This window comes from Phaseolus vulgaris, chromosome 11 (genome assembly GCF_051622355.1).
Source record: "Phaseolus vulgaris cultivar YP4 chromosome 11, ASM5162235v1, whole genome shotgun sequence".
Taxonomy (NCBI): domain Eukaryota; kingdom Viridiplantae; phylum Streptophyta; class Magnoliopsida; order Fabales; family Fabaceae; genus Phaseolus; species Phaseolus vulgaris.
The window spans coordinates 14,624,562-14,687,501 of NC_143508.1; the positions used below are offsets into that span (position 1 = coordinate 14,624,562).

Genomic DNA, 62,940 nt, shown 5'->3' on the forward strand with positions numbered 1-62,940 from the left:
ACTTATTGGGAAAAAAAATCGTACAAAGACCTGAACAAAATAAAAGGAAAAAACATTAATTTAGTCAAAAGTTGTCGGTCGTTTTTTTTTTATCTTATTTTCTGTATTTTTGCTATATTACACTCATAATATTGTTATTTACTTCTCATTTGTAACACTCCATAAATTCTATAAACTACGTAACAAATGGTCACTAGAAGGTATAGACTATTTTAAAATATTGTTCATACACATATAAGCTAAATACATTACATTTATAGGGAAAATCTAATAAAACGTTTATGATATTTTATATGTTTTGTATCCGTATATAATCGTAGCTCACAAAGCAAATAAGATAAAGAAAAAAAAGATGAAATAAATTTTTAATATATAAAAAAGAAATATATATATATATATATATATAAATAAATAAATAAATAAAGAAGACATGTCAATCAATATATCATAACTATTTCATTTTCTCCAAATATCAACGTAAAACAACAACATAGACCACCACACATGGATTTATATAATCGAGATATTCAACAAGTGAAATGTTTCCTGAAAGACCTGGGTTAAATATGTCCTATAAGATACTAACAACTAATCTAATCCAATACCTAGATTTTCAAGTGAACCAAAGAATCATGATATCAGGTAAATTCAACACAACTCAAGTATGTCACGGTGGATAAGAACTCCCCTATCTCTCTCAACATTTAATATCTTAGTTTATATGACTTACATCATCAAAAAAAGCAAGATAAACTCTTTTACATCATAGGTGTTGATATTTAACATATAATCAAACAATGACTCACACACTAAATATATGTCCTCAATTTCATACAAATTCCATGATTTTGAGTAATCAATTTCATATAATACATATCCTTTAAAAATTTCACAAATCAATTATATATACAAATTAATATTCACTTTACTTTTATAAAAACATTCATATGTAATCCATTCATTGAATAGAACACAAGAAAGAAAAAGATTTTCCTTTTAACTTTTATAGAAAAAAAATAAAGTAGTAAAATGACAAAGGGGCAAAAGGGTAAAAGCATATGTACATAAGAAAAACTTAAACAAAGGTTCAAGTCTTCACTTAGTGTTTCAGAAAGAAGAAGAAAGAAAACCTGATGGCTCCCTGGAGAGTAAGTTGCAACGATTGGAGAAGAAGAAGAAGAAGAAATAGCCAGCAACAAGGTAAAAAAAAACTCTGTTTTTATTTATGTTATTGTATTTTATCACACATGCAACAAAGAGTTGTTTCCCTTTTTATAGGGTTTTACAAAAAATTTAAAACTAAAAATAACAAATTGTATATGTGCGGATATGTGTGTTACTCACTCAATATCCTTCGCTCAAGCTGGATGATGTATATTCATCATACCAAGCTTGTTCACAAAATTTTGAAAGGGAACCCATTGTAGGGTTTTCGTAAACATGTCTGCTAGTTGATCAAAAGATTGAATAGGTAGGAGATGTAGGAGTTTGTCCTATATTTTCTCATGAATCACATGGCAGTCAATGTCAATGTGTTTCATTCTTTCATGGAAGCTAGGATTATGAGCTATGTGGCGAGTCGATTGATTATCACAATAGAGAGTAGCGAGATCAGGGGTTTATACATGAAGGTCAAGAAGTATATAGTTGATCCATTGTAGTTCACAAGCAGTAGCCACGAGTGCTCTATATCCTGCTTCAGAAGAAGATTGAGAAACAATGTGTTTTTTCTTTGTTTTCCAGGAAATAAGAGAGTAACCTAGGAAAATGCAATAGCTAGTGGTAAAACGTCTTATGTTAGGACAAAATGCCCAATCTGAGTCACTGAAGGCCTTAATTTGAACTTCAAATTCACTGTAAAAAAATAACTTAGGCACAAGATTGGCTTTGATGTAAAGTAGAATATGTTGCACAACTTGTTGATGATGAATTGTTGGTTCTTGAACAAATTGGCTAAGGAGTTGGATACCAAAAGTTATATCAGGTCTAGTGTTGGTGAGATATAGGAGTTTGCCAATGAGTCTTCTATAAGGATTAGGATTTTGAAGTTTATCTGCAGTTTCAAACAAAATTTAGTGTTAGACATAAGAGGAGTAAAACAAGGTTTACTTCCTAGCATTCTAGTTTCTTCCAAGATTTCAAGGGCATATTTCCTTTCCTAGATGTGACGACTTCAAGACCTAAGAAGTATTTTAGTTCACCAAGATCTTTTATATTAAAGAATTCATTTAGTAAAATTTTTATTCTTTCAATTTTTTGTAAAGAGTCTCTTGCAAGAATAATATCATCTACATAAACAAGTAAAACATTGAGAGAATCTTTAGTTTTTCTAGTAAAAAGGGAATAATCAAACATTGATTGAGAAAAATCAAAAGAAATAAGGAAAGAAGATAACTTAGCAAATCACTATCTGCTAGCCTGTTTTAAACCATAAAGGGATTTTGTAAGTTTGCAAACTTGGTTTTGTCTTTCAGTTATTAGCCCTGGAGGTGGTATCATGTACACTTCTTCTTCAAGGTCTCCATGTAGGAATGTATTGTCAACATCTAATTGGTGTAAATGCCAATTTTTAACTGCAACAGTGGTTAACAAAAGTCTAATAGTAGTAAGTTTAGCCATAGGAGATAAGGTATCCAAATAGTCAATCCTTTCAAGTTGGGTATAACCCTTTGCAACAAGTTTGGCCTTATGTCTGTCAATAGTACCATCTGCTTTATGTTTGATATTGTAAACCCATTTGCATCCAATGGGTGTTTTTCTAGATGGTATATCGGTAAGATACCATGTGTGATTTTCTTGTAGAGCTCTTATCTCTTTATTCATAGCAACAATCCATTATGTGTGTCTACATACTTGTTCAAAAGTTTGTATTTCAGTATTATAGGATATAGCAAAAGTATAATTTAAATGTTTTTCTAGTCAAATGTTTATATGATAAAACTAATGATAAAGGATATGTGGTCTTAAAACTGTTTTTACCATATTCATTGATCATGGAACTGTTAACCTGATGATGATAGTCTTTTCGGAATGAAGGTATCTTCCTTTGTCTAGTGGATTTCATCAAATCAGTAGTTGTAGTTCTTTCACGACTTGTTGCTTGATCTTCACCTTCTTGATTGTGTGTTTCTTCTTCATCATTCCCAAGGTCTCTTTTGTTCTCGTTGTCCTAATTCTCATTGACAGAAAAAATATAATTTCTAAAATTACTTAACCTTTTATCAGTGCCAACAAAATTGATATTTTCCTTGACTAGAGGTTCTAGTAAAAAATCAGTACTGTTTTGAGTGTCATTAATTTGGTTAATATTAGAAGTATCATTGGAACTTTTATAAGAAAAGATATTTTCATAAAAGATAACATTTCGGTTGATAAAGATTTCCTTATTTTTAGTATGTAGTAAAACATACCCTTTTATACCTGATTTATATCCAAGAAAAACACACTTTTTGGACCTAGGTTCCAGTTTAGTACGATTATTTTCAAAAGTGGAAACAAAATAGAGAGATCCAAAGACTTTTAAATCAAGATAAGTAAGGGGAATTTTATACAAAAGCTTATAAGGAGATTTTTTTTTTCAAAACAACCAAAGGTAATATGTTTATTAAGTAAACAACATGTGCAACAACATAAGACCAATAAGATTTAGGTAATCTAGATTGAAAAATAAGGTTGTGATTTATGTTAAAGATGTGTTGTTGAGGAGTTTCACCATAGGATTTTTTATGCAAGATCCCATGTTTATCATATAATTCAATAAAATCAAACTCCTTACTATTATCAATCCTTATAATTTTCACATCAAGATTAAACTGATTTTTAGCATACATGACAAAATTACATCAAAGGATTCTAGTCTCAGCTTTTGATTTCATAAGATATATCTAAGTGAGTCTAGTATAATCATCAACGATAGTAAAGAAATACATATGCCCATGAATATAAGGAATCCCAATAGGACCCCAAATATCAACATGAATCATATTAAAAGCATCTAAAGATCGTGTATTACTTTTCTGAAAAGGAAGTTTGTGTTGTTTGGCAAAATGACATGTATCACAAGTAGTTTTAGAAATAGAGGACACATAGGGAAAAATTCTACAAATGTATTCAATAGTTTTGCTACCAAGATGTCCTAATCTGTAATGTCAAATATCAACATTGTTTTCATTACAATTAAGAACAGTGTTAAGGACAAAAAAAATATTAGATAGTATAATCCTTGATGCAAATCAGCACGTTCTATCTTGATTAGTGCTGAACTGTTCATTCTTCTGTTTGTACCATGGAGGATACCCATATTTAGAGTAACACTCATCCACTGTATGATTTGTTCTGTGACAATAAGAACATTGTTTTGATTGATAATTTGATCTTCCATTGCCTTTTCCTTAGCCACGCCATGCATTTCCCCTTCCTTGAGTCTTCCAAAAAATCTGATTTTGATTTTGATTCTGGGGTTTCCAAGAACCTTGTTCTTGTTGTTTCCAGTTGACATATTTTTCGTTGGTATTCAGGAGAACTTTTAGGTCTGCAGTGGCACCTATAAGTTGTCTTTCTTGCTGGAGAATTAGAGAAAAAACTCTGCTTATATTTGGAAGAGGATCCATAAGCAAAATTTGAATCTTAACAGTGTTATGGATCTCTCCAAGACCCTTTAAAAACCAGATGACATATTATGAATCTCTGTATTTAGCATAGATCTTTGACAAAGCACAATTACAAGGAACATGACAAACACAATTAGGTATAGGTCTTCCCAAATAATTTTCAAATATGTAAAATATTGATTAACATTTCTTTCTCCCTATTTTGTGGAATGCAAATCTTGGAGCAAATCTGAGACCTGATAATGATCTCCCTTAGAAAATCTCTCTCTCAAATCTTCCAAAAGATTTTGAGCATTGTCTATATACACAACACTCTCTACAATCTATGGTGATAAGGTTCTTGATATCCAAGAAAGATTCATTACATTACAACTTTCCCATGCTTCAAAACATGAATCACTTCTATTGGGTTTAGGAATGCTTCCATCAACAAATTTGAGTTTATTCTTGGATAAAAGGGCCTTTTTCATGTTTGTACTCCATGTACGATAATTGGTTTCATTTAGAGATGGAGAGACAAGAACCAGTCCTGAATTTTCTCCAAGATGCAAGTAGTAAGGACTAGTGAGATTCAAACATCAATCCATTGCAACAATAGTAGAAATAGTTTATGATGAGTCAAATTCCATTGTCCCTCAATAAAGGATCAAGAAACAATAAAGAATAAAAAATCAGCAACAGAAGCAAAGCAGACCTTAACATGTTCTAATACCATATAGAAAAACATAAAAAAGATTTAAGGGTAAAGTAATAAAATGACAAAGGGTAAAAACATATGTGCATCAGAAAAACTTAAACAAAGGTTCAATCCTTCACTATGTGTGTTTCAGAAAGAAGAAGAAAGGAAACCTGAAGGCTCCCTGGAGAGTAAGCTGCAACGATTGGAGAAGAAGAAGAAGAAATAGCAAGCAACAAGGTAAAAAAGTAACTCTTTGTTTTTATTTCTGTTAATATTGTATTTTATCACACATACAATAAAGAGTTGTTCCCCTTTTTATAGGGTTTTACAAAAACTTAAAACTAAAAATAAAAAATTGTATATATAATTGTATATGTACGAATATGTGCGTTACTCTCTCAATAGCATGAGCGAAAATAATTTCGCTTGAGTAAATATTGTTTGCGTTTGGGCAAAAATTGCTTCACTTGAGCGAAAATAGGGTCAAGACTAGGTTTAGTTGCAATACTATTTTAGCTTGAGCGAAAATTCTTCTGCTTGAGCGGAAATAGGACCAAAAAGATACACAACTTCTACTCCCTTTTTTCTTGAACGAAAATGGACTTGAGAGTAAGGTAAGTTCTGTTATATTTCACTTGAGCAAAAACATCATAAATTTAAGTACCATAACTAACTTAATTTTAAATCTTTACCCAAAATCAATACTTTAATATGTATCTTATATAACCTACATGTGCGTGTGTATTCAAGATATTTAAAAAGAGTTCAACTCAAACAAGCAACTTTCATTAATATTTAAACTTCAAACAATTCATAACACAATTTTCAACATAAAAATGTTTAAGTACCAAACTATCAAAATCTAACATCTCTAATTTTCAAAAATATATATTTAAACATTTTTCATCAAAATAACATCCTATAAAAAAATTTAGAACTTGTGGCCACGTCACTTTCACATCCAGATCCTCTAACCTATAGTACTATTGAAAAGTTAAAACTTGTTTCCCTTACCCAAAATGCTTTACTTCAAAGCAACCTCCCAAAATCAACTAGTATTGCTACACAAAACATGGGGACCAAAAGTAAATTATCCAAACATAGCTAAATTTTTGTATAAGGTTAATCAATTGATATGATCACTTTTCTCAACTAAATCTACCAAGATTGATAACAAAATTATAAGAAAAAACATGGAAAAAAAATTTTTTAGAGTTAATAGAGAAAATTTTTGAAAATATGTTCAAATAATAATGATTCCTAACTCCTAGTGCAAGATGTAATTAGATTATGAAATAAATGAGTTATGAAAGGAAGAAAAATTAAAGGAAAAAAAAGTTAAGAAGAAAAGAGAGAATATGAAAAAAAGAGTTAGACAGCTACATAATTTGTTTCATGTTTTTAAATGTTTGTATAAAAATATTGTTAGTTTTACCTTATTTTTTTATGAATTTTTGAGAATGGAAAACAAAATGAAACTAAGATAGTAATTTTATAATTAAAATATAAAAACTAAAGCAAAAACATTCCAAAACTTTCAATATCAATTTCACGCTGTCTTTTTTTTTTTTTTGTCGGTGATTGTTTATTACAAGTTTATTGGGTTTTTCTTTTACATTTATTTCCTTTTTCAGGGTGCACTTTCATTTACCTAATTACTTTCGGGGTGGGGCCTGATTAAAAATTATTGATATATTGTATTTTTATTTTTAAATTTAAATAAAGTTATCTAATTAAAATATGATATTAAAATAATTATCAAAGATCTATCATTTATGCATTAGTATAAATTATTATTCTTCTTATTGTTATTAATATTATTATATTAATAAGCAAGACAGTTTATTAATTCAAATAAATGGACCACCATCAAAATACAGATGATCTTTGTGGTGTTGGTTAAAGAAAAATTTATTTTGTAAATATTTTACAAATCCTAAGACTGGCTATGGACCTAGAAAATTTAGGAAAAATAATATGGCTAATAATGAGAGAATTATTGAATTAGTACATTTATTAGTGCTTCTATTAAAGTAAAGTCTTGTTATAATTAATGTAGGGAATAGTTCTTTTTGAAAAGGTTAATCTTACCATTTTATAGATGTTGTTGACTTAAAATATCATTATTTTCTCCGAAACATAACTAAGTGAACACATTATTTAATTCATATAAAATGTAATATGATAACTACGTACTGAGATTAAGTTTTATTCATCATTGCTAAAATCATTTGTAACTATCACTTTTTTTTATCAGATTTTGTAACTATATCATTTAATCATGCCCAGACTAACTAAATGATAATTAAGGGTATGATTATTTATACTAAAAAGTGATTTATTTTTAAGTGTTTAAATGAAATCTATTATATAAAAGTAACTTCAAGTTATTTATAAAAAAAATATAAAAGTGAACACATTATTTAATTCAAAAAAGTAATAGTATAAAATATTTTATAATTTTAATTAATGTCCCATCAATAAAAGCATATATTCTAAAGTAGCATAAAAAGAATAATTTCCCATATAGAATTCTGACTTAGTTTTTCAATTTTCTTAAAAACTGAAATTATGCAAATTTAATTTCTTTACAAATTTTATACAAACTATTAAAATAATTAATATGTTTTTTAATATTAATAAATTGTATAATTTATTTGTGTAAACCCACCTACATTACTCCACATATATTGGAGTAGAGGAGGAATGATCATTCTTATCTAATCATATTTTTAAAAGTTCCATTTTACTCTAAAGGTTTTCTTTTCTCTCATTTTTTTTTTATATATAGTTATAATTTTGGTGGGATCAATTGAGAAAAGTGATTTTCTCAACTAGTTTTTATCATATATTGAAATTTTGTTTTATTTGGATACTTTGCTCTATGTCCCTAGATCTTGCAATCATATTGTTGCTTCATTTTGGAAATTGTTTTGAAGATAAAAAATTTAGGTAAGGGAAGCTAGTTATGTTTTTTTGTAGAATCTTAGCACAAATAATTTGGATTAGAGTGACGTGATCTTGTTTTTTGTAACTGTACCAGACAAACCATTCTCGGTCTCTGTGATTGATTGCCCGAGTCAAAGGACATAAATGTATAGTAAGTAACAACAGGCTTGATGGTGTTGAATGAGTCAACCCACACTCCGAAATATATGGAAAATATCTTTAACGTAATAGATAAAACCGATTAAACTGAAAGATACACCTCATATATTAAGGAACCACTATGCATGTCAATTAACAACTGATATTCGGCCCATAAGGGTCAAAGCCCATAAACCAAGCACTATAAATAGGGTCTTCTGTGAAGAAGCAAGGTATGCTTTTACATTCTGCTAGAATACACCTAAATCAGAGCACTGACTTCAGCGTCCGAGTGCAATCGCAAGTACCCCCCGACCGACCGAGCATCAACATTGAAGAAAGGAGGCTTAAATGAATTTGGAGATCATCGACACATCAACAATTGTACATCCAGTCACAAGTACTATAGTTTTGGAGTAGAAGTGGTATATTTAAAATGACACATGAATATTTTATTATTAAAGTGAAAAAGTATATAAATAGAAAAATTAGCTATTCAAGTTTCATTTTAAAAGAACCACCATCTCTCTATAAAGTTTCTGACCTCCTCACTCATCAGTTTAATGATTTGAGTTCGCCATTTGATTCCTTACAACGAATAGTACAAGACTACCCAATCAAAAGTTTAGTTAGAGTAAGTTCATTTTTGCTCATTTTCTTTTGACCCTTTTATGATTTGTTTTTGGCATATCTTTTGCATGTAGTATTTTTAGCATCAAGATTAGTTTTTATTAGTTCAAAGTCCTAATGATATGGTTAGATCATTGATCAGGACTCAATGACATAGGTTAAGTTATCCTTGGATTATGTAGGATTCAAGCTCATTATAAGCATCATATTCAAAGTCAAGTAAGGGAAGCTAGTTTTTTTTTCCAATAGAACCATAAGTTAGAAGATCTGGATGTGGAGGTGATGTGGTCACCAATTTCAAACTTGTTTGCAGGGTACTTTGTCTTTGAGTAAATTGGTGTTTTGATTTAGATTGAACGTGAAAGTATAGCTATGATGAATTTGTTGATTTGATAAAATTTATTTTGATGGTCATCTGAGCAAGTTATTAAATGTGTTTGATTTGTATCATGAATCCTTTGAAGTGTAAATAATGATGAGTAATGGTTGTTTGATCCTGAATGTTGAATCTGAAAGAAGTTGGTTTAGAGATAATGAATATATAAATATATTAGTTGACATAATAGCTTTATGAGAATACATTTACAACTTTGAGCAAGGTGAAATCAATTTGGTTTTGATATGTTTGAGAAAATATAGTTTTAAAATTTAAGTTTTCAAAAATAAGATTGAAAAATATCAATTTTATGAAGTTTTAGTTTACGTTTTTTACTCAAGTGAGGGATTTTTACTCAAGCGAAAGATCCTTGCTCAAGCTAGAATGGTGCAGTGAATTTTGAGTTGCTCTCATACCCATTTTCACTCAAGCAAGAAAATTCTCACCCAAGCAAAAATGGGGTGAAATTTTAGGGTGCTCTCGAGTTAATTTTGGCTAAAGCGATGAGATCTTCGCTCAAGCGAGAGCCATTTTCTCTCAAGCAAAATTATTTTTGCTCAAGCTACAAAAAAACTTAAAAAATTTTATTTTATTTTTTAAAGACTAGTTTATTAAATTTTATTGTTTTTAAGTAAAAATATTTATTTTATTTAAATATGTGGTGAAAAGTAAGTCGTCATGTGTTTATGTGTAATTTTTTATATAATTTAATTGTTTAAACATCTAAAATTTGATTTCATTGAATGGTGTATTGATATGTTATATGAAGTATGAACTGATGTGAAAATGAGATCAAGACATAGTATTTTCAGGAAAGAAAATATCGTGTTAAGATTATTAAGAGATGGTATTGATTTGTTATGTGCTTTAAAAAGAGACGATCCTGACTTTATTGGAATCTTGGAATCATATAGATGAAGAGTATTAGGTAGTGAGAGTCGAAGGAGGTGTTGAACAAGGTGCTTAAATGTCTCCAAATCCAAGAGGAATGCTTGAAGACTTTGCTGCTGGTTTTCTGTGTGTGTCTAGTAGTCTTTGAATTGCTAATTCACTCTTTAAGATGATCCAAGGTTAATTTAATCTTAATCTTTTTCAAAAGATGAGTTTCTAAAGAGTGTGAAATTTCAACTTGTTGAAATATCGATTCAACCAGTTGTTTAACACTTAGTGTTTTTTAAAATGAGTTTGAAAAGCTTGACTTTGCTGTCAAACTAATTCAACCGGTTGTTTCGAGAATTCAACTGGTTGTTTTTCTAAAAACCTTAATAGAATTCTGTTAAGTGGTTTCAATCTATTTTAAATGATTCCAACAACTTTTGGTTCTTGATTTAACTACTTTGACCTTTTGATTGGAGTATAAAAAGGTTATTTTACGCGCCTATGCATTAACTAAGAAAGAGAGATTAATCAAAAACAGTTTTCAAGATTACAAAGAGCTTTTGAATCATCTCAAGTGTGGAATAGGATTGGGTCTTGTAATTCTGAACTTTAATCTTTGATTTACCTAGATGTATTATATTCCCTTTTTCCTTGAACATTGTATTTCTGTGTGTTTTGGTGTTGTGCAGTTTCAAAAGGTGGTTTTTGAAACTGTGTGGTTTTCCAAAAGTGGTGTGTGTTCTTAAGGGGTTCAAGATAATCACTTTTGATGTGTGTTTTGTAGTCTAGGTTTGATTACATAGTGAATTCTCAGTGGTTAGCTAAGGACGGGATGTAGTTCTTGGAAGAGTGAACCAGTATAAACATCTTGTGTGAATTTTTCTATCCTTACACTCATTAAACTGTTTTATCTTTGTTTTTCAAATCTGTTGGTATAAATAACCAGTTGTTTCGCAAAAACAACTGGTTGATTTTCTAGAATCAAACTTAAAACAAGTTTTCTATTGGTTGAATAGATTTTTAATTGATTGATTCTTCATAGTCTTTCACTCTAACTTTAATACTTGCGAAAACCTTTCAAAAACAATTCACCCCCTCTTAGTTAAGACCTCTAATTTTAACAGGAGGTTCATATGACTGAGTCCAAGGTTTGAAAGAACTTATAATAGTAGATTATGTGGATTTACCCGTGTCATATGAGGATGAATTTTCTGAAAGGGAGACTATGTTGTGATGTAAACATAGTAATCTAACATGTGCAGGTATTTGAGTGCTAACTTCGATACATTTGTCTTCCAGAAGTAAATTCAAGTGTCTATGTGATGTTTTCTATGAATTGTCTAACATGAATGATGTGAAGTATGAAATGATTGTAGACACTTGGTTGTGTAGTATCTTGATATAGAGGATGTAAAATGATTGAGATGTTTGTGATTAAATTATTTTAAATTTAAAGTTTCATTGAAAGTTTTAAAATATACTAGCTTACCTTGCTATTTGTTTTGTGGTTGTTTTAAAAATTTGTGATGATCGTGTGTTACACGTGAGCATATGATCTAAGCAAATGGAGTGTTTTATTTTCTTTTGAGATTTTGTTTATTATATGTATATATTTTAAATTTCTTATGAAAAAGGATATATTTTGAAATACTTTATAATTAAGATATTTATGTCAATATTTATTTAGAGATTTCATGCATGATGCAATATTTAAATGTGATAAATAGGGATGTTACATTTCTTGATGCCCTATATGAGGTTGTATGTTGTTGAATATGTTTTTAAGTGTTTGAGTTTGAAATGAGATTTGTGTAGTTAAATGAAAGAAATTTGTTGTGTGCTATCATCTTTGTGTTAGATTACTGCATTTGATACTTTTATTTGTTGAAATTGTTTTGGATACAACTTTAAAAATGTGTTTTGTTGTTGCAAAGTTTAATTTTCAGTTATTTTCGCTCAAGCAAGTCAATTTCCATTTAAGTGGGCCAACTTTTGCTCAAGCGATCCAATTTTCACTTAAGCAAGTCAATTCTTGCTCAAGCGAGTCAATTCTCGCTCAAACGAACTAATTTGCACTTAAGTAAAAATAGCCCTAAACTCACACTCATTTTCGGCCCTATTTTTGCTCGAGGGTGATCAAGCAAAAACAACACCAAAAATCAACCCTTTTGGCCAAAATTTTGCTCAAGCTAAAATGTTATCACTCAAGCTAATAATTTTTATTTTATTTTCTTTTCTTCTTGTCTCTTTAATGAATTGGATTATGTATGAATGCTTTTATAAATGTAAAATGAATATTACTATGTATATTTAAATGATTTCTGAATTTTTTAAATGATATGCATTGTATGAAAATGATTACTAAGGATGATGAAAATTGTACGAAATTAAGGTCATACATTTGGGATAATGTGTGAATCGTTGTTGATTTGTATATTAAGTATTGACACATATATTGTAACAAAGATCCTCTAACTTCATTGATAGTCTAAGTTGCATAGACTAAGATATCAAGTGGTGAGAATATGAAGGGGGAGTTCTTACACACTGTGACTACCTATATGAAATTAAGTTGTATGAAAGTTTGTCCTCACCACTTGGGGTGTGGAGGCTACCAAGATGAGTGGAAGGGCCGCCACTTGAGAGCCTCACACTCTTCAAGATAAGACCATGTAAAGAGGAAACAAGCCTCAGTATAAGCTCTCACAAATTGTGCAGAGTTTCTTTACTTCTCAAAATTCAACTTGTAAAATACAATGAGGTAGACCTCCTATTTATAGGTGAAGGAGCCTTGGAGAACAAACATGAAGGGTAGGATGGGAAACACTATAAAACGGGCTGCCTTAGGGTTTGACTAAGTCAAACTCGCACCCTAGACTTGTCCTTCTAGAAACTAGGTCAAAATTCCTTCTTAAAGGGCTAGGAACAAGCTAAAATGATAACTACACCCCTTATTATGCTAAAGGCACATTATTCTAGCCTATCTTTGTTATTTGGACCCCTAAAGTGAGTCCAAATTATTTACAACATATTCTATCTTTTAAGAAAACCAGAAGGAAGAACAATTGGTGTTCCGGTTTATGCCCATCTCCTATGGTGAGGTCCATGAGATCCTTGGTGAGGTCTTGAATTGTTCGCTGAGATGAATGCTCACCATGTGCCTTGTCTTTTGCTTCCTTGGTCATCTTCGTAGCTACTTGGTTTGTATCACTATAGATACACGACTTGGGTTGTAATGAATTTACCATGATCTTTTCTCTTAGGTTCGCTTGTAAATCTAAGTCCAGGATATTAGATCAAATGTTAGTTTGTGTTAGAACATACTTAATACGAGTCTTTCAAAAAGCATTGATATTCCATTTGTTGGGTATCCTTGATTGTATAGATCCATGTGTGGTCTATATTGATGTTTATGGCTGATATTTGAAGGAGATTGAATGATTGTGACTTGTTGATTGAAATATCTTTTATTATACTTTTTCTTATGATGAAAATTTATTTCAATAGGTATTAAGGTGATATTTATCTATAACATTATCTTCTTGTTTGATATTGTTATTTTTATTTTATGCTTAAAGCTTGAACTTTTATTCTTAATTTAGATCTTTGGAATTGACTGAGAAGTATTTATGATGATATTCCCTAAATAAAAATACTTGATGTGTTTTAATACTATGAATATATTATAATATATCATATGCTTTATAACATCTTCTCTTAATGATAAGAAGTTTTCTAAATAATTGAGGGATCAATGTTTAGGAGATAATCTTAATAATTTCATATTTGAGGAATCAATGTGGATGACTCTTTGTTTTGCATCAATATCAAATAAATAAAAATGTTGTATGATTTTATTTACTAAAATACAGACAAGTGAGAAAGATTAATTTCAATCCCAATTCTATCAATCAAGTTCTCATAATCATTTACTCTTTACTTTGTTTTATATTTAAACTACAAGCACATTTTATTCAAACAATGTTCATATCTCTTGAATGAATTCATTGCACATATTTCAATATCTAGTGAATTTTACACATTAAAATTTTAAGAAAATTGTTCCTCATTGGTTCGATATCTATCTTGTAAAATTACTTCTAACTCGATATACTTGCCGAATTAGGTCAACAAGATTTTGACGTCGTTGCTAAAGACAATTTTTATTTAAGATTTTAAAGTTTAACTCACCAAGTATTGAAGATTTTTGTTTTTCTTTTACTTTTAAAAAGTATTTATTTTTTCTTTATTTTAAATTTTGTTTTGTCTATTTTTGAAAAAATAGTTATTTTTTTCTTTATTTTAAATATTTTTTGTTTTCCATTTATTTTTTAAAAAAAATATTTTTTCTTTTCAAATTTGTTGTTTTTCTTTTATTTTTAAAAACTAATTAGTTTTTCTATATTTTAAATTATTATTTTTTGTGTTAATCCTTGGATGAGCTAGCCTATGAGATATGATATTAAGAGTGTTTCTAAAGATCAACTACACTTGGATTTAGAAATTAAAAAGACAACTTAGATGAACAAGGTTAAGAAAAGAAAAGCGAGGAGAAGTTATTGAAGAATCTTCAACCACGTCTACTCGTCACATTGAACCAATTCAAGAAGAAAGCAGCATGGCTGAGGAAAGACAACCACCACCTAGAAGAACACTTGGTGATTATGCTTGCAACTAGGACTATGATACTTTTCCAACATTACAATACCTCGTGTTACTAATGACATTAAAGATAAAACCAACATCCCTTAGTTTGATCAGTATTCATCAATTCACTGGCATGAACCATGAAGATCCATATACATATTTGTCTACGTTTTATGAGATGGTTGGAACAATGGGCTTCCAAGAAGATGATATTGAATCTATTTATTTGCGTTTATTTCTTTTTTCATTGGCAGGTAAATCAAAAGAATGGCTCAAGTCACATCCAAATTAGAGCTTTACTAGTTGAAAAGATGTAGAGGAGAAGTTATTACAAATAATTTTTCCACTATCCTGTTACATCAAAACAAAGTCTAACATCTCTATGTTTAGACAAAGACCAGATGAACCTTTTTGTGAAGCTTGGGAGAGATTTAAAGTAATGTTGAGAATATGCCTAAATCACAGATTTGAAGATATTTCTCAATTGAACATCTTCCACAATGGCCTCAAACCTAATACAAAGATGATTTTGGATGCAGTAACTGGGGTACAATGATGGCTAACAATGTTGAACAACCAACAAAAATTATTGAAGCATTAGTTTCAACGGATTATCAAGCTCAACATGATTGACATATTGTACATAAAAAAAAAGGTGTTTGAGCTTAATATTTCAGATGCAATTCTAGCTCAAAATAATATTTTAACTCAGAGGATTGAAGCATTGACCAAACAAGTGTCAAAATTGCCTCAACAAATACTAGTCATACAATCTTCTCAGAGCCAAAATCAATCCATGAGATGTGATTTATGTGGAGGCGATCATCCAAATGGTCATTGTTCGTATCAAAACAACCCATCTGAAGAGGAAAGTCCACTACATGGGTAATCAGGGAACACAAGGTGGTTTCTCCAACAATAATAATTATCAAAATAATATGTCTCAAGGATGGAGAAGCAATCAAAATCAAGGTTTTGGGTGAAAGCAAGACGTTGGTCCATCGAACAGTCAAGCTCCTTTTCAACAACAACCACTTTATCCTTTAATTCAAGAGAGAACGAGCAAATTGGAGGATAACTTGGAGAAATTTATGCAAGCATTATTGTCCAATCAGAAGAAAATTGAAGCTTCGATAAAAAAATTTAGAAACATGGGTGGCACAAATTACTAAATTATTGGCAGATCAACAGAGTGATCCATTTCAGCAAACACTCAGACTAATCCCAATGAGCATTGCAATTTAATCACCACTAGAAGCGGTAAAGTTGTAGGAGAAGAGATTGATGAAGAAAGAAAAGAGGAAGAAGAAAAAAAGTAAGTTTAAGAGAAAAGAAGAAGAAGAAGAAGAAAAAAAAAAAGGTAAGTGTGAGAGAGAAGAAAAGAAGAATAAAAAAGTTAAAGAAAAAAAAGAGAAAAAGAAAAGAATGGAAAATAAAGAGAGAAATGCTCCCATGGTGAATCTACCCTACCCTCATGCTCCTTCAAGAAAAAGATAAGGAAAGATAATTTGCTATATTTCAAGATATTTTTAAAAGGCTCAGATTATTATTCCATTTACAGAGGCTTCAGATCAAATGATGACATATGCAAAATTAATAAAGAAATTGCTGACAAAGAAAAGGAGATTCATAGAGTAAGAGACTATAGAGTTGGAGGTTGGTTGCAGTGCTATTATTCATAAATCATTGCCCTTAAAATCCAAGGATCCAGGAAGTTTTACTATCCTAGTAACCATAGGTGTTTTACCTGTGGACAAGGGTTTACTGGATTTGGGGCTAGCATCAACTTAATGCCTTTGTCATGATGAAAAGGATAGGTGAGTTGGGGGTTAAACCCACCAGGATGACAGTACATTTAGTTGATAGATCAATTAAGTATCTATATGATGTGGTTGAAGATGTCCTTGTTTAGACAAATTAATGTTTCCTGTGGATATTGTTATAATGGACATAGAAGAAGACAAGGAGGTTCCCTTGATACTTGACAAACCTTTCATGAAAAATGAAAGAGTTATTATTAATGTTGACGATGAAAAGCTTAAAGTGAGAGTTAAAGATGATGAGGTAACTTTCAATATTTTTGAGGTTTTGAAACCTTCTAGTAAAGGGAAAGATTGTTTAAAGATAGATGAATAAAATGAAACCTTTTTTTGTAGCCAAAAGAGAGTTGCACACTTAGAATATGTTAGAGAAAGCTCTAAATTGTTTTATTCCACAAGGACTTAAAAAAGAGAAAAAATTATGTGCCTGAATCTGTGGAAAAGAAACTCACTGCCAATAAGTTATATGCATCATGCTTGAAGGAGAAAGACCAGGGTAACTAGGACGCAATTATAATAAAAAACGAGTTTAAACCTGGTCAACCAATCATGTTTAATAGCTCTAAGATAAAACTCCTACCTAGAAGGTTAAAGACAAATTGGTCAAGTTTGTGAGTTTCAAAGAAATAAGGACTGATGGAAGTATTGAAATTGAAAGTCTATACTCCAGAAAAATTAAAGTTGTAACCAAGAAAATGTTGCAATAAAGGACTTATCCACCGTGATTGAAACATGCATTAAGTTATATGACGTTAAACAAGTAATTTTTGGGAGGCAACCCAATGTTTTTATATTTTTTATGTTATGTTTTGTTTTTTTTTATGTTTTTTGTTTTGTTTCATTACATGATAAAATCATGTCTGAGATTGAACACAAAAAAACACTTCTTTTTTATGCACCTCCACCAAGGGCTTTATAATAGTATCCCTCAAGGGAAACAAAACCATGGATGACTACAAACAGTTTGGAGCATATGTTGCATGGATTGGGGACAAATATTCTTTTTCTAAGGGGCAGGTGCAACAGATGATGCTGATAATTATTTCCCTATTTAAGCAAATGGAGGTGGAGCAGGGCCATCCACAACTGGAGATGATGAATATGATACAAATCTGGATGAACTGTAAGAGGAGATTGATTCGAGCTTGAAAATAAATGGTTTTATCATTCTATTTTATTTTATTTTTCTAGTTTTTTTTTTCTTATTGTGTTAGTTTTCTATTTGCTCTATTTGTCTGGTTTTTAGGGTTAGTTTTCTAGTATTTGGCTTCTATTTTTGTTTTTTTTTTATGTATTTGGTTTGGTAGTATTTTCAAAAAATGGAATAATAATTGTGGAATTTTGGTAAATTAGACATTGTATTTTAATTTTTAAAACAATTAAGTGATGTGGAAAATGGTTAAAAAGAAATTATGTTGAGTTTATACGTGAATTGAGCTGAGATTTTGGGTATGAAAATCAAGCAGGAGGATTAGTTGGAATAATGAATGACAAGAAAGTGAGGAATTAGACCAAATAATCAAAGTGAGTGTGTGAATTTTAAATAGTTTGATAGTTTCACCGATGAATTGACAATTGTGGTTGCCTAATTTTTTATATTTGTGTTGCATCATAAAAGAATATGGAAATGATTAAGGCATTTGAATGAAATGATTAAGGCATTTGAATAAATTAGAATTAGAAAACTTAGAGCCAAATAGCTAACCTTTGTTCAAATTGATAACATTTTATTGTGATGCCCCTTTAAGCCAAGAATTTTTATTTCTTCTGAATCCTAAATGTTATATTTTTCTACCTGTTAACATACTTAGGGGAGGAGAACATAGATGCAATCTATATATGAGAGTGGTTGGTTATGATAAATGAAAAGAAAAAAAATTAAGAGATTTCTTTTAGAAGATTTTTGTTTTTGTTCTTAATTATTTTATAATAGTCTATTTTTATTTTCGTATTAGTTAAAAAAAAACAAAAGGGTGAAGATGGGTGTATTATTAATTGGGGATTAGATAACATAAATTGTATTTAAATTGTAGGTATGTTCTTCATCTTTTAATTATGCATTTTGTTATCTGAAAAACTAATATTTTTTGGAAACCCAACCTCATTACAACCTTGCAAATGACCTTAACATTTATTTTTCTAATTTGATTGTGATATGAAGAAAAAATGAATGAAAACTACGATTTGTTAAGATTTAGAGAAAATTGAGAAAAAAAAACACTTACATGTGAGAATATGAGAAGAGATTCTTTACTAATTGTCATTTCATTGTTACAGTTATTTATCTTGGAAATTGATCGCATTTATATCTTACTACATTTGGAGTTGGAAGCATCATAGGTTTGTCATTTAATCTATTGTCCAGTGAATGAGGCTATTTTGATAATTGAACCATGGTCTGGTTTATTTAGATTTATTTACTTTGCTTGAGGACAAACTAGATTCTAGGTTGGGGGAGTTGATAAGTGTCATTATTTAGTGAAATTTCATGCAAAAAGTTAGACATTGTTGATTACGCTACGACTCAACCCTAATTTGAAAATAATTAGAACTCAATAATATATTTTGGAGTTATGAGATTAATGGAACTATTTAATCCCAATTTTGTGTTATTTTTAGAAATTCAAGGAGATGTGAAGAAAATAGATATTTTATGAATAGAGATTTCACTTAGCCCAAACCCAATTGGATTAAAAAGGGGCGTATGGCAGAGAGAAAGGGACTGGAAGGAAGCAGTCGTCAAGGAGAAACATTATGAGTCTTTTTTTTTTTTTCCATCATATTTTGGTGCATGCAATGGCTACCATGAGTTTCTAATTCCTTTCCTTTGGGATTGAATGTAATCATTTTCAACTCTTATGTATTAATGTGATATTTTTCTATAACATTTTGTTCTTGTTTGATATTGTTATTTTCATGTTATGCTCAAAACTTGAATTTTATTTCTTGATTTAGATCTTTGGAATTGACTGAGAAGTATTTTTGCTGATCTAACCTAAATGAAAATACTTAATGTGTTTTAATACTAGAAATATATATATTATAACATCTTCTCTTAAAGATAAGAAGTTTTCTAAATAATTGAGGGATCAATGTGAATGACTCTTTGTGTTGCATCAATATCAAATAAATAAGAATGTTGTGTGTTTTTATTTACTACAATAGAGATGAATGAGAAAGATTAACTCAATCCCAATTCTATCAACCAAATTCTCATAATCATTTATTCTGCTTTTATTTAAATTACAAACACATTTTATTCAAACAAATTTCATATCTCTTAATCAATTCATTGCACATATTTCAAAGTCTTATGAGTTTCACATATTAAAATTTTAAGAGAATTGTTCCTTGGGGTTCGATATTCGTCTTTTAAGAAAAATTATTACTTTTGACTCGGTACACTTACCGAATTAGGTCAACAACTTTAACCATTTTTTTTCATAATTATGGAGAAGATTATTGGAATTGAGTTGAATTCAAATGAGAATTTGACAATTTACATGATAATTATGAAGAAAATGCAAACTACTACCACAATGGTTATAAAATTGAATGTTTGAATAGTCAAAATAAAGATAAGTTAAGTGACAAGAAATATGAGAAAGGAAGTAAGACTAGAAGAGTCTACATTGCATGGAATGATATAATGATGAAACCTCTTCAAGTACTTTTCAAAAGAAGATGAGAAAGTTAACACATTCTTGATGATTGGTTATGATTCTTCAAGTAATATAAATACAAAAGACTTTAAAACTGAAACTAATTATAGTCAAGTTTTGATGTTTTTAGTAAGATACACGAAGAAACTAATAAATTGACATTTTTAACAATAGAATGATGGGAATGTAGATCACTTATATTCCACAATTGTAGTGAGGAGTTTGTTAGATCCAACTACAAGATAAATTGTTAAGTTTAATTTAATTTATTGAATGTGATGATAGTCTCTTATGAATGATACAACACACGTAAGAACTAATGTCTTAATACTTACTAGCTTGCATCCAAATGAAGACATATTCATCACAAGTTTGGTATCATGGTATTTTATATTTTGCATGTTAAATAAAATTATATTGTTAAATATTTGAATAGAATTTAATATCTTATGTGTATATTTTTTAATTATGTTATTATGATATCATTTTAATTTCATAGAAGGAAGTGAGTGGGATGTGTAAACATCAAGTGGATAATCTTCCCTTACTAGTAATTTTTTATGGAGTTTTACATATATGTTATAGTATTTCTATACTTACTAAATTGATTCGACATATATGCTGTGATATTTTTTAACTTAATAAACCGATTGAATATTATTTTGTTAGGAATATTTTCTTAGAATGAGTGGTGATTTATCACATATTTAACTAAATATAAGTTGATTGTCAAGAGATTATTAATTCAACCAAATTTAAAAGAAATTTAAACTCATAATTTGTATACTTTTACATTAGATGCATAAGAGTTGTTATCTTAAAATAACTACTTGTTATATCATACCATTAGACTATCAATTTCTTTAATATGATAAATTTATTACTACTACTATTATATATTTTAAAATAATTTTAGATAAAAATAAATAATTTAATTATTGATTATAAGACTATTGGAAAGTAATAATTAGTTTTGGAATTTAAAACATTTAATAGAAAAATTATTTAAGCAATTTTTAAAGATTTTAAACATTAAATAAGTGATAAAATAATAAAATATAATATATTTTGTGATGGTTTTTATATTTTTATGGTACAATTTATTGAAATTAACTTTTATAAAAATATTAATTTCATTTGTACTATTTTTAATATAATTTTATTTTATTTGAGTTTATATTTTAAATAATTTGATTTAAAATTTGCAAAAAGAATTACAAATATAAATAAAATCTGCAACTAATTTTCAAGTAAGCATCCAACAATTTAACAACATTCTTTAGACGGACGACTATACCTATGCTCGACCGTTGTAATCCTGTTTTAAATCGCAACTAAATCTGGTGAAAATATGTTTTTGAGTTTTTAAAATTACAAATAGATTTTTCAATTTTCAAATTAAAATATTTTTTCAAATTTAAAAATATAATTTTAATCTCTTAAATTTCATAAAAATTATTTGTAATTAATGTAATGAAAGTGAGAAAAAGTGGAATTTCATTACCAACATTTGACATGTGTCCACTCTTTAACATGACGTTCACATCTCCGTTAAATTTTGACTCTAAACATACATTTTTTGTTTTTTAAATTGAGAGAATAAAATAATTTGTTTTTCATTATTGACTATCAGAAATAGATTTACACCAAATTTTAAGAACTAATGACATAAATTAAGCCTGAATAAATTAGATGGTAAAAATTGATGAAACTAAGACACTAAATAAGATATAAATATATTTTTCAACATCAAGTCTATAGATAGTATTATTAATGTTAATCTTCGCATCGCATTCAAAATATTGTTAATTTTGGATTTCAAAATCACCTCAAAAGATTAATAGATGAAATTGTATTTAAATTATATTTGACCTCAACTCTTAAATGATGTGAAATTTAGTTACATATGAATAAATTCCAGAGTATTAAGGAAACAAGAGTTTGTCTACATATTTATACTTTTATTTTCCCGTCTAGTACCCTTTTTGTTTTTATTTTTCTATCTAGCACCCTTTTGTTTTTATTTTCTTATCTAACACCCTTTTGTTTTTATTTCCATATCTAACAATGTTTCAAAAGTAAAAAAACAAATAATAAATTAAAAATAAATGAGAATTTTTATTTATTTATGTTTTTGTTTTTATATTTTATTGTTGCTGTTTTTTATTTTCTATATTTATTTATTTTTACATTTTTTTCTTCTCATTTTTAAGCATCAAGTGTAGTATTTGCATTAGTTTTTTTAGTGAATTTAAATATTTATAAAATTGAAATAGAAGAAAATTTGAAAATTGAAAATTAAAAATTAAAAATGAAATATATAAAAAATTATGAAGAAATAAAATATTTTATTGGTATTTTGATGTAAGTAAATATTATGGGTAAAATAAATGTAAAATTGTAACATTATTTTGTTTTTTTTTTTGTATTTTTATAGTAAATTTTAATTTTGGAGAATAAATTATAATACATTTGTAAATATATTTTTATAATAAAATTTGGATGAAAAAATTATAATAAATTATAATATTGGTATTTTTTGTTTGTTAAAAATATATTAAAATAAGTAATAGTAAAAATTAAATAAAATTGTTTGGATATTTTATAAAAAAATATTAACTAAATAGTTTAAAAAATTATAAATTAAAATTAAGTTATTCATGATATGTGTGTAATAATAAAATAAATTAAGTAAATAAATTCATTATTAGGTTTAATAAAAAAATAAATGCATAAATTATAATTTTAAAATAAAAATTAAGAAAATAATTATATTTAAATTGAAAGATTATGTAAATAATGAGTTATTTATAAATATATGTCATAATTTATAATAATAAATATTATATAATCATATTTAATTATAAATAAATATAAAAAGTTATAAAGAGAAATGAAATATGTGATTAACACTAAAATAAAATAATTTTTAAAATTAAATTAATAAATTAAAAATAATTGATAAATTTAAATTTTGGATGCATTAAAAAAAATAAATGTATTAGTTGTAAAAAAAAATATTTTCAATGTTTAAAATAGTTAGAAATATAATTATTGAAGAAAGAAAAGATTTTTTACAACAAAAAAAAAGTAATAAGGATGTTCCCCACTTCTTGTCATTAATTATGTTTTATTTTGGACAAATTATTTAATGTACCATTGAAGAAAATATTAAATGAATGACCATCTTTAATTTATTTTCCTTTTTATGTTCAAGATATACTACATCATTTCTATAATTAACAACAATTCACAACTAATAAACATGAAAACATTTAAAAACAATTCTCATTTATATTATTTAAATCTTATGTATTGTCTTTTTTTTCACCATTAACTAATATATAAATTGTATTTTAATTAATGTTCACGCATATTTCATTTCTTTTATAATTTTTTATATTTATTTATAATTAAATATGATTATATAATATTTATTATTATAATTTATGACATATATTTATATATAACTCATTATTTACATAATTTTCAATTTAAATATAATTTTTTCTTAATTTTTATTTTAAAATTATAATTTATACATTTATTTTTTATTAAACCTAATAATTAACTTATTCACTTATGTTTTTTATTATTATATACATATCATCAATAAAGAACTTAATTTTTATTTATAATTTTTTTAACCATTTAGTTTATATTTTTTTATAAAATATCCAAACAATTTTATTTATTTTTTACCATTATTTATTTTAATATTTTTTTAACAAAAAAAATACCAACATTATAATTTATTATAATTTTCAAAACAAAATCATGACAAAATTTCAAACTCTAGAAGAGATAATAACTCGATAATTGACTATCTTAATGAAATAGATGTCGAAAAATTATATCAAATTTAGGGAAAAAAGAAATTCAAAGATTTTTATTAGTTTAAAGGTTATAATAAAATAGTTTTTCTAGTCATTAGAATGTTTCGGTAGAAAAATAGTCTTAAAGTAGATATGATACAATTAAAATGACACATGAATATTTTATTATTAAAAGGGAAAAACTATATAAATAGAAATTTAGTTATTCAGATTTCATTTTAAAAGAATCGCCACCTCTCTAGCAGTTTCTTTTTCCTTTCCGCTCCCTTCTCTCTAAGATTCTGACCTCCTCGCTTATCAGTTTGACGATCAAAGTCTGCCATTGGACTCCTGGAAGTGAACTCTACGCCCAATCAAAATCCCAGATAGAGTAAGTTCATTCTTGACTCATTTTCCTTTGAGTTAGTTTTGATCGGGTTAGGATTACCTTTTAGTTTAAGTTTGCATGTGAGGTTTTTATCTTCAGAATTAGTCTTTGTTAGATCAGGGTTCTAGTGATATAGTTAGATTTATGATCAGGACTTTGTGGTGTAGGTTAGGTTATCTTTAAGCTTTTGGTGGGTTGAAGCTCTTGGTGAGAGAAGATAGTTTTATTTTTAAAATAGAACCCTATGTTAGAATATCTGGATGTGGGGTGACGTGGTCACCCATTCCAAATTTTGCTTGTAGGATTGTCTCTTTTGAAAAGTAAAATAATATATTGACTGGAATGATTGATTTTGAATATTTTATATTGATTTTAAGGTGAATAATTTGTTGAAAGTGTTTTTGATTGAGAAGTGAAAGTGTTTGAATGAGATATAATGAGTTGAACTATTTTTGAATATTTTGTTGAATTATATGTTTGATTTAGAGAGCATATGTTTGGAACTTAGTTATGTGTTTAAGTGAATTTTGAGATATATTTGGATTGTTTAGAAAGTTTAAAATATGATGTGATTGAATGGTGCATGTTAAATTATGTATGTAATGAGGTGAAAGTGTGATCAAGACATAGTATTTTTAGAAAAGGAAATACTGTGTTGGGATTGTTATTAGGGTGTATTGATTTGTGAGTGTCCTGTGAATGAGACGATTCTGACTCTACTGATACAATTGAATCACATAGATGAAGTTATTCAGTGTGTGAGAGTCGAAGGAGGTTCATTTGGTTGAGTCTGAGGTTTGAAAGAATGGATAAGAGCATATCAAATGGATTTATCTTGTCATATGAGATGATGAGATATTGAGATTGATTATGCGCATGCATGACTCTGTGGATTCATAATGAGTAGTATGACAGGTGCATGTCTCTAAATGCTAATTTCAATACACGAGTATTCCGGAAGTAGAGTCAATTGTTTATATGTTGTGAGTCAATAGAAATCTGACATGAGAAAGATGAGTTGTGAATTTCTTGATGATTATGTGAAATGTTTGAGAAATTGTATGAAAATTTATGAATTTTGTGTATCAATTTGAAATTTAAATTATTTAGAAAAATTTGTTATAGCTAACTTATCCTGTTATTTGTTTGTTTGTGTTTATTTCTTTATTTGTGATGATGGTATTGTATAGGGGAGTATATGAGATTGCAGGTAATTCCTAAGTGAGCAGCTCGAGGATGTGATAATTTTAATTTGAATGCTTTGTTTGTTTTTAAAACTTTTGATGTATATATTAAAATCCCTATGAAGAGGAGTGATATTTTTTTTAGATACAATTATGAGATAATTATATATATTCATATGTTAAGTAGATAGTGTTTATTTTATTTTTATTTTATTATATATAGATAAAAATTAGGAAGGTTAATAATTATGTTGGTTCGTAATCAAAGTGAAAAGATAAATTATTAGTTGGGTTAGAACACATTCACGGGAAAAATTGAACCACTTAAATTAAATTAATTAAATTTGTATAGTTTCGAAGTAAAAATTGTTAGATTGATTCATATCAATCCAATGAATCACAAAAATTAAAATATAATAAATAATTTTTTTATTTTTTATTTGTTTTGGTAAAATATAGTTTTTCATAGTTAAAATTTTAATTTTTAGGAAAATTAGGTTTTAATCGATTCTCTTAAACAGATAGTTAACTGCTATATTGTGTGTGGATAGTTAAACTGACGTGATAATTATTTATTTGACACGTTTTTTAAATACATAAAGTTTTGAGCATATTTTATTTTAGTAATAAAACTTGTTATGATTTTCGTTTTCCGTATATTATCTAACATTTAAATGGTTTTTATGTTTCGATTCTTCTATGATTGAATGCGTTCTGTCATCAAGTGATGATGTAATATTAAATTTAATAACATTTTATTATGTTTGTTGACAATTAATTGTTTAATGATTTTTATCTTTTAGAAGTTACTTGGTACAATTTTTTTTAATTAAAATTTAAAATAACTGTAACGATAAAAACCGCAAAAGGCATTAATTATTAAGAACATAATTAACTATTTATTTTTATTCTTGTTTTTAAAAATAATAGGAATGTGAAGCGAAGGCAAGCATTTCACGAGCTAGATTCAAATTCTTCTTTTTCTTTCTTTCTTTCTTTTTTACTATTTTTCAAATTCAAATTACTAAACCAATGAATTTTCTAATAGAAAAAAAATAATTTAATCATTAAAGTAACTACCTAAATTATCCCACAAATAATATATGTTAACCAATCTAAGAGTACTGTCAATTTTTTTTGTTGGTGAAACCTCCTTAACTCATTGTGCCATTGTGAATTTGATGTAATATTATGCTATCTTTTTTGGTATGAAAAACTAACCGATTGAATATCAAAATATATATTAATTTAGATACTATTTTATAAATTATATAATTATTAATATTTAAAGTAATTTTTATTATTAATAAAAAATAAAATTAATTTTTAAATTTATATATAATAATAGTTACCTACTCTATTTTAGATTTTAAATTAATTTTAAAAACTAAAATAATTATTAGCTAAAATCTCTAACTAATTAAAAATCTTTGATAGTTACTAACTAAAATATCTTCATGCTAATGTTAGATATTTAAAAATTAATTTATAAATTTTTATTAATAATAAAATTACTTTAAATACTAATAATTTTTAATTTATAAAATAACATATAATATAGTAGTTATATTAATTAATTATTTTTTATCTTTAAAATTATTTTTTATTTAATAATTAATTTTAATGAAAAAAATGTCATAAACTTCTTATACGACAAAGATACTTTACCCTCTCTGTTTTTTCTATCCCTCTATATGTATACATTATTTAAGGGAATGTCAAATAATAATATCAACCAGTAATTATAATTTAGAAGGTAAATCAATATAATTATCTATCACACCAATATTTGGTTAAAACTATATTTATCATCATCATCATATTCTTTCAAATAAAAATTAACAAAATTTTGTTATCTCAAATCAGCTAGTTCAATGGATTTATACCAACTTTTTTGCATTATTGAGTTTTAGGATTGAATAACATTGTTGATGATGGATTCCTAATTTAATTCATGGCAAGTTCGGTTCAATATTTCACAACAAATGTAGAAAAATTATATTTAAGAAATGCATGTAAGGTATTAATTATTATATATATTTGAATGATTTTCACCACATGTCCATGCAGTATATTTGAAAGAAATTATAAATGCAAGACTAAAGTATTTTAACCTAGATGGTATTGCATGAGAAGAAGAAAAAAAAAACTTTTTGAAAGTGGGTGAAGTAGGTGAAGAAATGCATGCACAAAACATAATCATTTGAAACATCAACCTAAGATTACATATGATGATTCAATTTGTGAAAGGGGAAGACAAGGTCATGGATTTTGGATCCTAATTTTTGGCCTTATATACTAGCTTGTGTGTGCATGGCCATTATATGAAGACACAATCACTCCCCACTAAAATGATTTCATGAGGAAGTGAAAATTTTGAAATGCTATGAAAAAATATCTTAGTGAGTATAGAACCCTAGGAAATTGATGGTGATGCATATTGTAGGACCAGCTATTTAGGGTGTCCTTTCGGCAGGAGGTAGTTGCCATAGGTCACGGCCCTTAGGTAGGTAACGACCATACGTGGCGTCTAACCACAGTAGTGGTCACATCATAGTATTTGATTTGAACTCCTTTTCTGCAATTTTTCTTAATCAATTTTTTATATTTTTAACGTTGTTGGGTTAAGAAAATAATTTGGGTTTACATAGGAATTTATAGTAAATTGAGTGCTAACGTGTTTTATTTATATATAAAAAAAAGAATTAACAGTGCCTAACGCCGTTGCTAGCAGTAAATGCATCGATCTGATAAAATGTTTGAGATGCAGAATTTTTCATTGGATTCCGTGTGAGGGTTAAAAAAGTATGAAGTGAATAATAATATACTAGATTGGTTAATGGTGTCGATCTTAACAGTTTTTGTTAGGAAAACGTTAAATGTTTTGTTGACGTGTTAAAGTAGCACCATTCAAAAATGTTTTCTTTTTTTATTTTCAACCATAATCTCCGCATCATATTTACATCTACTCATTTCACACTATAAATATAACAATCATTTATTTAAATCCAGATATTTATATTATTTCAGAAATTTTATAGCCTAGAATCGTTATGTATCCATAGTTTATGTGAGATGTGCTTTACAATATTTGGTGCAAACAAAATAGTGTACACGAGAAAGAAAGCGAGTGAAAGTGAATCACAATGTGAGTTGTTTGCAACGTCACAAATATATGTAGGATTTTTTTGAAATGATAGTGTCGTATTTGTGTTACAGGATGAAAACAAATGAGGTTAAATGTTATATATTTTTTTTCTTTCTTTCTCATTGAAATAGTAGTAAACATTTATTTTTATTTATTTATTTATTTTATTAATATTTTCTCATCCAAATTCAGGTTTCATTTTAAAATAAATGTAAAAATATTTTTCTTTCTCCGTTACGTTTTTTTTTTAAAAATTGACATCATCCTTCATCAGATTTAGACTCCTATAACTAAATAAAGTAAAATTGTTTGATCAAATCTTTTATTTGAATATGTTTAATTTTTTATTTATTTTTTGTTATGTCACATGTTGAAATCCGTAGATAAATTTCTCACTATCATAAATCTGTGGATCCGTTGATAATATTACCCATGCTTATAAACCCATGGATACATCATATATACCTACAAACCAAATTCTATGGGTAAATTCGTAGATAAATCCTACAAACATCAAATATATAATTATTTTTATTCTTTTACACATGTACAATGAAACATTCAAACATAATCCAAATCCAGGATATGTAAATTAATTTTAAATAATTTATCACTAAATTTATTGCACCTATAATATTTAGTACAACAATAAAATATCATCCAATACAATACCTAATTATAAAATAAAACTTAAATTTAATTTTAAATTCAAACATAACATAATTCAAAAGTTAAGTCAAGCTGAAATATAATTCACAATCCAAACAAACTTGAAATAATTTCTATATTTAGGAAGTATAATTTACATTAACATTATTGACGAATATTATCAATCTTTGATATTGAAAAAATTCACCCTCAAATAAAACATTGATTCCTAGGTGTAAGATTAACTTAGATCCATAGTGGTATAAATGAATCCTTAGAAAATATTCAATAATATTACATTTATTAGTGCGACCAACCTAAACTCAACTTTCAACAAGGTTCTAATAGCCTTTTTTCTTGGAATTGAATCAATGTCAACCAACCAAGTCAATTGAAATGGTTAGTTAATAGGGGAATAACCGTGTAGATGGTACTTTTCCTCTAACCAAAGTTTATGGGAATATTTACCAAATATTGTTATCAATACACCCTAAACCCTTGGTCAGGTTTTTATGAAAGACTACTTCTAATTCTATCCATTGCTTCACCTACAATATTACTAATAAGATACAACAAAAAGCTATCAGTTAACATTGAACTATGAGTTTCCAACTCATTGTAAAATGTTTGAATGAATGCTAAGAAGGAAAATTCAAAGGAGAGGTGATTTAGAGAGAACAACCACTAGAAGGTCTAACGTCAAGTCCATAAGAAGTTTATTCACTCTTTCAAAAGAGCTAATATATTTGATCCATCAACCCTCTTAAATTGTTTATTTTTAAAAGATAAATGGAAAGTTTGACAATCCTTTCTTTTAAAGGGAAAATACATTTTCAAATAACTATTCCAAGCCAATATAACACTTACATATTCAAGCCTTTCATTGATACACACACCCTTTCTAATCCAAGATTCTTTCTATAGCCAGAAAATTTTACATTGCACCTCTTACATATTTTTAAAGTTTACTGGTATATAAGGAGAAACACTAATTTGGAAAAAATAGTGACAATGCTGCTAGCCACTTTGCAAATATAAGTAATACTTTAATTGCAAAGAAATATACAAAACAATACCACTAAATACTTATAATCATATAATCAATGGACACTTCATATCAAAAGTCAGTGGTCTCAAAGAGTTTAGAGTGCAATAAGATAGGGGCATTTTAGGGTTCTTTGACTACTGCTGGAGAGCACACAAATCACTGTGGTACTCGAGAAAAAGAGTAAGCCGCTTAGAGGAGAGGTTGTTAATGTCCCCACCTTCACCCGCTTTTAGAAGTGGATTCGAACCACTAGACTTTATTTTTTGAGGATACATTGATTATGTTCAACTGTTACCATTCTATATATGCCTTTTTCGCCTTAAACCCCTTATCCCAGATAAGAAATGTATGCAAACGATGTAGGAATCGAAGTTGAGTGATTCAGTAAGCTAGAAGAGCAATTGAGACAGATAGGGAGCATGCCATTCAAGGGCTGGTTTTCCTATTTATTTGAAATATTATCCCGTCGTCACCTTGTAAAAAGCTAATGCGACACCAAATTATTATTTCTATTAATAAATTTAGGACCAACCGGCACACAAAGGGGTGAACCCACCTTGTGGAAACTCCTGCACTGAATATTCTTTGTGTGTCTTGAATGTGTGTGAAATTCGAATACTTTCTAAATTTGTATAAATTTGAATGTTGATGCTTTTAATCCACTTAACTCAAATATTTGTTCAAATCTATATTGTTGCACCTTATTCTTATTAGTAGACTCTCTATAAGGTATCTTCTCCTTTGATGATATCTTGCATCTCTTGAGCATTTATATGATATTGTCCCTCTTCAAAATACTTCTATATTTTTATGATATTGGACTTTGAAGCTTGAAACTTCTCCACTTGATCTTTCCATAAATATTGTATTGTTCTTTCATCTTTTTCTCTGTTAGACGCTTTAAGAGGAAACTTTTTTTATTTGAAGGTTTCAATGTATCTTAATCATTTGTTGAACCTTGAAGTCTTTCTATATTTGTATATTTTTAATCATTTAAGCTTGATTTTTCTTTTCTCAGTGTTTGCACAAATCTCATTCTGTAACACCTTTGTTTTCCCATTAAGTGCTCTATATATAAACTTTCAATTTGATATAACTTTGTATCTTCATGCTGTAAATAATTTTTTGAAATAATTTAAACATTATAATCAATAATAATTTAATCAAATGAGTATCACTGAATCATAAACTTTTAATTCCAAAATATAATTTATAAAAAATTTCTATTCAAAAACCTTATAAGTCTGTATAAGTTTTAAATGTGGAAGGAAAACTAAGATTTATTTCTCAAAAACTTAATTTCAAAATCAAATATGTAATAAATCATATCTCTGTTTTTTTGAAAATATTCTAGTTTAACACTGTATTTTTGAAAAATTTTCAATCCTTGTTTCATTTTGATCATTGAGGCGTATCAATACATAGTATAGTTTATAATCATCATATAATATATATATATATATATATTATTCAATAATCATTAAAAAAATTAAGATATATATTTTTCGAATTGTTTTGTTTCACGTTCCCATAAATAATTTATCATTCATTTGAATAAAAAATTTGATTTGTATAAGTTAATATTATCAAACGAGGTTAGAAAATAATCTAGAAATGTTAGAAAACATTTTTATAACACAAATATTAAGTTTAAACACTCCTTGATACGTTAGACTGTTTAACATGTAGAAAATGAAGAGAGTGTTTAACATGTAGAAAATGAAGAGAGCGTTTAACATGTAGAAAATGAAGTGATTGTCTAACAAGTTCATTGTAACTGTTTCTTCTAACTCGTTGTTTCCTTTGGAACCGTATAGTATGTTGAGCATCTAGAGAATATCTAGTGAGACCGTCTAACACGTCTTTGTACTATGAAATAATCTATCAGGTCTTTGCACAGTGAGACTATCTAGCGTTTTATGTAGATTTTGACTTTACTTACTTGAACAAGAGACTGTCTAATGAGCTTAATTCTAAGAAACCGTTTAACAATTTTAATATTGTAGGACCATCTAACAAGTTTAATCTTGATAGACCATCTAATGTGTATTTGTCATACAATAACTTTTTTAAAAACCTTAACATATCTTGTAGTGTTTATTATCATCAAAACTCATAGACTCTCTTATTATAAGACTATCTAATGGGTATTAGATTGTTTATCTGGTACTGGACCGTGTAACGTCTTAACAAGTGTCTAGCATTGTAGCTTAGGTTCTAGTACATTAACTAACTTCCGTGGTCAACTATTTCATTCAGAACCAAATCCAACCTAGATGAAAGTAGAAACTTGATTATTGATTTGGTTACCTTTAACATCTTAAGCTAAATCTTTGTTATTTCACGACCATTCATGTAGATTATAGAATTCCCATTACTCACATCCATCTCAGGCTTCCCTCTAATACTAAGCTTCAAACTTATTATCTCATTAGGCTTCTCTCCCTCCTGATATCAATCTGCTACATCCAAATTCAACAAAACAATAAACCAATATAATAAAAGTAGTCTTCATATAAAACCAAAGACAAACACTAATACAAACATAAAACACTAGATATTGGGGCATTAAATGGCCATGGGGATCGAGACTAACGTGTTGTGATAAACCACTAATTCACTTCCTCATTCAATGCTCTTGATTATAGATTTCAATTTCATATTTGGGAACGAGGGTTTGGTTTCATATTGGGCATGGATGCAACTTGGAAATAAACTTTTCGGTTACATTTGGGAACAAGGTTTCAATTTCGAATTTGGGATTCAGTTTCATTTTCAATTTCAATTTTAGGACTGAATCAATGAAGATGTTGGAGATTTGGAACCAACATGCATTGTTGGGAATTTGGGAACCAATCGTACGTTTTGGATGTTGGACAATTGAGTACCAAAATATGATGTGAGTTCTTGGGGATTGGAATGCAATTTTTTAATTGTATTTAATTTTACCCATGGATTTCAAAATATTACCCATGCTAATTGTTTTTCCACCATAAAACATTTGTAGGTAAATGGTTGATGATTAACACACTTTTCCATATTTTCTTATTTTGGTCAATAATGATATTACATACAGATAGATGAGTGGTTACAATAAAATTTTCCACTATAATAAATTAATGGGTAATTTATCTGTGGGAAATTGATATTTTGAATGAAACTAATGTTTGAAGTAAATTGAGTATGATTTGATTTATTTGCTGTGAAAGTTTGTGTTGAATTGAATCAATCTAGAAAACTAAGATTTTTGTTGATTAAAATGTAATTTGCTCTGATCTTTGGTTAAAGATATCTTTTCTTTTTGAACTATTTAAAACGAGTTTAAGTTTACTTGAGTACTTTTAGAACTCTGAATAAGATTAAGATAATTGACTCTTGGAATTGATAGTTTTCAAAACTAATAAGAAAGGGTATGAAGAACCCAACTTGATGTAGTTCAACTAGTTTTAGAATTCTACAAATAATGCAAACTCGTTTGGTGTCCCATATACTCGTTGGAAAATTTTGAAATTAGAAAACCTAAGAGCATTGATTATTGGAAAGCCACTTTTGTTGGGTGAATTTGGTCTTGGTGGTTTGCTCGATGGACAAGTAATGTTTTTCCATAGGAGAAATTTAGGAAATTAAAAACAGAGAGCATTGATTGTTGGGAGAAATGATTTATTCGTTGTGTGAGCAATGTTCTCGTTGGGTGAAATTGGTCCTAGGGCTCGGTTGCTAAGCAATTTAGTGACTCGCTAGGCAAGGATGTATGTTGTGCATAGGTGAATCATGATTGTGAGATGTTCTAGTATTTTTAAAAGTTAAATTTCTGTATGATTATATGATTTATTGGGATGTTGAATGAATTATTAATCATGCAGAAGTATGATTGAGACATAGTATTTTTGGGAAAGGAAATACTGTGTTGAGATTATTTATGATATGCATTGAATTAGAGATTCATCTAGAATCATATAGATAAAATTATTAGGTGGTGAGACTCGATGGAGGTTCATATAAATGAATGTGGTTTGAAAGATAGTTGGTCTAACTGGTCATATTGATTATTGATTTACTCTGTCATATGAGAGAATTTAGTTCCTATATTCATGAAGTTCTATGGAGAGATAGTACAAGGAAGGTAATATAACATGTACATATCTCCGAGTCAAATTCAACGCATGTGTTTTCCAGAAGAAGAGTTGAACATCTGTGTATGTATGTTAGTAGATTTCTGACCTGAGTGACAAAATATGAATTATTTTGTAAAAACTTAATTGTTTAGTATAATGTAAGGGATGAAGTTTGAAAGTTTGAGATGTTTGTAACTTGTTTGAATTGAATTTTAAATTCATGTTAATATCTTTTAAAAATCTTTAGCTTACCTTTTTTTGTTGTATTTATTTAAAATTTGATGATCGTGTGTTATGCAAGAACATGAGATAAAACTTTATAATCAGCAGATGAGATTTTTTTTTTCTTTTGATGTTCTGTTTTAACATATATGTATATTTAAAAATCCAAGAGATATCATTTTGTAAATATTTAATAATAATGTAAATGATATACATTTTCGCACATCCACATATATATATATATTCACGTGTATCATATAATTTTGTAGATAATGAAACTAAGAATGTTATGTTAAAAGTCAAGTTAATTTTTTAAATTTACTAGAAAATTAATAGTAATAAATTACTATTTTGATGAAAAATTAACTAGGCACAAGACAATTGGATCACCTAGTAATTTTGAAGACACTAGTCCCACATTTTGTGAGGGAATAATAGTGATGGGTAAAATTGATGAATTGTCCTAAAAAAAGATTGTTAAAAGGAAAAGATGAAAGGGTTTGTGGTTAGTTGGGAAGGACCATGGGAGAAGAGTTACACGTGGATATGTGCTAGAAAGTGGCACACCAAGGTGTGTGAAGCTTATGTTATGAAGGTGGAGAATCCTAGGTGTTTATAAAAATCCACACTGGTTCCATTTTATACCAAGTACTAAAAATTTAACTGGATCGCCACCACCGCCGGTGTCCAATGGAATCTCTCATGTGATGTTGCAAAAGTACTCCTCATAGAGCCACTCTCATACACAGTCCAAGTACTGTGTGATCATTAAAGTGGGAAAGTCTACCATCATTATAATCAGTACTTTGTCGTTGAAATACACACCACACATAATAACAATAATAATAGTTTTGGATTCTCATAACTTGTAAAAGTCATCTAGTAGATTATCTACTTCACTCACACTGCACTTGTTGGAATAGTAGTTGGCTTTGTGGACTCAACTGTTTCAAACCAAAAGAGCAACATTTTCGTGCCTTCACAAATACCCTCGCCACGATTGCATGCCACAGTGAAATATACCTATTTTACCTTTTCTTTCCCAATATGGTCATTTTACATGTCCTGATAAAAAAAATGTGTCACTGTAAAAAATATACCTTTTGCATTTTCTTTCCTAATATGGGCTATTCCACATCCCATGATAAAAGATGAGACCATGGAATCAATACATATCTTGTGCACTTTGGTAAATTCATGATGGTATTATAGCAGCTTCCGCCACCACCAACACAAGTTTATCTGAGGGCCCCAATCAACTGACTAAGTTGTGTAATTGAGACTAAAAATCAAGATGCACAAGTTCCTTTCCAAGATAAAGATGTCCCTTTGTAATCTCAACTTGATCAATCACTTTATGGATGGGGACACTAATTAACATAGTAAAAATTGTGGAGATTTTCCTCCACACAAGCCAAAAAAACTTCACAAAAACAGTCTTTAAAGTAAAGACTTTGTTAAAGTATTATGTTAGATGAATCACGAAACTAATAGTTCTAATTAATCTACAATATAACATCCCAGTAATTGTGGCGACCTATGTGGGACTTTTAAGACTTTAACTCAGACAGTGCAAAATGTGATGATCTTACTGAAGTTGGAAGTACATACATATAAAGATACAGTAGGAGGAGCAAAAATCTTTTGTGGTTGAGTTGAGGCAAGACATGAAGAGTGAAATAATAACTGCTGGACCAGACATAGATTTCTTAATCAACGGCTTCTCTAATTGCTAAATATTCTCCAGAATCAAATCTATTGAATGTCACACTTTGCCTGCACTTTTAGTTGCAGAACAGACATGTATTGGATTAGCTAGTAGAGTGATAGGAGACCGGATCAGCCACCTAGTATTTGCAATTTGTCTGCCTATGTTGCTCCGTCCAAGTTGTGGTGGGGTTGTTGCTTCTCTTAAACGGCCAATATTAGGATGTCATGTATGACTATTAATTGGTTTTTTGGTACTTCAGGCATCATGATGTACATTGGCTTTGTGTGCATTTGAGCAAATTAAAAATGGTAACATGCTTAAGTCTATAAAAATGCAACCAAGAGTTTAGAACCACATGTGTAAGTTAACAGATTTTAAATCACAGTTTTGTTGCTGTCTTTGATGATACTGGAAATGATAGACAAATATAGTTTATACTACCTCAAATGTAATAGTATTATTGTGTCATGGAAACTCAAAATCTTGATGTTGTGGCTAAAATGACAGACATTTTTTAAAACCTTTCTAACTACTAAAATCTAAGTAATAATAGAACAAAAGCTTGTTATTGGACTCCTACAAGAGTTTAGGTACACGAAGGCTGCCACACCATAAGAAATGGCAATTAGAAACAAATTCAGAGCTTTAAAAGCATTACTCCTGACAGTTTACAGCAACTAAGCTGTGTGTGTATTTTATATATATAAAATTTTGTATTGTAGTGAATAATAATCAACAAAATATTATTGTTTTTTTTTTCTGGGGGAGATTTTTCATGTCGTACCTGATTAAGGGAAAGGTATATTCCTTTGATAAACTATCACGCCATTTTGATCGAGTCCCGGTAAAGAGATGAGAACTTTATTCAGTGTGTCTGTATCAAGTTCTCTAATAAAGACTTTACCAATTTTGTTGAATGAGTTTTTGACACATTAACTGTGGTGTTGGGATTCAGAAAGTCTTCTGCCATATATGGAGACAGATAAAGAATCAATTCTCCTCTCATCACCTTATGTTGTTACAAGTCTTAACGTATATACCATATATCACCACCGTGGTGGTTGCGGCTGGAGTAACGTCTGATGTAATTGTAGTAATCAAAACAAAATGGAAAAAAATTACAATATTGCTTTCGTGTTGAATGCATGAGTTAATGTAGTCACCGTCTTTGGTCGTCCCTTCAATTATTCATGGCCGTTGTATACATGATCACTAAGTAATGCTATTAATTATATAGAGTATGACAAAACAACACATGGAGGATTTAAATTCTGAATAAGGCATGTAATATAATGTTTTGGAACGTAAAATCTCCTTAGTCCAAGTAATAGTATCTGCAGTTTAACATTGGTTCTGTACTTCTGTGTTGCATTACCTTAAAAGTAAAAACTTTGAACCAAACCCTTTGGCTTGTTGTAGTTACCATTTGACAACCTACTAAAATTGACTCAGATCCATGATGTCGTAAAATGAATTGCAGCTTATGCAGAAGAGAATCCAATTCTCATTCCATGACGGCAAAACACCACTTTATTTTTTTTATCTCCCCTTTTTTTCAAAAAAAAGGCCTCTTTCTCTCTAAATTCGTTCCATTATTTATGCAAAATCATAATATTTAGAAACTATCCCCTAAAAATGGTTTCAGTTAAAGTAAAAAATAAAATAAAAAACAAAAACACAGACTATCACACGAATATCAAAAACCTAGTCTGGTTTCATGAGATGATTTCCCTATAAACTTTTGTTTTCTCTCTCTATATCTCTCTTTATATATCAATATCCTCCCTCATCTCATGACATATCATATCATGCATAGCAAGTAGCACCCTAAGCCTTTTAACCCCTTCACCTCACTCACAACATTTGTTTGGCTACGCCAGCTCATTCATTTATTCATTCAACCCCATCACCAACCCCTCAGTATCTCTCTCTTTTCTTCTCTCTCTCTCTCTCTCTCTCTCTCTCTCTTCTCAAACATTTCAACGTTTCTGTGTCAGATCTCAAGGCTTAACGTTGTGTTGGGTCGTCTTCGGCATCGCGTTGCCCTTGGTATTCGATTTTACACCCACATCGTTTTCTGGTAAAAAACAGAGTCTTTTGAAGGGAAAATGGCGAACGGGTTAGAGAGAGAAAGTGGGTCGACGATATTCAGTGAGGAGGAGCTGAGAGAGGTGAGTGGGGTGAAGCGTGTCGGGGACTATGTCGAAGTCACGTGCGGGTGCACGAGCCATAGATATGGTGACGCTGTTGGAAGACTTAGGGTTTTCGTTAATGGGTACCTTGAAATCACTTGTGAATGCACCCCTGGTTGTCAAGAAGGTCTCTTTCTCTCTCCAAAGATGAGGGTTTTTGTTTTTGTTTCGTTTTGTTTCGTTTTGTTTTGTGTGAGTGTTTTTGTGTTGTGCATGTCTTTGGTTTGTGTTGAGATGAGTTTTTTTGACGTTGATGGGTGTCATTATGGGGTTGTTTTGATCTGCTTCGGGTTTTGAGTTTGTGATGGTGCGTTCATACAGTTGAACTGTATGTTGATTTGTCTCACTGAACTTATTGGTTTGGTATACTACACGATCGGGCTTGGAGGGTGTTTGTTTTTGTTGTGTGCAATTGTGGAAGATTTTCAAACAACACCTGTCCTTTTTTCTGTTTAAACGTGTCTTTCTTCTTTATGAAGGAGACCTTTTTGTTGTTTGTATATAATAACGTGGCGTAACCATTATGTTATATCGTTACTCCATGTTTGTTGAAAGTGATCGAAGTCTGTTTGGCAGAGTAGACTGTTTGTGTGATCCTATGGTATTATTATTAGTTTATAATATGTAATGAGTTTTGCTCATGAGTTTGGTTCTTGTCCCTGATGGCATATTCTCTTATGTTAGGAATGAATGTGATTGATTGCTGTTTGTATTTGTCATGAACCATCCGTTCCACTTGAGTAGTTTTTAATTGTTGGGTACTGAGTTGAACGAGTACCTTCGGCAGAGACTGAAAATAGAATCTAATTCTTTCAATCACTATGCATATGCTTTGTCTAGTTGTATTTGTTCCACTTATTAGATGTCTGCGTTATTTTTGATTCCACAAGAATGTATAGAAGGATTAATACCTTGATGCATGCGAATTAAAGAAAAACAAAAATTAATGACTATTACTTAGCAAATCTTGTTCGCCTCGCAGCATGTGATATTTTTAAGTAATCGTTTCTACAAAATATACATGAAATACCGACTTAAGAAAATGATTTCATAGAGTAATGTAAAACCATGCCAATATGATTTGAACTTGAAAGCTCATACAGATCAACAATTAAGGAAGAGATCACATGATCAAGTGTGGATAAGAATCCTGAAAATTCACTCATAAATAAATAAAAGAAAGGATTTCATGGGCCCTCTGGTGAAGTTGAGAGGGGAAAGTAAGCTCTAATAGCCTAGTTCTTGAAAAAGAAAAACCTTTTTTCTGATATTTGATTCTAGACTTTGTTTGCTATGCATTGTTGCACCTTTTTCTTTTGTGATAGTGTTTTTCTTCCAAATGACCCTTTTTATTTGCATGAACGTTGCTTTATTGATAGCCAAGTTGACTCCTTCTGCATTTGAGAAACACTCTGGAAGAGAGACTGCTAGGAAATGGAAGAATAATGTCTGGGTAATTGTTAATGGTGAGAAGGTTCCACTGTGTAAAACAGTACTGCTCAAATACTATAATCAGGTGTCAAAAGCTGCAAATGGCTCCCATAGATCCCAAAATGGCCGTGCTTGTCACCGTGATGAGTTTGTTCGCTGCTCTAGGTGCAATAAAGAGCGTAGGTTTCGTCTGAGAACTAAAGAGGAATGCCGCATTCACCATGATGCTTTGGCAGATGCAAATTGGAAATGTTCTGATCTTCCATATGACAAGTATGTTTTTTTCGCTTATATATGGTACACTTTTACTGAGAATTAAAATATAAATGAGCAACTCATATTTTAATTGTCGGTGGCTTGTTTTGTTATAAAGTCCATCTATTAGATTGATGTTAATAAATTCACCATGCTTTGAACGCTTTCATTGATGCCAATAGCACTGTCTATTTAAAATGTTATATTGTTGGAAGTGATATGGCCACTTTCCAAGTTGAACCAATAGCTTTTGTCTTTTCTTAATCTTGAGTAAGATTTGAAGCTGTAGTAGCCAATACTTGCAAATTTGCAGAGTGCTATGCAAGCTATAGCATACAGTCTTTGTGATAGTATCATGAAGTCTCAAGCTGGGAGTGTTTAAGCACGCCTGGTTGTAAGGAATGTTTGGTAGCATCTTTAGTGATAAAATTAGATATTTTTTAAGCAATTTTTTCAGATTTTTATGTGTTTGGTTGTATCTGTTCATGAGTTAGTTGAATTATTATTATACAGACTTAAAGTGTGTCATCTGTTGTTGTTACAAGTACATAAGTACCAGTATTTCAATTTGGCCAGAAGCTGTGCATTCTAGATTTAATGATTTATACAGGAATTCAAAAATGGAAGAGGGGCAAAAATATGCTGAAGCTAGCATTTTACAAGGTCTTATCAAGGAAATGATGAGTGCAATTGCAGTGTACGACAGAAGATATTGAAATAGACTGACTACTGATTATTTCAAATTTTCGAAATTGTGAAGTGATGTGTTTGCAGTAGATTGAATATCTTTTTTCAGCAAAAAATCACAATTGGCAATTATTTAAAGACCATCTCCTGAGACAATATGGGCATAATTCAGTTACAGGAATGTAGTTGAAAAACAGTATGGGTCTTACTGTTCCCATGATTTTATTTTCTCCTGAATTTAAAATGGAAACTATTCGTAACCGTAGGAGCTTATGGTTTGAGATAATATTTTTTTATTTACATTTTTAAGTACAAAAATAATGCCTTGTTTCTACATTGTTTTCTGTTTTAAGATGTTTCTACAAGAAACAGTGATAAAAAAAAAGTTTCATTATTTCCCATTTGAATTTCTGAAAACAGAAGACAAAGTACAAAGGAGGTGACACTTTTGTAATTAAAAGTAAAAACAGAAAAGGAAAACAAAAATTGTTTTCTAGATAGCCCAAAATTTATAAAATAGTTTTTTTATAAGTGTTTTGGCAACATGTTCATCTTCCATCCACCACTGGCAAATGCTTCTTACTGCTTAGACTGTTATTGCTATAGCTCCACTGTCTGCTGTTTATGCTATTATTATATTCGAACTAGATAGCTTCTAGAACTTCATTATTGTTGACTTTAAATGTATACCATCACTTTGATCAGCTATTACCCGTTATTTCCAGTTATCTGTGCACTATGTCCATTTTCTCCTTTCAGTGACTGATCACCACCCTTTTATTTTAATAATAAAATACTCTTTGCTTGAGATTTGCAACCAATGACAATGGATAGATTGTTACCCCCACTTTGGAGGCGAAGGACAAGCTGCTGATGGGTATCTTGTATTCTTATCCATTACAAAGAGTTATCTAAAAGCATTTTGGTAGAAGTACTCAAGTAGATACATGGTTTTATTTTATATCCAGCATACATCAAATTGGTCTATTTAGACAGTATTGGCTTGTTTATGTTATTGCACATTTGTCATTACTGAAAGTATCTCGTTATATACATTTTTGGAGCAATTAATAATGGTAATTATGTTTCAGAATTACATGTGAAGATGAAGAGGAAAGGGCAAGTCGTAGAGTTTACAGGGGATGCACTCGTTCACCAACATGCAAAGGTTGCACTTCTTGTGTCTGCTTTGGCTGTGATATCTGCCGCTTTTCAGATTGCAGCTGCCAGACTTGTGCTGACTTTACAAACAATGCCAAAGCTTGACTGCTTCATATTCAGCTATTTTCTCACTCGTTAATGTGACCTATTTATGCCTCCCTATAAGAAGAATATGTTTAATTTAATTTCCTAATTTCTCATTACCAGTCTGACTGAGTTCACCATTCCTTGTTCTCACTGTGACTGGATCATAAATTTCAATCTCAGCAATTTATTTTCACTCTTTCTAATCCCTCTCTCTCTCTATCTATCTATCTCCTTTTATGTTTGTTCATATATTATTATCATGAAGGAAAAATTGTTAAAAAAAGGGGTGGCAGGGTGGTGATTTGATATGCAATGGATGGTGACATAGCCATAATAATGCAGTAGCCGACCAGCTCCGTGTTTTGGACAATTATTGCCTCCTCGTCGATGCTTTGTTATTCAGTCCTCAATATTGGCTTTGGAGATGAGTGTGCTTTCTTTATATATGAGCCACATGTTATTTGTTCAAGTATAAATGATTCCAAAGGAAACTGAGTGGTTGCTTATTATGTTCTCTTTTTTAAAAATATACTTTTTCATCTTTTTTTAGCTCAGACAACCAAGGCCACGTTTATGTCTTTTTGCCTCTGAATGGTATGCAAACATTAAACATTTCTGTTCGATTTCATCTGAAAATGGTTTACTTGGTCTATTAATAGGTATTCAAGTTTAAAATTAGTTCTTAATTATTAAATTTTAAAAAATGAAAATAGCTTTTATCATAAAAAATGTTATCATCTATATGGATTATATTGTGATAACATAGTTAGATTTATTTTACTGATAATATATTATATTTGAAAAAAAAAGATAAAATGTGAGGAGGTAAAAGCTCATTTCAAAAATATCATTTTAAATTTTTAAATTAAAGACTTCAAATTATCAAACAAACAAACTTTTATGCCTTTTGATTTCGTAGGTGCATAACTCAAACTCATTCCAGCTCCCTCTGAGGTATGTAAAATGGTTTAGGCCTGAAAAAGCTTCAAGGTTTGTTTGTAAAAGGAGGAAGATGACATTTTAGATTACAATGACAAAAAATTTGCCCTGAGCTTAGAAGAGTAGGTTTCAGAAATTGTTAGAAAAAAATTTAATATAAATATTTCCAATTATTCTTCTGATCATTGGCTCATTTTTCTTATTATCTAAATTTTTTTGCATAAAAAGATTCTTAGCAATATATATTAACTTGATTGTTTCTAAATACACATTCTACTTAGTTTAAGAAATCATAAAATCAAAAGAAAGTCGTTAGGGACTCTAATTACAGAGTTTAAAGAAGTACATTAGGGATGCTAAAAGTCATTTCTCTTGAGACATACAGGAATTGTTTGTAATTATTACGATAGATCCTTAAAAAGGGAGCTTCTAACAGTGGGAGGAATAAATTGGGCTTTCTAGGATGAGGTTACATGAACATACATTGGCATGATTCAGGCATTGGAAGTAAACAAACAAAACAATCAGCACCCATCTATTCAAATCCATATAACTTTCAACCACAAATGATGCCTTTAATTTGATATTAGAAACTTAACTACTTCAAAAACTTGCCTAATTCGTTTCAAAATTCAATAGGCTTACAAGAAATTTACATTTGTAATACATTCCTTGCAAAATGGCCGAACTCGAGAAATCAGTTCAGTGTGCAATAGACCACAATGAACTTCACTTGGCTGGTCGCCACCCTTTCCTTCCTGCACCATGAAATGTTTTTCTACCACGATTACCAGATGGACGTGGATGAAACTGAGGGGGGGCACCAGAATTGGATGGAAATCCCTGTTGTGCAGGTGGCTGAATCTGTTGGAAGGGTGATCCCATCCCAAATGCCATTTGGTTTTGACCAACAAGCCCTGTTGCATATATGGATTGAGCAAACATATTGGGCTGCATCCCAGGTAGCATAGTTGTGGAAAGAGATCCCTGATTGCCATGTAATTGCTGTTGAAATGGAATTCCTGGCATTGGCAGCTGGGGAGGAATTTGAGTGTTTTGTGGGAACCATGATAGGCCATTTGCAGGAAAACCATTAGGAAACATGGCATTCTGTGGGTGCTGTGGAAATGCTCCGTTTGTCCAAACTCCATTTGTAGCAAAGTTGGGGGGCGCTGCGTTTAAGTGGGGAAATGATGGAACTGTGGCAGTTCCCCCCAAAAGAGTTTGTCCAATACTTGGAAAAGGAGGACAATTTCCGTGAGTAAGCAAAGGTGCAGCAGGTGCGTCAGGGATGGTTGGTGCCACATGCTCTTTAGGTGAAAATTTCTTTCTGTTGTTTTTTTTCTTGGCATGATTTTGATCATTTACACCTCTTTTTGTCGTTCTATGCATTCTCTTGTGTTCAGCCTCTTTTTCATCATCTGAAAACTCCATTTCGTCAGATAACTCTTCATCATTCGCACCAGATGCATCGTACCCTTTCCTATAAAGATCCTGGTTATTAAGCACATGATCAGCAAATTCTGGAACAAACGAGATCAAGGTTCCCTCATTGATCCCTGTAGGAACTTCACTTTCAGAATTGTATCTCACAACATAATAAGGGTTCTTGACTGGTCCAAAGATTTCATCAATTAAACCTAGTGGTTTTCGGCTTTCAGTCAACCAAAGAATAGAACCCTCATTAAGAGGGTCATGCTTCTCCACTCCTTCCACAACGACTTGAGCACCAAGAGTCTGAAAAATGAGAAACTTCATTATGATGATCCCAACACTATTCAACACCCTTTCTATTCTATTCCTATTGCCATTTTAACATACACGCACACTTAATTAAGCAACTAAAGAAGCTAAATTTGAAATCAATGATGGAATGCCTATTTTCATTAGAGACAGGGATACTGTAGACTTACAGAAGTAATGATTCCCACTGGCAACATTTGATGGTGTGGTTCTAAAGCAGCATTGACAGGAGGAACAGCGGGCAGATTCTGCATAAGTTGACAACACCATTCAAAAGAATACACAAAAACACAATAAAATTGCATATAGCAATGATCCGAGTCATCATCAAGTTACTCAGACTACTTCCACTAATTGACTTTCTTCACCTGTGTGTGTATTGTCTTAAACATCACGAGATTTTCAAATTTCTTGTATTCTAATTCAAAATTCCTAATAAAACTCCAATGTAAAGGGTCAAACTTTGTCGTATTTGGTTTGAAAAATGTTTTCACTTAGTTTCTTAGTTTTAGAAGTTCATACAGAAGGAAATAGAGAAAAACAACTTTTTCTTATTTCCCATTTTCAATATTTACTGTGTAAACACCCGGAAAACAGGAAACATTGCAAAAATAGAAAAAATAAATCCCAAACAAAACTATCTTTGAGACAAAAACTGGAACAAAAATATTCTCGCAGAAAAACCAAACTAAAATATACATCTTAGGAATGAAATGAAAGGATCCAAACCCATCACACCTATCTCAATTACCATAAACAACAGCATAACACAAAACACTTTACACCCTCACAGTAGACAACATGTTCTTTAAATGTTAATTCCAATGAAGAATGAAATTAGCAATATGACTAAAATAAATAAAACAACACCTGAAGCTCGTTCTTTGACCTGATGGGTCCAACTCCAGCATCACCATCTTCCTCATCATGATCACCATCAGCATCAACCATGCTCCAACTAGCCATCTTTTCTTCATCGGAGCTACTTATCTCGCCTTCTTCAACTTCTACCTCTTTGTCATCATCACTCTCCTCTTCGCTATCACTACTGCTACTGCTGCTACTACTACTGCTGCTACTGCTGCTGCTACTACTACTTTCACTACCAGAATCAGGACTTTCAGACCCAGAATTTTCACTTCCGCTTTCACTATCACTATCACTTCCTGTATCATCCTTATCACCGTTCTCCTCAATAGAAAGAGAAGAACCCAACAAATTGATCTTCTCCACAGCTTCCTCAATAGGAGCAACACAACCCAAAGTCGCCAACTTTTCCGTCTCCGCTTCCTGGGTCTCCACCCCAATTGGATTCGGGTCAATATCCAACCGATTCTCGTGTTGAGAAGCCGTTGTTGTATCTACCCCAATAAGAATCGGGTCGACATTGAACCCGTCTTCGTGTTGGGAAGCCATTATAACCTACTTTCAGCACGAAATCGAAACCAAAAGCGGGTATTTTCGAATTCAAAGGGAGGAATTTGGGTAGTTTAGTGTCGTCGCTTAAACCCTAGGCGCTAGGGGTTTTTGTATTGTATGCAACCTTTATATGGGAAGAAAAACGATATGTTATATATAGAATTTAATTTCCCAAATAAACCTTTTTTCAAAAAAATTACACAAATATTTTTATAAACCCTTTTTTTAATTACACAAAGAAATGAGAAACACTATGAAAATAACAGGTTTTTATGTTAAGAGAAAAATAATAGAAAAAAAATGGAAGAGGGAAGTAGGTTAATTTAAATAGATAAAAACAGATGGGAAATAACGAGTGGTTTAAATTTCTTTCTTTCTTTCTTTTTTTTCTTTTATTTTATTTTCTTCATCAAACACACTCATTTTGTTTTCTTCTTTTTCACAATTTTCTTTTCTATTCTAACACGTAAAAGATAAATGATATTTTACAATCAAAAGAAGTCATTTTGTTATCATCAGGTAAGTATGTGTTTGAATAGGGTTGATAAAATTGTTTACGAATAAAATTATTTTTTATTAAATTAGTTTCGAAATGGTGTGATTTTTGTTTGAATCTTCTTATTGTAAAAGTAAGTTAACTGTAAAATTGAGTATACTTTTTTTAACGTGAAAATTACTTAAAGTTGCCTCAACTCAATTAAATATAGATCAAAATACATTCTTAAAATAAATGAAATATTTGTAAATTTTCAAAAATTATATTTATTAAATTTGCAATGTGATTTACCATAATCTAAGATGAAATTTGAACACAGTAAAAATCCTACCAGCAATAATTCTAAATATATAATGTAATTGAATATGTGATCTATGAATTAGAGACTATTTGAGATGATTTACTTGTATATTCCCTTAATCTACAGTTTTTTAATGTGTTTCATATTTTAAAATGTACATAGTAAATAGTAAAAAAATTATTTTCTTTGCAACTTAAAAAATATTTGAAAAGATAATTATCCATAATAAGTGTACAGTCGAGTGATGCGATAGGATTTGGATCGTAATAAAATAAAATTGTTTTTTTGTTCATATTGGATTTTTTTTACCCTTTTTTAAGCAGTTTCTTCCTGTACTCCTACATTTTTCTTTCTGCACCCCCACAATGTTATATGTAAAGACTAAACTGTCCTTATTATTTTTTAAAAACCCTAAAATGCACTTGAATTGTATTTATTTTTTTTTGCATTCTGGATTATGAAATCTGAAAAAATTTTGGATTGACACTTTGGTAAAATTTCGGATCCACCAATTTGTAATTCAAAATATGCATTTCACATTCAAAAATCCATCATTCAAAAAAAACATTCTGAATCCACCAATCCGTAACAGAAATATGTATTCCGGATTCAGAAATCCATAATTAAAAAAAAAAACATTCTGGATCCACCAATCCGTAACAGAATTAGGCTTCCGAATTCAGCAATTCAAAAATCAATAATTTATGCAAAATTTGTTTCCATAACACCCCCTTATCTAGAAAAAAAAATGATTTAGTTTCGGATTGATGAATCCGTAGCACACTCCTAGATCCCAATTTTCGGTAACTACGGTGTCCTTTTTCAAATAAAAGGTCAAGATCAGTTTTGGGATTTAGAAAATTGTGAGGGTGCAGGAAGAAGAAGCCCCTTTTTTATTTTAGTTTTTTGGGCTAGTTTGCTTTAGGCTCATTACCTTTTTTGTTTTCAGCTTGATATATTTTTATATTTTTTTCTCTGTAAGATATATAATATAGATTGTTTCTTCCTATTCTTGCATTTCCTATATTCTTTTCTCACCTCCATAAATTTTCGTATTTCCAAAAATATCTCTCTGTAATATTTCAGATTATATAATTCGAAAGTCTTTTTTCAAATTCGTAATTAGCTTCCGGATTACATAATCCGAAAGCCTTTTTTTAGATGCATAATTAGTTTTCGGATTACATAATCTAGAAGCTAAAAAAGGCTTCCAAATTATGTAATCCGAAAGTCTTTTTCAAATGTGTGTCCGAATTACATAATTCAGAAGCTACTCTATGGGGTGACACAAGAAGGATAAAAAGGTATTTTTATGTTTTGTATGGGGGTGGCAGAACAACATATGAAGGTGCAGGAAGAAACAATCTATAATATATTTAGAAGTTTATTTTGTGCATCTCTTTGCCCCTTTTCTTCTAGTTTCTTTTAGGATTTTCTTCCTTCGCTTCTTACTTTTCTCTGCGAGTGTTTTTATTCATTTTTGGTTTTGTAGTGGTCTTACGCTTCTTGGATGGATTGAACATCTTTCGTATTATGATATCAGATCTCTTCATTTAAAGAGTTCTGATGTGCACAATGGTGTGTTTTTCTTTTTTGAGTTCTTTGTTTCTTGTTTCCAAATCAAATCTTTCTTCTCTTTTTTTAGATATAGTTGAAGAACGATCGGCTAAATTGGATTAGTCGATCTAATCGACAAACAATTATATTTATTACATCCTAATGAAAACCCCACTGCTTTGATGGTTTCGTTGGTGTTTGATTATGCAAACTATCATTCTTGGAGCATATCGATAATTATCATGTTGAGTGTGCAAGACCTAGAAAATAAATTTAGAGTAGAAAAGGTATATTTTAAATGATACATGAATATTTTATTACTAAAGTGAAAAAGTATATAAATAGAAAAACAGATATTCAAGTTTCATTTTAAAAGAACTACCATCTCTCTAAACTTTTCCTTTTTCTTTCTCCTGCCTTCTCTCTAACTTCTTGAACATCTCTATCATTAGAATGACGATTGAAGTCTGTCATGGATTCCTGGTAGTGAATACTACAAGACTGTCCGATCAATGTTTTAGACCAAGTAAGTTTCTTTTTGCACATTCTTCCTTTGAGTAAGTTTTGAACCTGTTAGATTTTCTTTGGTATAGACTTTGCATGTGATGTTTAAAGCTTCATGATTAGTTCATTTTAGTTAAGAGTCCAAGTGATATGTTTTGATCATTGATCAAGACTCAGTGGTGTAGGTTAAGCTACCTTTGGGTTGTGTAGCATTAGAGCTCTTTGCGAGCAACTGCTCAAAGTCAGGTAAGGGAAGCTAATTTTATTTTCAAATAGAACCCTAGGATGGAAGATATGGATGTGGGGTTGGCGCGATTACCAGTCTCAAATTTTCTTGCAAGGATGTTTGTTTCTGAGAAAATTAGAATGTTCATTGAGATTGAATTGTTTATAATTTATGTTGATTGTGATGTGAATGAGTTAGTAAGTATGTTTTGTTTAAGATTGAAAGTGTTGAATGGTATTATAAAGTGTAAGAGTTGTATGTATTTGTTTTATAAATCTAGATAATTGGATTTGGTTTAGAAATAATGAATATATATGTTGACAAAGTAGCTCATTGAGAGTACCTCTACCTTTTGAATAAATAAATGAAAATTTTAATGTTGTAGGTTTATGAAAAATACAATTTTAAATGTAATTTTTTGTGAAAATATTAATGAGATCAGTTTTGAGAAACTTTTTTCTTCATCTTGTTCAGACGAGAAAATTTTTGCTTAAGTGAGAAGGAATTTTGTTCAAGCGAGGTTCATTTTTTCTCAAGCGAGATTATTTTTGCTCGATCTAAAAAATAAAAAATTAATTAATTAATTAATTAAATTAAAACTTAAATTTTAAGATTTCCTTATGTGTTTTTGTTTTATATTTCTTTATTGTTTTTAACTATCATTTATGAGAATTTTAATAATAATATATTTGAAAATTCTTTACTTTTTATGTGTTTATGTAATTTTTGGTTTGTTTGCTTTCTAAGTTTTGGTATTGATTAAATGGTGTGACTTTGTATAATGTGAGATGTGAATTATGAAATTGAAATCGAGACATAGTATTTTCAAGAAAGGAAATATCGTGTTGAGATTGTTAAAAGATACATTGACTAGTGATGTGTCTAAAATAAGGTATCCTGACTCTACTAATATAATGGAATCATATAGATAGAGTTATTTGGGTGGTGAGAGTGGAAAGAGGTTCATATGATTTTGTCTAGGGTGTGAAAAAGAACATTGTATTCCAAATTCATATGTATTAACCTTGTCATATGAGGTGATTTGAGATATTGAGATTTTTATGCACATAGTTGTGTAGATTCACAGTGAGGTAGTATGACATGTGAAAATCTCTGCCTCTAAGCATGCACGAGTCTTCCAGTAGTAGAGTCAAGTGTCTGAGTATGTGGGTCAGTAGAAATCTGGAATGAGAGATAATGATTATGAAATTTTATAGACACTTGATTTCTTTGTGTATATTGTACTGGCCAAACCTCGGACCTCGGCGGAATAAGAGGTCGACATCGGACCTTGGTGATCCTACAGTAATAATGGGCCACGTAAGCTAGGCCCCACAAATAGTATAAGTTAACATGAGTTAACACCTAGATATGAGAAAGACCTAAATCACGAGAGGATCATGCATGGGGTGTGTATAGTACATTCGGGTACAGAACAAACAAGTGTTTCCTGGAGGCGCTACGGCCCGTAGGGGTTAGGGTTTCCAGGGAAAGATTGCGTGCATGACACGTGAATAATTAGGGCACCCACAAAGCAGATGACGTCGCAGCGCTGGTACATGAGTTGGTACCTTGGCGGTCATACTGTTAGAGATATTGCACTCCAGAAGAGACAAGTCTTGTGCCGCGGCTACGCTAAGCTTGTGCAACGCGTCACAAGATGTCTCACCAGTAACCCTAATTCCACTTAAGGAAAGATCCTTGTGGGACAGAGAAGTTGACCTAATCACAACCTATATAAAGGGTGGTAAAAACCCTAGAAAGGTACGCCGTTTCTAAGACTGAAACTGCTTTACATACTTATAGTTTCTAGCCCAGTACTGACTTGATCGTCGGACTGCAATCAACAGGTAGGGCCCATATGTTTCAATGGAGCCACTCTCAGCTACCCAAAGAGAGAGCGAAACCACTAGGAGATAGGAGAAGTCACCGTCTGCCTTTGAAGTCAACGACGACTGAGATAACCGACGATAACATATATCTATGAGCATTGATGAACTTATGAGTGTTAATTGAAGTTCTATTTATATTAGAAGTTGTAAAAATAACTAGCTTACCCTTTTGTTTGCATTGTTTATGTTTTATTTATCTATAATAATCGTGCATCTACATGGGAGCAGATGATTTTACAGGTGATAGAGTTCCACTCTGTGTTGTTAGAGAAAATTGTTTTTTTAATAATTGTTTTAAGTCATTGTAAATATTTAAATCCTTAATAAAAGAAATATATTTTGAAATGTTGTATAAATGGGATGTATATATTTGTAAATACTTAATTAGATATTAGATGTGTATTATATAGTATTCATAGGTGGTAAATAGGGATGTTACAGAATGCGAAAAGTAAATGGAGTTCATTCTGGGTTCACATCCTTGTCCAGCCAAAATGGTTGTCTCATGGTTAGTTCATTTCATTATGTTTCCATTCCTATTAGGAAGAGCATTATATGGATGGATATGGCCAGAGATATTTGGAATGGTTTAAAAATAGGGTATTCTCAGGGAGATTTGTCTAGAATTTTTTATTTGCAAATGGAAGTTGCTTCTTTGAATCAAGGAGATTTATCTGTCACTGAATATTTTACCGAGCTTAGAATAATTTATGACGAGTTAGAAAACTTTATTTCCTAACCATGTATGCATTTGCAAAACAAAATGCTCTTGTTCTATTGCATCTATCAATCAAAGAAAGTGTGAAGATCAGGCTATGCAGTTCCTTTGTGGATTAAATGATCAATATAAACAACATAAGGTCACATGTGCTTCTTATGGAACCCATATCACCTATAACTAAAATCTTCTCTATTGTGGCACAACAAGAACGCCAATTGGCTAATAATTTTTTAGTCACAAAATGTTAATAGTGTCAATTCTAATCACAATTATGCTTCGTCGATCTGTACCTTTTGTGGGAAAATGGGCATACTGAGAATGTTTGTTTTAGAAAAATTGGGTTTCCTAGTCCAAAAATAAGACTTATAAAACCAACAGTAATAGAAAATTATGCACTTATTGTGGTAGAAATGGTCACACCATACATACTTGTTACAAGAAACATTAGTACCCATCAGGTTACAAGTTTTATAATGGTAATTTCAATCAGGTTAATAATGTTGTTATTTTTTATGATGTTTTTTTTATAAGAAATGTCAAAAGAGACAGGAAAATGGAGATATTCATCTTTCAGCACAACAATATCAAGTCTTATCTGATTTGTTTAGGCAAAGTACCAACAACAATTCTACCAATCAAGTTCAAGTGAACCAGATGGGATCTTTCACTGCTAATTCTTATCACAAAGTGTCAGAATAGTCTCCAACTGGTAATATCTTTCATTTAAACAATTTAAAGGATGCTAGAAATTACTAGATATTAGACTCAAGAGCAACTTATCTGAATTTGCTTCATATAAAAACATTAAACCTATTCTTATAACTTTACCAAATGGTCATCATGTGTTTGCTAACTATTTTGAAACAATTGATTTTAATCATAAATTGTATCTCACTGATGTCTTATATGTTCCCCAATTTTCCTTTAATCTTATTTCCACCTCAAAACTTTCTTTTGTATGATCGTCCTTTAGATGACTTACATACCAAGTTTAGCATTGCTTCACAGTCATTATGTTTCCATTCTAAATGAACGATGGGTGAATTAAGTAAATCGGCCTCTGGGAGACTTGGTAATTGATCATTCATTGGGAGATTAGGGGATTGATCGACCATTGAGAGACTCAGTGATTGATCAACCCCTGGAAGACCTAGTGATTGGTGTGAATCGATCTTGGGAGACCTCACTCAATCTTAGGTATATTCAAAGAATAACAACTCATTAATACCAAGATTCACAAATTGTACTGTTTGTGATTCTAACCATCAATTATTAGACTTGATTTGAGTCGTAAATAATCATTTCATGAGTAATTTATTTGTTAAACAGTTGAATCAACCTCTAGACAATCACATGATTGACTCTTGGATGACTAGGTCGTTAGGTAAGAATCGACCTTTAGGAAACATCTCTCAATCTCGACTATATTTGTAACGTAATGACTTACTTTCAGGATCCTAGAAAAAACCCGCAACTAACCTTCATAATATAACCATTCATTTTTATTATGTGCCACATTTTATTGAAAGTCTAGAACATCTATAAAACAACAATATTGAGAGAAAAAAATGGAAATTTTTTCTAAAATCACATACTCTTATTGATATGGAAAGAGACAATTCCTCCAATGACTCTCTACCATTTCTACGCAAAACAAATGGAAACAATCATATTTCAATTGATTCACATTATTATTAATGGTTTTTATGTTTTAGTGCTCTCAACACTTTTTTTTTCAACATTTTTTTTAATTTCTATCTTTATGATTGATAAAAGTAAAAAAAAAATCTCAATTCCTATATGCTATGGTGTCAATGACATTTTTCTAACATATGAAATATTATAATTGGATACATATATATTCTAGACCAAAATTTAAGAAATATAACATATATAATGATATTTTTGTATTTTATATAGAATTGAAATACTTAAACAATGATGATCTTTTGAGTAAAATTTTGTTTGAAAAAAAAATTATTATAAAGGTTTTTATTTTTATTTTTTTATCAGCAAAGAATAAATAAAATAAAATGAGACACTTTAGGAGTGTCCTAACCCTTATACAAAACACCCAAAACAAGTTTCCTAACATCCTACCAAATAAGGATCCAACAAACATTACACTACAAACCAAAAATAATAAACTAGTTCAAGATATAGGAACCCAACAAATATAATTATATCAACCCACCAAGAGATCACACTCTCAATATAGGACATGCATCCAACAACTAAACAGGATATTTGCCAGCAGGCAGAGGTGCCATAACCAAGTTCCAAACTCGACAAACCGATCCTACAAGAAGGAAATGTAAACCAAAAATAGTCCACCAAAGAGATCACACCCTTAGTATAGGACACAACATCCAACAACTAAACAAAATCTTTGCAGCAGGCTGAAGTACGCCAAATACCCAAGTGCCAACACCAACAAACCCATACATAAACCAGAGATATCCTGTAAAAAGCACACAACAACTTCCCAAGTTGGACAGATCAGTAACCAAAAGCACCACATATCAATCTCCCAAGACTCAAACAACATAAGATTCCAACACCAGACCGATAAAAATACATCAAAAACACTTCCTTTACCGCAGTCCAGGACTAAAATCAATAACCCGACCCTGCCAATTAGAAAAGACCAAAAAAAAAAAACCTGCACCAACACACTATACCTTCCAAACATGCAAGAAGAAATCATAAGCCAGATAGACCTGCACACAACACAAACACCTTCCAAGCGCAACCCAAGGGCACACACCTCAATCCAACCTTGCCAGGTAGGAGGATCCGATGAAACCTGCACAAAACACACCACTACTACCAAGTCTGGGCAAAAGCGTTAGTTAAATAACCCAAAAAATCAGTCTTTCAAATACCTCATACAACAATGAGGTTCCAAACACCAGTCTAAGTAGGAGAAAGCAGCCAATTTTTTTTTTATTGTGACCCAAGACCAAGTCTTCCTTTGTACCATAGTAAAAACCTCCACTAGATCTACCCGCCCATTCTCAAACAAAACCATATTCATGTGATTCCAAATTTCACTTACAATACCTACCCAAAGGCCCCCTCAGCACCTGATAATAGCATGTTTCAAGCCTATAGGTTTAAACATCCTAAAATGCATTTGTGCATCACGATGTAGAACCGAAGAATACCCCAACCACTCGAGACACATACACCAAATTCTCCAAGAGATCCTACATTCAAAAAATAAATGTCTTACCGACTCTTCTTCCACACCACATAGGGGGCACCGATCACTCATCAAAGGTATACCACGTCTCGAAAGATTGTCCTTAGTGGGAATGACATTACATAGCACCCTTCAAGCCGTAAATTGTGCCGAAGGTAAAGTCTTTAGAGTCCAGAATTTCACGAATAGTTCCTCAACCACTACAGACTCCTCCCCCATGAGAATATTATAGGCTTCCTTCACAGAGAAGTCCGTAGAATCCACATCCCTCCAGAGCCATTTATCGGGCTTAAATCCACCCTCTCTTGTTAACCTTTTGTTATCCAACATCTGCATCAAAAGATCAGCCAAACTGGATTCCCACACAAAAAGATTCCTTCTCCACCTCAGCTTCCATGACCAATTATTATTATTCCAAACCCCAACTTGTGAGAGAGTACGATTAGTATCTAAGGAAATCGAAAAAAGCCTAGGGAATTTATGCAGTAAAGGATCGTTGTCCAACAATTTATCCTCCCATAACCTGATTTCTTTCCTGTCCCCTACTTCCCACCGACCTCTGTCTTCAAAATCATTACCCCACTCCTCTAAATTCCACACCTTCCTAAGGTCCCTCCACCACAACGACTCCTTACAAATCTGACCTTGAGATCTTAATCCCCTCCACCCACCATACTTAGAATCTAGAATATCCTTCCATAAACTTCTCTTTTCAGACTTAAGTCTCCAAATCCATTTCCCTAGAAGAGCCAAGTTAAACTTTCCTATGTTAATGACCCCTAATCCGCCTTTATCTTTCAAATGACAAATCTTATCCCACGCCACCCAAGAAATTTTCATGTTCTCTGACCCCCAATCCCACAAAAAGTTTTTTTGTATCCTTTCATTTCCCTCACCATAGTTGTCGGCATACAAAATATGGAAACATAGAAGAGCGGTAAGGACGTAAGCACCGATTTGATAAGACATAATCTGCCTGCCAAAGAGAGGGATTTCCCTTTCCACGCGCTCAACCTACTCCGTAACTTAATGAGCATACCTTCCCAAAAGACACATATCTTATGATTCCCGCCTACCATCACCCCCAAGTAACTAAAAGGTGCCTTCATAATGTCACAATTAAGAATAGAGGCGAAAATCATCGTCTGATTCATATTCACACCCACTCCACCAACCTTACTCTTGGAATAATTAACCTTAAGACCAAGGGCAAGTTCAAAGCACTTCATAATAGCCTTTAAAGTAAAAACACTTTGGATTAAGGCTTTATAGAAAAATAGAGTGTCGTTTGCATATTGCACCATACTCACCTTTACTCGCTTTTCTCCGACCTCTATACTTTCTACTAACATCTTTTCTTCCGCCTGTCTAACTACCCCTACAAGTCCTTCAGCTGCAATTAGGAAAAGGAAATGTGCTAAAGGATCCCATTGTCTTAGGCCCTTCAAAGGTTTAAACTCGGTTGTTGAACTTCCATTTACCAACACAGATATTGAAGATGATTCTAAGCAGTTTTTTATCCATTCAATCCACTTTCCACAAAAACCTAATCTTCCTAGCAAGTAGTAAATAAACTCCCAGCTTACTGAATCATATACCTTTTCATAATCCACCTTAAACACCAGACATTCTTTCTTTTTCCTTTTTACCTTCTCAATGGTCTCATTAGCCACTAACACGCTATCCAACAAACCCCTTCCTTCCAAGAAAGCAGACTGCCTGGGGTCAATAACTTTGTTTAGCACCCTTTTCAACCTTGAATTGAGGATTTTAGAAATAATTTTATACACACAACCCACCAAAGAAATCGGTCTTAAATCATTTAGTTGTTGTGGATTTGCAACCTTTGGGACAAGGGTAATAAAGGAAGCATTAGTACCTTTCGGCCAACTTCCACCCTCTGCAAACCTTTGTACCACACTCACAACATCTCCTTTTAAAATGTCCCAACAAAATTTTATAAAGCCAAAATTAAATCCGTCTGGTCCAGGACTATTGGAGCTGTCACAATTCCAAACTGCCCCCTTAACTTCATCTTCAGATATAATTCCAAGCAACATTTCATTATCCTCCCTAGATATGCCCTTACATCGAACATTATCCAATCTAACAAGTTGACTTCCCCCCACTGAATCTGCCCTCAAAAAATTCCCTCACTCTAGCTTTTACTTTAGTTGGATCTTCACACCACTGATCTTCGACCTTGAGACCATTAATCCCATTTTGCATCCTCCTCCACTTAATACTTGAATGGTAAAACTTTGTATTCAAATCACCCTGACTTTTCCAACTCAACCTTGATTTTTGCAGTAAGATCGCCTCTTGTTTATCTCTGACTTGCCCCAAATCAGCTAACAATTGTCTCCTTTCCTCTTTGTCTTCCACACTCAACACCGCCTCATCATCTTTTCCATCTAGATCTTGGACTCTCTTTTTCCAATTCCACTCTTTGTTTATTAACATCTCCAAAGACATATTTGTTCCAATTCCTTATGTCGAACTTTAACCTTTTCAATTTCTCCTTTAAAACGTACAAACCGTTTCCCCTAATATCATAGCTTTCCCACTTATTCTTTACGAGCTCCTTAAACCGGGCATCTTTTTGCCATACATCGAGACATCTAAACGGTTTTGGACCCCAGTCGATGTTTATCTCCTTTAAAATTAAAGCACAGTGGTCCGAAATCGATTTCCCTTCTGCATAAAGTTTGCTTCCCGGCCACTTCTCTAACCATTCAAGGGAGACTAAAATTCTATTTATTATGCTCTTCACTATCCCATTAGGTTTATACCAAGTAAACTTTCTAGCCACCAATGGAATATCAACCAGACTAGAATCTTCAATAAACTTATTAAAACTTCGTATTTCACTACTATAATTGACATTATAATTTTGACCTTTTCTCTCCCCAACACTTCTAATAGAATTAAAATCTCCAGCTACACACCACAGTTTTATTGGGTGACTTTTCCTTATCTCACTTATCTCATCCCAAATAATTCTCTTTTCTCTTAAAGTACCGCCACAGTAAACATTAGCTATTGTTATTTCTATTGGCATTCCTACCTTCCATACTCCTTCAATAATTGAAAAGTTGTTCTCATTTCTCTACCTTTTCTTTTCAAAGCAATCTTTCTTCCACATCGTGATTATCCCTCCACCATTATTAACTGCTCCAATCTCAATCCATTCGATTTCATTTGACCCCCAAATTTGATAACACCTTTCCTTACTAATATGTTCACATTTTGTTTCTTGCAGACAGATAAATCCAATTTGTTGTTTTTTTAATGAGATCACTAATATACTTCCTTTTTATCCTTCCTCCCAAACCCCTAATATTCATACTAATCAGTTTCATCATTAACAACATTTTTCCCACCCCTACCTAATCCTTCCTTCCCATAGTCCCTTTCTTCCAGACTTTTTAACCTGTTTAATATATCATCCTCGTTTCCAAAACGAGACTATCCTACTTCCTTTCCTGAATTCCATATCATGTCTACTTCCAAATTCTCATTATTTAACCAGACCAAACAGTTTTTAGTACCGTTATTAGTAAAAGTAGTAGAACTAGAATACTAACCTTACATTCATTTTGTGAGATAGTTCTTTGAGTTTGTCAATACGTGTAAACCCCACCTCTTGTGACTTGCTATTGCTACACTCCCCAACTTCCATCAACGTCTGTCCAACACCGGGTATCGCTGCAACTTAACGGTGAATATGCATGTTCCCCACAGGGCTCACAGATAGGCCCCAAGAAATTGTTGCAACAATGCACAACAGCCAACGGACCACCAAAGAATACGTAGGGTTGCTTCCAGATTCCGAGGAGGTTTCCGCCACCACCAAGTCGCCATCTCCGACAAGCGAAGCAGGTGCGACTAGGTAGGACGGAGAAGTCATCAACGCAGCTTCGCGTGCGACAATCGTTCGAGCATCACACCTGGTGCCATAGGCGGAAGGTGGTGACGCAGCAGCACATACGACAGAGATACCGTCCTTTTCAGCATCGCGACTAGGCTCGCATGCGGAGAACGACGACGCAGCGTCGTGGGCGGCGGAGGTGACCTCTGTTCGTGCAATTGTGCCTCTCAACGCAGTCACCATCACCGCAGAGGTGACCTCCATTCGTGCAAACATGCCTCTCCGCACAAACGTCGCCGCCGCAAAAGCCCCCTCGTCACCGGCGAACGCTAACAGCAGTGTATGACCTAGGGCCACGTTAGCCCTACTTCCAACTCCAGAGAATTCAATTTCACTGAGAATTGGACCCAATCACACTCAAGAGGCCCAATATCAACAAATAAGCTTTTTATCTCTGTTAGGGTTTGCCTCTGACACCTACCTCATTAAGTGCAACCTTATATTCTTTAGTCAGCCCCTCTAATTCGTCAATTGTCTCATTAATGCACCCTTCTTGGCCAACTAAATCATCAATTGCCTCATTAAGACGCCTAGCGTTTTGTATCCCACTAATTTGCTGACCTTCCACGTCATCACTCTTGTCTTCTATAATCGCATATGGCTTTCGTGCCTCCCTGCGGAGAAGCCCTTCTGCCTCCTCCACCGTCGTGTCCTCCCCAACACCTCCATGAAAATTTAAATTACTTCCAAACTCTTACTCTTCTGATGCACCACACTCCCTCCCTACGAAACTCCCGAGTTCACCGTCATCAGAATTGCTTTCCCATTCACCAAAATGACATCTTTTAACTTTATTGATAGGTTCTTCTTCAATAGCTATTTGACACATAGTCACATTAACCTTCATACAATTTGTCCAACGAACCTTCCTTGCTACAGTCAATTTAATTAAGACTCTTGCATATTCTAGTTCTTCCATCTCCAAAGTATCCTTGTCAATTTCTACACGTGTTCCGACCATAGACACGATACTTTCCAAACTATGTCTACTCCACAGATTCAGGGGCAACCCTCTAATGCAAGTCCAAACAATTTTTTTTCGACACCATAAAATCTTTCTCCCAAGGGTTAATCGATTCAAAGATTGATTCAAACCACTCTTTATTTTCTTCTATGGTCTTTTTAATCAAACTCACATCTTCTCATAAACTCTTAAATTTCGTAAAAAACTCATAACTTTATAAAATCAATTAAAACCTTTATAGAGTTATGATTTTTTTACGAAATTTATATGTAAATTTGTGAGTTTTATTTTTTAAATTAATTATTGATTATTAGAATGTTTTTAATTACTATTTATTTTTTTCCTCTACACATCCTAAGAAAAAAGTACTAAGTACCGTTTAAATTAAAAAAAAAGACAGTCAAATTTACGATGTGAGAGGAAATTTTGAAAAATAATATTCAAATAAATAAATAAAATAAAATATATGCAGATGAAATAAAAACAAATGGATGGAAAAAAATTTATGGAAAATTATAGATAAACAAAGAAAAAAAAATCTTACAATGTTACTTCAAAAGTTATTAAACTTCCTTGTAGTGATCATGATGATTTTATGGTATCTAAAGAATTAAAATTCATTCTCATGTGAGGAATGTTTAATAATAATAATCATTAGACAATAAATGTAAACAAACACTAATATAGACATAATAAATATTCTCAAAGCTTATTTGTCGGATGCAATAAATGTCTTCATCATTTGTTCGTTAAGATGATACGTGTCAAAGACAAGTCTATATTCCAATTCTTTTTATAATTGAGTTAAAGTTGCATTGTATACGAAGTACAATATGCATAAAGTTGTATTAAGTGTTTTTCTACAATTGAGCTCATGAGATGATATAAGAAAGATGTCAAAATGAGTTAAAGCTACTCAATGTCCATAAAGCAAATTGCAACAACTATTTTCTTCAAGACCTAGAAGTTGTTTATTGATTTAATTGCATGTAAGGGTTTAATTGGGCTTTTGTTTATATTTGTAGGCCCAAATCAAGAGGACAACTCTAGGTTGAAGAAATGTGCAACTATATTCAAGAAGACCTCCAATTCATCAAGCATAAACAACTACTAGAAGAGGCCCAAGTCCAAGCCCAAATACAAGTTCAAGCTTCAACTCAAGCCCAACACATAGAAGATCCGGGCCAACTACAAGAGCTATGGCTAGAAGAATTCAAGAGGATTGGAACACTGCTACTGAGGGCAGAGAAATGTTCCTTTATATGTTCAAAATGCCATAAGCTTAGTGTAGAGTAGAATTTATTTTCTGTCAAAATTAGAATAGGAAATTACTGTAAATTTTCTTAGAATTTAATTTTGGCACATAAAATCAACCTAAGTTAATTTATAGTTTCTAAAACCTCTAAATTCACCTATGTCGGTTTAAGCAAGGTAAAAGAGTACACAATTAACACATGCTCCATGTGTTAAATGTGTTGCATGGCTACCTCCACATGATCCATATGAAACATGTGCTAAAGAGTTTTTCAACACATTTTAAATATGTTTCATGTTCTCCATGTGCCAAGATGCATTAGGTGGACATTCCAAAGCTATTTCACTTGCATTTGAATTTCATTTTGACCGGTCCTCCATTGCTATAAAAGGAGGAGCCTACCTCATGTAAAACCAAGATTAATCATAGAGTGAAATTGTTGCCAAATTTTTGTGTCAATTTGTCACTCCTGTCTACTTCCTTTCTAGGATAGGCAAGTTTAGTCTTCAACCTTCATCTTTCAAGTGAGGTGGCTGAACCTCTCACCTCCATACTTGTCCTGCACCTCCAAGGCAACCGTGATCTGCATGAGAGAGCCTTGTCCATGAGCAATCCATGAACGCTTTTGCAACTCCACCAAAGTTAGTCAATCGGATGAAAGCATGCACCTATCAAGTGGTATCAGAGTCATGGTCTTCAAGAGATAAGTGTTTTCATCTTGTTTCTCTTTTTGATTATGTTCTTCATATTGTTTTGTGTTGTTCTCCCATTATTCTTGCTTGTCTTGCTGTATTGAACCTTGTTCTTGATTTTGAGTGTTGTTTGGATCAATCCAATCGGTGCTACACATGTTCAAATTGATCTTGAGCTTCTATGTTGCAATTTTATGTAGGATTCTTTTGTATTTTGGTATACTATTTTGATTTTTTTAGGTTTTGAGTATTTCTTGATGATTCAATCGGTGCAATCTGTTTAGTTCTTGAGTATTTTGATTTTATGAATCTATAAGTGTTATGTCAAAGTCATGTGCTTCCAAGAATTGTATCAAATCCTAGTAGTACTTTTCTTGATTGATTTGGTTTCTTGATTTGATCTTGAGTCCAGTTTATAATCTGAATTGTTTGATCCTTTGGTGCATTTTTCTTTTAGATTTGAGTTCATATTTGTGTGATAGATCCACACAAATTCTTATACATCAATTCTATTGTATTTTTGAAGTTTCTTAAAACTGTTTTTAATTCTAGAATTAGGCTTCCTCTGTTTTTGTTGAATTTTGCTGACTGTTTTGATCAAAGAATTTGATTT

General features: G+C 31.0%; 3 protein-coding genes and 2 pseudogenes across 3 annotated transcripts; 1 reads left to right on the forward strand and 4 right to left on the reverse strand.

The window, feature by feature from the left end:
* Window positions 1–4,232: 4,232 nt before the first annotated feature.
* LOC150023085 (uncharacterized) lies at window positions 4,233–5,312 on the reverse strand (annotated as a pseudogene).
* Window positions 5,313–15,270: 9,958 nt separating this feature from the next.
* LOC137811538 (small nucleolar RNA R71) lies at window positions 15,271–15,376 on the reverse strand (annotated as a pseudogene).
* A 22,988-nt stretch (window positions 15,377–38,364) lies between these two features.
* LOC137836276 (protein ULTRAPETALA 1) lies at window positions 38,365–42,685 on the forward strand. Its single transcript, XM_068645079.2, has 3 exons — window positions 38,365–38,988; window positions 40,241–40,565; window positions 42,326–42,685. Exons 1-3 carry the CDS (start codon window positions 38,778–38,780, stop codon window positions 42,498–42,500), a joined length of 711 nt encoding a protein of 236 aa, XP_068501180.1. The 5' UTR covers window positions 38,365–38,777; the 3' UTR covers window positions 42,501–42,685.
* A 1,244-nt stretch (window positions 42,686–43,929) lies between these two features.
* On the reverse strand, window positions 43,930–46,711 carry LOC137836169 (uncharacterized). The gene is made up of 3 exons (XM_068645043.1): window positions 46,035–46,711; window positions 45,335–45,412; window positions 43,930–45,158 (listed from the first exon to the last, which is right to left on the reverse strand). The coding sequence occupies exons 1-3, from the start codon at window positions 46,578–46,580 to the stop codon at window positions 44,151–44,153; spliced, it is 1,632 nt and encodes a 543-aa protein (XP_068501144.1). The 5' UTR covers window positions 46,581–46,711; the 3' UTR covers window positions 43,930–44,150.
* Window positions 46,712–55,617: 8,906 nt separating this feature from the next.
* On the reverse strand, window positions 55,618–58,546 carry LOC137835046 (uncharacterized). Its single transcript, XM_068643369.2, has 4 exons — window positions 58,024–58,546; window positions 56,796–57,619; window positions 56,661–56,720; window positions 55,618–56,499 (listed from the first exon to the last, which is right to left on the reverse strand). Exons 1-4 carry the CDS (start codon window positions 58,544–58,546, stop codon window positions 55,618–55,620), a joined length of 2,289 nt encoding a protein of 762 aa, XP_068499470.2.
* Window positions 58,547–62,940: the final 4,394 nt, after the last annotated feature.

What these genes read in the sequence shown, in the direction of transcription:
- LOC137836276 (XM_068645079.2), top strand. Translation starts at nt 38,778, where the DNA reads ATGGCGAACGGGTTAGAGAGAGAAAGTGGGTCGACGATATTCAGTGAG. An exon ending in CACCCCTGGTTGTCAAGAAG is followed by an intron (nt 38,989 to 40,240) that starts GTCTCTTTCTCT and finishes CTTTATTGATAG; the next exon opens with CCAAGTTGACTCCTTCTGCA. An exon ending in TCTGATCTTCCATATGACAA is followed by an intron (nt 40,566 to 42,325) that starts GTATGTTTTTTT and finishes ATTATGTTTCAG; the next exon opens with AATTACATGTGAAGATGAAG.
- LOC137836169 (XM_068645043.1), bottom strand. Translation starts at nt 46,580, where the DNA reads ATGGCTTCCCAACACGAAGACGGGTTCAATGTCGACCCGATTCTTATT. An exon ending in GGTCAAAGAACGAGCTTCAG is followed by an intron (nt 45,413 to 46,034) that starts GTGTTGTTTTAT and finishes CAACTTATGCAG; the next exon opens with AATCTGCCCGCTGTTCCTCC. An exon ending in CAGTGGGAATCATTACTTCT is followed by an intron (nt 45,159 to 45,334) that starts GTAAGTCTACAG and finishes CTCATTTTTCAG; the next exon opens with ACTCTTGGTGCTCAAGTCGT.
- LOC137835046 (XM_068643369.2), bottom strand. Translation starts at nt 58,546, where the DNA reads ATGCCAATAGAAATAACAATAGCTAATGTTTACTGTGGCGGTACTTTA. An exon ending in TCGGAGAAAAGCGAGTAAAG is followed by an intron (nt 56,721 to 56,795) that starts GTGAGTATGGTG and finishes TTTACTTTAAAG; the next exon opens with GCTATTATGAAGTGCTTTGA. An exon ending in TTAATTATTCCAAGAGTAAG is followed by an intron (nt 56,500 to 56,660) that starts GTTGGTGGAGTG and finishes GTTACGGAGTAG; the next exon opens with GTTGAGCGCGTGGAAAGGGA.